The sequence below is a fragment of the Rousettus aegyptiacus genome, unplaced genomic scaffold, assembly GCF_014176215.1.
Source record: "Rousettus aegyptiacus isolate mRouAeg1 unplaced genomic scaffold, mRouAeg1.p scaffold_m13_p_17, whole genome shotgun sequence".
Lineage (NCBI taxonomy): Eukaryota > Metazoa > Chordata > Mammalia > Chiroptera > Pteropodidae > Rousettus > Rousettus aegyptiacus.
This window is the reverse complement of record NW_023416292.1, coordinates 15539536-15597509: the sequence shown is the minus strand read 5'-3', so window position 1 is coordinate 15597509 and position 57974 is coordinate 15539536. Positions and strand designations below refer to the sequence as shown.

Below are 57974 nucleotides of genomic sequence, written 5' to 3'. Positions count from 1 at the left end.
CTCCGTGCACACTGCTTCGGATGCCTTACCTCCTTGTATCCTCACAACTGCCCCCTGAGCCAGGGGCTGGTGTTACCCTGGGTTCACAGATTAAACTCTGGCTTGTCTCTTCTCTACTTGGTTGTGCTTTTCTACTTAGGGGGAAAAAAAAAAAAAAAAAGACAAAAACAAAAACGAAACCGATCACCCTAAAGAAAGTTTAAAATGCTTTTAGGTAAGACTGAGGAGTGGAGATGAGGGAAGAAGAATAAGCTGCACAGTTGCCCGAAGCCACCAGCTTTACTTAAATTAGGTCCCCATGTGCTCTTCCGTGGCCTCAGAAAACAGCGTGGGCCCTTTGCCATTTGGATTGGTTCCCAGTCTGGACCACACTTCCTGCAACCTCCCAATCGCGCTGGCCCCTGAGACCAGCAGTATTTAGTCGATGTTATTTGTATTTCTTCTGATGCATTTCGGTCGTCACCACCGGGGGGTCGGTCCAGCAGGATGCTTTGGCCTCGCGTGGCTTTCCGCACGGCGATGCCACTCTATCTTACATCTCTTGGGTATCACTTGGAAAGGCCGCTCCCCCTCCCGGGGCCCCAGCCTGACTGCTGTACCTTCCTCGGGCCGCTCGCTCTCCAGCAGCGCCACCACCTCGGTGCCCTCGTCGCCGGAGCCCCGGACCTCGTCCACGTCCACCACGGTGGCTGCGGGTGCTCGGGGCTCCCCGGGGCCCCCTGGCCGCCCGAGGTCCGGCTGCTCGCGCCTGGCATCCCGACGCCCGCGGCCTGCGCCGCCCCTCTGCGCCTTCCCGCTCTTGTTCTCCTTGTGGGGGGCCCCGCCGCCTCTCCTGTGAGACTCTCTGGAGGAGCTGCGAGCCCTTTTGTCCATCCTCAGGGAGGCAGAGGCCGGGAGCGCTGTCCCTGATGAATCGCGGGCAGGATGCTGGGCCCGTCTCGCCGGGGACCGTAATGACCTTGGGCTGGGGCGGGGGCGGGGCCTGGGGCGGGTCTCTGGGCGCGGGCTCAGCTCCTGGTGCCCTGCAGCAGCTGCTCTCAGGGGAGCCATAGACAGGGCCCGCCAGCTCCAAGACTGGGTGCTACCTACAACAGTGAGTTTGTGTGAAAGTCCATGTGCCAGGTCACGATGTTTCAAAATGTGTTTCTATAGACGAAGAGCTGTTAGGGAAGATGTAGTTACCGGAAATGCCACCGCAGATGGCTGTGACGCCACTGTTTTGTGATTTGTAAACATGGTACATTTGAAACAGTTTGCGGTCCTCTGTCGTGCCACAGCGCTTAAGAGGGAACAGAAAAGGTCATCGAATTAGGGTAACTTTCAGGTAAAATTAGAAACTTCTTCCCAAGCCCTTGGAGTCTTCCCAAGGGCGCTTTTCCCCACTCCCCCCACCCCCCAATTTGTTTTGTACCCTGGCACTACTCTTTCTGCTAAAAGTTTTAACTGGTAATGGTGTTGGCTGTCTACTCCCAGGAGGATTTACATTTTAAAAGGGGGAAAGGAAAACTCTTTTAGACTTGTATTCATTCTCTCTCTCTGTCTCTCTCTCTCTGTATCTCTCTCTCTCTCTCTCTCTCTCTCTCTCTCTCTCTCTCTCTCTCACACACACACACACACACACACACACACACTCCACACAGATGGTGGTAAGCCTGTTGATGGTATAATGCTTCTTGAAAAAGCTTGAAAAATTAAAAATCAATTACCTTACGCTTTTAGGGAAGGGACACTTTTGCCCTTGACTAGGCCCTGTTCCCATGCTTCCTTGAAGAAGGCAAAGGTTTTGCTTTTTCAAGCTTGGCTGGCCATGCTCCATCCAGCAGCACACTGGGGGAGTTGCCCCAGTTTGAAACAATGAATAATTTCTCTTTTATTCTCTATTAATAACTTGTTTCTCACTGAACGGGAGGTTAACCTAGGTAAACCTTCAAACTCAAGATTTATGATTCTACTCAAGTAGCTCAGATCACATGATGGTAGAAATAATGTTCACTTATTTTTATTTTTCAATATTTATTGAGTTCACACACCTTGATAGTTATTTTCCTCTCAATCTTACTAAAGAATGAGGACCGAAGTAACTTCAATGCAACTAGAAAAACCATTACACGACTTTCTTTCGTATATTCCAAATTAGGCCACTGCGAGTAAAGTATTTAAAAGATTAGTACTAAAGTAATTTATTTAATTTGGTTTTTACTCTAAACCTGATATTTGGATGGGATACCTAAGGGAGGACAAATGTTCCCTCTCAAGTGCCTGCCTCAATTATTAGTTCCTGCCTAGCGCTGCACTACAATGAGAAAAATTCTGAAGATGCGTTTGGCCCATAGAGGAAAAAGTATCATAATTGTTTAGTATTCACTTAAATTAATAGTTGCTATGAAACATAGCTAGTTTATCATCCTGTAAAGATGCTCCTGTTTGAGAACGCATGAAACTGTAGCACTTTTGGTTATTTTTTTCCCCAGATTTTGATTCTGTTACGAATTAATTTGATGTAGAATACTAAACTGAACTCAAACTAAAATTTCATATCAATTTCACTCCAAGAATTAGCAGGATATTTGATCAAATGACTCTCTCAGAACTGTACCCTGTCTCCCGATAAGGTAGAGAGATTTCTTGCAGGAGAAAAACAAATGAGAAAAGGCCCTGCTTGGTGTTGGATTCCATGTTCGGTGCTTGTTCTGTTTCCTTTGCTGTCGGACAACTGACAAGTTACACAATCGTTACTTCATTTTCTGTATCCATATATAACAGAAACCAGTATAAGCACCTGCATATAACACAGGTCTGTTGGGATCGTGAATGACAATGACGATATCTGAGAAAGTACATCATGTTCCATGGTAAGAAGGTCAACACAGCATTTCTGAAAGATGGAGGAGGTGGGGAGTGCCGAGACAGCAGTTTGAGTCGCTAGCTGGCTGGCCTCATCGACTCTTATGATATTGCTGTTTTCTTTTAGATTCCTTTTTAATTGAAAGTGTAGGTCATCCCTTTGTTGAAAATATTATAGGCAAACATTTAAAAACTGTTAACACTTCACTCCTTGTTTGGATTTGTGACAAGACGGACATCTATGGAAATGGGGTTATTAGGGCTGAAGAAGGGGAGGACCAATTAAAGTTGTTGACTTTTTGAGGTTTGTCTCTAAGACAAAAAGGTCATGAAAGATTTCAAGGCTTTCTAAATTATACTCATTTCCTTTAGTGTTTTCAAAATTTATAACCACATGTATAAACAAAGGAGTGAATATTAATTTATATGATTTACTTAATGGAAAAGCCAGAATTCATTGTCACTAGATAAAATTGCAAATCTTATCATTTTAGAGCTACAAGAAACTATAGGAACTTAAATTTGACTTTCTCAATTTGATTTTGTCAAATTTGACTTTCTTAATTTGTGGATGGCAGAGAGACCAACCGGCACCACATGGCGATGGCCTAGGAAAGTGATGCTGATGAGAGCTGCATCTGAGGCTTTGGCAGAGGGCCTGCATTCAGGGAATTTCCAAGGTAAAAAAATCCACAGAATTTGCTGACCTCATGGGGTTACGGAGGAGGGCAGTGAGGGGATAGAGGGCTTGAGAGGGAGGTTTCCACCTTCGTAGGCTGAGCGGCTGGTTATACTGCAGGTGTCTCCGTCAGAGCCATTTTCCCTAACTATGCTCACCTCAAGCATCTGTGTTGCATATTTTGAAGTTGCTGAGGGAGTAGATTTTAGAAGTCTTCAGTATGAAAAAAATTTTTTTGTAACTATGCATGGGGATGGATGTTAACTAGTGCATTTCCTAATATATATAAATATCAAATTACTATGTTGAACTATGTACTATGTTGTATACCTGAAACTAATGTTATGCATTAAGTGTACCTCAATTAAAAAAAAAATCAAGTATACGTTAAATGAGAAAAAAAAAAGGATCTTGAACTTCCACACACAAAAAAATTTAGTTTGACATGGGTACATGAAATTCCTAATCAAGACTTTTTAATGCTAAGCTCTTTAAATTCTTGTTACCATCGATGAGAAACGCATTTACACGATTTTAAGTTTTTATTTTCCAGCTTTGAGGTATAATTGACAAATTGCATATATTTTAATGTGTACAAAGTGATTTGAAATATATCGTGAAATGATGAAAAAAAGTTGTAAAAACCATTTTTACAATCGCTCAAAAATTTACAACCGTCGAACTTAATGAATTGACTCTCTCTTCTTTCACCAACAAGTGTAATTTAGTACTACTTGTGATTATGCAAATGGATTTGAAATCCAAGCTTTTTCATAATGAGTGGTTCAAAATAATGACGACACTTTAGGGAACCCAGCACGTGCATTAGTAGGAACAATCCCAGGGCATCTGGAGTGGCCCAGCTAACTTCGCCCCGCCCCCTGCCCACCCCACTTCCGGATGGGCTCCCAGGGACCACGCTGTGCGGGGCGCAGCCTCCTTGCTTGTCTGGACCGGGAACTTCATCAGCTGGCCCGCAGGGGCAGTCGTGAGGCGGAAGTAAGTCCTTGGCAGCGCCTGGCTTCTTCAACGCATCAATCGGTGAGTGTTGAATGGCTCTTACCTTGCTACCTGCAGGGTTATGAGCACGTCGGCTAACCCCACTTGGTTGTCTTCTGAAAAGTCTGGGTGGAGGCTGCTTTGGGCTGCAGGGCTCCTTTCTCCTCAGCGCTCTCCCCAACCCTCAAGCTGCCCCTGTGGGCTGAGAAAATCGGTATTGGAGCATACACGGTAATCTGGTCTTGGCACATGCGGAGGGAAACTGCTCTAGCGCGGTGGTTCTACTTTAGCATGTATGGGAATCACCTGGAGGGCTTATTAAAACACTTTGCTGCACTCCCCCGCCACCGACCACATACCCCCAGCTTCTGATTCAGCAGGTCTGGGGCGCGGCCTGAGGACTGGCATTTCTAATACATTTCCAGGTTATGCTGCTGCTCTGCCACCAGACGTTGAAAACCATTGTCATAGAAGTTAAAAGTGTTTTCTACGTACTCCATTTAAAGCAGCCCCTTCTTATTCCCTTATCCTGGTTTATTTTTCTTAAGAGCACTTATCCTTACTTGAGTTTATGTGTCTGTCTGTCTCTCTCTATCTCTCTGTGTGTGTCAGTCTGTCTCTGTCTCTCTTCCCCCCCTTACTGGCTATTTTCTAAGACAGGAATGCTGGTAGGGGCCTCTGGAATTGAAATATACTCCCAGATGCAGGCAGGGATGGGAGGAGACCAGGTGGAGACAGTTAATTACTATAAGTGGGCTCTAGTCATCAAAATAGGCAGCAGGGTGGAAAACACACTGGTTTTGACTCACAGAGCTCTCTGGTTGTACTTAATTAATTGTAGGATCCCAAGGAGTGAACTCAACAAACAACCCACCAAGTCTTTGTGTAACAACAAAAAGCAAAAAACCAACAAAACACAGTTCTAGGTCTGGGGAACAGAGGCATCTCAGAGGCAAGAGACATGACTTGTCATCTCATTCCCAGAACTAAGTCAGACCCCAGTCCCAGAGCCTGTTGAGTGTAGCCCAAATATTAAAGAAGGATGCTGCGGAAATGCTGTACCTCAGTACTGCAGCCCTTCACCCTGGCCCTTCCCCCCTTGTGATCCCTTATGGATAACCACTCTGGAGAAAGAAAGTGCCCAAATTTTTCAGTGACTATCACTAATTTCTGGGACCCCAAATGTCATGGTTTGCCATCAACATTCTGAGTTTATAGGGGTTAGGTGGTAAATGAATTCTGACCCAAGTTCACCTTTGGGCACAGCTAATCTTCTGGTTATGTACCCTACTTGCCGATTGAATACCTGGAATAAGTCATCTTAGCAACTGACAGAAATCCTACATTGGCACATTCACTCATTGAGTAAGGGCTGTTCCGATAGAAAATGTCAAGTGGAGTGCCAAAATAGTACATCAGAAGCATGACCACATACCTGGAGAACTGCAGAGTGTCACCATCAAAGGCATGAAAGATGCAGGTGTGATGGTTCCCACCTCATTCTCATTCACTTCCCAGGTTAGTTACCGTAAAAGACTGTCGGTCATGGAGAATGACCGTGAATTATTGTAAACCCTCACAATTGAGGACTCCAACTGTAGCTGCTCTTCCAAATGAAGCCTCCTTACTGAAGCAACCCAGACATTTATTTAGTTTGTAGTTATTGATCTGGAATTTAGCTATAGAATATCTTTTTAAAACTTTTTTCCACATTATGCATCAGTAACTTTCTAGATTCAATCATAAGTTTTGTTTTTATTGCCTATCATTATTTGTTATATCCTTGTTTAGAGCTGTATATCAGTTTCTTCACCCTTAAATGAGATTCATAATTGTACCTTTCTCACAGTAATTAGGAAGAAATTTAGATAATCTACGTTAAGAGCATATAGTAAGTGCTAAATATTTGTTACTTATTATCTCAGATAATTGGGGACGAGAACCGGGGATAATGTGTTTTTTTAATTCATTGTTCATTTTGCAGGAGTCATTCTCTAGTTAGTGAGATGATAAACTTTCTGAATCCTTGTAAGTCTGGAAATGTTTTTTCCCCCACTTAAATGTTGAATTGGCTAGGTAAAAGATTTGTTTTGTCTTTGAAGATGTTGGCCCACTGAGAAATCCAATAGCATCAAATTTCCATTGTTTTACAGGTAAACTTTTTCTATATAGATTCTTTTGATACCCTTTCTTCTGGCTTTGTCTAAGATGGGATCTTTATTCACTAGTTATTCTAAGGATTTTGTGGGACCTTTTAATCTAAAAATTTGTTTTTCTTTAAATCTGGGGCATTTCCTTCTTTTTAACCCCCCAGCTGTCACCACTAGTCTTTCTATACCATCTGCCATTCAGATGTTGGAATGTCTGGATCCATTCTTCATGTCCTTTACCTTTTTGTTAATTTACTATTTGGCCCTGTCCGTTCTGCTGTGTACCAGCTCATAAACTTTTTATTTTTTTACTTTCTGTCCTCAATATTCCTGGCTCGTTGATGGAACATTTTGTTCTCTAGAGGTTTTTTTTTTGGATTCATTGTGTCATGGAATTTTAGATGGGAGATAGATAATAAGGTCGATGTGTGTGCTCAAGTTTCTTTCTTGATTTAAAGTCCTTTTTTTTTTCTTGGTCTGTCTTGTTCTTTTAATTAGATTGTACATTTTAAGGTAAAAAAAATTTTATGCTACGCCTTTCTATTCTGTGCTTTTTAAACTACTGTTTTCTGGTTTTCGAGGACCTTAAGAATCTCACTGGTTCCACCCATCCAACAAACACATCCCCAGGTTATTTACCCAAATACATCCTCGCCTTTCGTCTCCCAGAGATTTTATTTGCAGTGGCACCTGCAAAGTTCTTTGCTCGTTGGGGAAGCCCCCCTCACCTCATCCATTACTCTAGCTCTGAAGTGATTCTCCACCAAGCAGTAGAATTGCCTGTAATTTTCCCTAACAGACCCAGACCTATTGAATCAAAATCTGAGTAGACCTGGATATCATTTGCTTTCCTCCTTAAATAAGCTCCACAGGTGATTCTGAGGCACACCCAGGTTAAGAACCTCTCAGCCTCCTGCTCCCAGCTGTCCGTCCCCAGGGCGGGGCGGTCCCCTACCCCCTGCCCCATTCCCCCTTGCGGGGAGGTGGCTGGAGAGGTTCTCTCGCGCAGCCCACCTCCAGTCTTCCAATCACGTCGAAGGAGGTAGGCGCCGTCGATCCCAGAAGGCAGCCAAAGCTGCCTCGGAGCCTGGCCAAGCGGGCCTGCGACTGGGGCGGACCCCAGACCGGACCCCCGAGCGGCCAGCCCTGCCCAACCGTCCCGCGGGCCGCGCGCCCTGGGCCTGGAACGCGGCGCCGCAGCGCGCGCCGTCGGCCGTCGGGCACCGGTGCGCAGGCGCGCGGCCGCCTCCGCGCTGCTCGTCCCGGCGGCGGCGGGTGTAGGGAGAGCGCCTTTGACCTTGCGGGGCCCGCAACGGCGAGACGGGTGAGGGGCGGCCGGACGCGGCCGGCCGCAGCCGCATGCTCCACTTGCACCCTTCCCGCCGGCCTGTCACCGCAGGTCGTGGGCAGTCCCCGGGCACGTGGAAGGACAACGCCCCACACCGCCACGGGCGGTGAGACGTTGGGGGCGGAGAGCGGGAAGGGGACGCCTTACTTGGGCAAGGTGGGGTGTGGGCTGGCGCAGAGGACTTCGGTGAGAGGAGCGGGGAGCCCCCAGTCGGTTTGGGGTGGCGAAAGTAGGCCGGGACGAGCGTCTTAACCTGGAGCCGCCTCCTCGCGTGGGGACGTGCTATTTTGCGTTTGCCTCATTCCCAGTCCTGGTTCCCACGGGCGAGTCTGTCTGAGTAGACAGACTAATAAGGCCCCAGACACACCCGAGTTAACGCTTCGGAACTTGGAGTTGTCACACAGTAGCCAGTGGCAGTGATTTCTTGTGACCCACGTAAGCTAACAGGTTGAGATTTAGAGTTCGAATTGCACGGGGGCTTAGCGAAACGCGAGTTTCATAGGACGAGGACCCTCTGCCTTAACCACCTTTAAACATAGCATCTCGGTTGTTTGTATTCCATGGGTCGTTTTAAACTTTTTATACACACACACACACATACATACATACATACATATATATGTATATATGTATCTTGGATTTGTCTGCTTCTGTCTTAAATCTGTCTTAGATGTACGTGTGTGTGTGCGCGCGTGCGTGCATGCGTGTGTGTATATCTTGGGTTTGCCTGCTTCTGTCTTAAATCTGTAGGGTGCAATGTCTGAACAAGAACGCATACAGGAATGCCTGAGGAAAGAGATAAGGTCGCTTCTCATTTCCACCAAAGATGGTCTGACCCCACAGCAGTTGGAGAAGGAGTACCTTCTGATGATTGGCAATCATTTACCACTGCGAATCCTTGGCTTTCGTTCCACTATGGAGCTGATGTTGGACATGCCTGACGTTGTCAGTGTCTGCCCCTGTGGGGACGGCACCGTCATACTGAAAGGTGGGTTAAGATTTGACGGCCTATAAAAATAATCACTTAGCAACGAATTGTTTTAGGAATTGTCCTGCATCTTAGGCAGGGGATTTTAATATTTTGCGGGGGAGAGGGAGATCACCGGCCCCTTTGAGAGTGTGGGCAAAGTTAACAAAAACTATATTTTGCATATGATTTCAGATTATTGTGCCTTAAGTTGGGAGAGGGAGTGGGACTTTTTAATTATAAAATCATTTTTTAAATTCCATGAAGCTCTTGCGTATGCGCGCGCGCACACACACAACTTGTTGGTCTTGAGAGTTTCAATTTTTCAGGATTCAGCAGTAATAATGACATATTGAGTTTTACCTTTCTCTCTTCATCCTGTTGTCCAAAATGCAAACAACGGAAGAACCAAGGGTTCATATTTACCATGCTGCCTGGGTACACAACTCCTTGGCGAGTTTTAAAATGTCTATATAACCACAGATACAAAGCTTAAAGAAGGGAGTAAGTTTAACCTAAACACAATTTCCTTTTTTTTTTTTTTTTTATATCTCTTTAGCCATTCCTGACGAATCCACTAAAGGAATAGCAAGCTTAGTTGCAAAACAGAGGAGCAGCCATAAGGTTCGAAACTCCATGCAGAGGGGAAGGGCCAGTGTTTGCTCTGGGCCCAGCTCTCGTCCGAGAGTACCTTACCGAGGACGGGTGCCCCCTATTCTTCCAGCTGTTGTGAAGAGTGAGTTGAAGGACCTCCTGGCATTATCCCCTGTTCTCCTTTCTGATTTCGAAAAGGCATTTGCCAGGCGATTTGGACGGTCATTCCAGTATGTGCAGTATGGGTTCCTGTCTATGTTTGAAGTGCTGAATGCTGCTTCGGATATCATTTCTGTAGAGCAGACCAGAGCAGGTTCTTTGTTGATGCTAAAGAAGAGCATATCAGAGGAGAAGCAAAGAGGATGGCCAGCAGGTAAGCGTGTTAGCACTGGTAACTGTATTGTGGGTGAGCAAATTTTGGAGCAATCTCGACATATATAGAGGTAAGTAATAGCTAAGCTCCACCAGTTTGTTGAATCCCGGCTCTACCATTCGCTAGCTGAGTGACCTCAGGCAAGTGACTTAAAATGTCTAAGCAGTAGTTTTCTCATCTGTATAATGAAAATAATAATTCTTCTTAGAGATGTGCTGAAGATTAAGTGAGAGGAGGTCTGTAAAGCACCTGGAATTTAGTAAGCTCACTTAGTAAGCTCATAAGCTATTATAAAAATCCAAGATCAGCTCTCGCTAAAGCACTGTAAATGAACATTAGTTCTATGTGTTCATGTAAAGAAGATGTAACATGTAAAATGAAAACTTTTAAAAATACTGGTTAGTGGCATTTGCCATCTGACCTTTGCCATCCCCGGTCTTTGATATAACAGCAGGCACTGCAGTAATTTATGTAGGGGTATAATAAACACCTTATTCGTATAGCATCTACCTCGCGTTCTCATTGCCATACCATAGACAAGAAGGTTAAGTAACCCTACCTAAAGCTCTGGAAAGCTAAGTGACTTTTCCAAAGTCACGTGGTTGGAAAAGTGGTCCAGCCAGGATTAGATTCCCAGCTCTCACTACTGCTCGTCCAGTGCTTTTCCTCCCCAATCACTGTCCTTCTCAAAGGCTCAAGAGACCAGTACGATCATGTGTGTAGTGTCATCAGCATGGAATCTATACGCTGAGCCTATCTGGGGGATTCTATGCCTGTTTCAGTGATTTTTCTTTTCCTCCAAAATCTGTCTTTAGATTAACATAGGTGAACCATGAGAATGTCGTGAGTTTATAAACTAATATGTAAGCAGCGGTGGGTAATGCCATTGGATGAGGATCTGCCAGGGGGGTTACACTTGCTGGCTGGGGAAGGCCATGGGGGCCACGGGATGTTTAGAATTTAGCCCTCAACCATATCAAACTTAGGGAGACTAACTCATGTTGTTAAACTTACAAGAGGTTCATGCTCCCAATCCATGGCCCTTATTATCATCAGGATATCTTAGAGAGAATCGTGGGGTTTTTTGGTGAGTTTGATCTTAGGATAAAGAGGTGAGGTTCAGGGGTACATTTTTCATGTTGTATAACAGAATGTACCTCTCCAGTGGTATTCCCCGCCCTACAAATCTTGAAGAAAAAAATCTGTACTCGAGAATAATATCTTTTCATTCCCTCCACCCCCCCACACACACTGCTAGGTGGTTATCCAGTTTGAGGCATAATTCTAAACAGACTCCTTACTCGGAGACTTTTTGATCTCTTAAACAGCATACCGCTTTTTATAGTTTTACCTTTTGAATCTTGCCTCTCTGTGATTATACTTGGGTGATTGTAAGTTCCAGATAGTCCCAACATTTACAGTAACACACTTATGAATAATCTCTTGGTTTTCTTTTGTAGATGACTAATCACTTCAATTATATTTAAATTGTATTGGCTTCATATTAAAAATGTACAGTTACTTTCCTTAATTTTTAGTTGCAAGATGAGGGCAGTTAGCTCACAGTAGCCTCTATATATAAGTACCAGAAAATAAACTAGAAATTTCTAGTGACAATTTTTCTCTTTTCTTTTCGCAAAAGGTAAAATTTTTAACCAGCCTTTTAGAATGAAACAAGAAGGGCCATACCCCACAGGCTTCCCAGTGGCAAAGGGACGCTTTTCACAGCCCTCTTCAAACATGGAACCACCCAATCAAATATTGAACATGGAAAAGACTTTTAAGTCAAATGTAGTGGAGGCTTCAAGGCTGAATCACACCGAAAAATTAAACCAGGTGAGGTATCGGCGTTTGGGAGTTTTAAGTATACCAAAAATGTGTTTAAATTCAGTGGTTATTACTAAGGTCGGATGGAAAAGCTGGTTTTTAAACATTTAAGTCGTTCATCGATTTCAGATTTAACTTAAGCGTTTTCTGTGGTCCTGTGGACTATTAAGAAGTGAGCAGTGGCAGTGAGAAAAGAGTACAGTTTCGTCAACTACATGGTTTCTTTCCCGCGGGTGACTACTCCCACATCTGCGTCTCTAGTTCCAGCTTCTCACCTAAGCTATGCAAGCATTCCGCAGTTCCCCGCACGAATATCTTCACCCGAGTGGCTGGTCCTGAGCACCGCAGTCCTGGTGTTTCTGTGACTGTAACGCTGAAGGGCTTTGAATGAAAACTGCTAGACTACAACCAGCAAAGTCCTGGTTAATTGCCAAGCTTCTTTTCACAAAGCAAATGGTTTAGAACAATTTAAAGCCTGTTTTGCATGATAGGAATAATCTTTTTACCACATTCCGTTCATTTATTTTCACCTTCTTGATAAGAGGTTTAGGTGAGAAATGAAAACGTGAATGAGTGATACAAATCAGCTCTATTTTCTGGTTAATGAACCTCAGATGCTCTGTCCAGCCCAGCTCTTCAGAATTCTCTGCATTCATGTTTAGTCTTAGATCACAGCTAATGCTTCCCATTAATAGGTCATCGCCTGTAGAAGCATTTGGTCAAGGAACAGGAATCTGGCATTTTTAGGGTCTCTAGTCTTAATTCCATCTAGGACCCCCTCCTACTCTACCTACTCTCTTACACGTTAGAAAATTTTATTGTAACATTCAGCATGAGATTTAAAGTATGTAAACCTGGAATTATAAAGGTCTACTCTTAAATGAATTCAAAATCAGGACTGGGTCTTAATTGCCACCTTACTTTTAATTTACACCCAAACAATCGATGGGTTTTACACCAATAAAGGCTTTACTTGGTATTGCATATAAGAAAAGAAACTATTTTTATTTCACTTGATGACCTGGTTCCTCTATCTTTTATAAGTGTCTGGACAAGCAACCGGATGGGTTAAACAAGTGTGGTCAGAAGGAGCAGTTCACTGGGTTCATTAATAAAATTCTCTGGCCAACTTAAAGTAGCTGTTTTATACCTATTTTTTTTCCCATGAGTGTGGAAGAAATTTTTAGTATGGCAAGTCAAATTCCATATTGTCTAGCTTTTAGTCAAATGAGATGCCTGGCAGATACTTAAACAGCTGAAAGAGTCATTTCTGCTTGTGTGCCTGCCAGTCTGTGATCTTTGATCAGAAAGATATTATTAATATTTTACCATAATGCCAGAAGGTCTGTGTTATATTTCTCTAAGATGTTACTTCTGTTTCTTTCTGCTTTTAGCCTCGTGTATCTTCTTTCCAAAATGCTTACACCTCTTGTTTCTAGGTATCACCTAGGCGTGTCTATGTTTTTAAAAACTTTTTCTTATTACAAAGTAATACAGCTTGATTGCAGAAGATTTGAAATAAAGAAAAGGAAGAAGAAAATAAAAATCACCTATACTTTTGTCACCCCCAGAATTTGACTTTTTTTTTTTTATAAAAAAGTAGAATAACTCTAGTCCAGATTTGTGACCTGCTTCTTTTTAGCTATAACTTTGTATTATGAACATTGTTAAATATTGTAATGTAACATAATTTTTAATGGCAAGATGTATGAGCTAGAATTTATTTTACTTCTAACTTAGGCTAGGCGTTTAGGCTCTTTCTAGTTTTTACTATTAAAAATAACCTTATGATGACAGTCTTGCTCAGATTCGCACGTCTCCAGTATCTACAGGATAAATTTCTCAAGACGCCATCTCTGCAGCGAAAGGAAGGTACACTTTCGTGGCTTATCACATATGTAGTTAGGTTGTCCTCCCTCACTTCATTCAGTTTAAAATCAGCTTAATTTAGTCATTTACTTTCAGGCAAAAACAAAAACAAAAACAAAAAAAACCCTTTTTTTTCTTGTTTTCTTGAGAAGCATTCTCTTCCTAGCTAAGAGCCCGTCATTTTGACATCTTAAGCTCAGACTTGGCAAATATTTTCTCTAAAAGGTCACACAGTACATAGTTGAGACTCCGAGGGGCAAATGGTCTTTTGTAATGACCCAACTCTGTCCTCGTGATGCTAAAGCAACCATGGACAATATGTAAATGAGTGGGCGTGGCTGAGTGCGCTGAGTGTGGCTGTGTTCCGGTAAGATTTTGTTGATAGATACTGAAATTTGAATTTCATATAATTTTCATGTGTCACAACATATTATTCCTTCCTCCCCCCTTCCCACCCCCCAGCCATTTAAAAATGTCAAAAGCAGTCTCAGCTCATGGGCTGTAAAGAGAGAGGTGGTGGGCCAGATTTGACCCCTGGGCCGTCATTCGCCGACCCTGCTACAAGCCATGTTTGTAAGAGACAAATCACGTTTGTATTCACCACCCTGTCATTTACCTCCCAGTTCCCCAAGGTCCTTTGGCTTTCTACACACCGCTCGAGGTCGTGGAGGCTGTTGCCTTGGTCTCGTATTCATTTCTATAGAATCAGCGATTCCTTCTCCGTTGTACTCTTTCCTAACTTTTGTAGGTTCCGCCTTGCGTTATCCCCTCTTTCCATTCTTACTCCTGGCATCCTAGTCAAAACTCTTGCCCAGAGAGTTGCAGTGGTCCCCTGACTGATTGTCCATCCCTCTACTCTAATTTTTTGCCTGATTAAAATTCCGATAACGTCTCTCCCTTGCTAAAAATCTCTCGGATCAGTATTTGTTTACGTAACCAAGAAAAACTCCTTAGTTTGGTGTTAACGGTCATATCCTGTAATATGACTTCCTTCTACCTTTTTCAGTTTTCTCTTCCGCCACTTCCCTAATGCCTTCAGGCAAACCATCCCTTTTTATTTTGTTCATGAAATTCCTTCTACCTTCATGGCCCTCCCTGCCACCTCCCTCTGCAATAGTCTCCCATCCTTCAAGGCCCTTCTAAAAGGAAGCTTTCCGTGTATGGATAACTCCGTGTGATGTGCCCTTCTGCCCTTTTGTGCCTCTTCAGTGGTGCTTGGAGTCAGTCTTAGGTTATGGCTGTTTATGCATTTGTCTCATTTCCCTACTTAATTGAGAGGCATGACTCTCCCAAAAGTGACCTTTTTTTTTTTTTTTTTTGTCCCCTGAAACACCTAGCACAGTGATAATTTAATAAATTGTTACACTGAATCTTTAAATGGAGGGAGCCTGTTGGCATGTGAAAAAACAGTTATCTTCAGATTCTCTTATTGTTCACCAGAGAGCTTTAGGGAACCATCTCATGGCAGATAGAGAATAAATATAAAGAACGTAAGGCTGAAGCCTTTTGTGAAAATTAGTGGTACAATCATGGGGAAAAACTCCGCGCCTCCCAGATCCCATTTTCTTGTCAGCCTTTTGAGATTATTGAGATTATCTTAATTTTTCAGATGAAGAAACAGACCTAAAAGGTCATAGTTTTTAAGTAATGACAGGCCAAGTAACAATATGAAGAAAGATTACAAAAAAAAAAGTTTAGAAGGAAAAAATGTTGACAGTGATTGTGTCTTTGTGATAGGACTTTAGGTAACTTATGTTTTTCTTTATATCTTTGTGTCTTTTCTAATACATATATATTTTTATATTTACTTAAACATCTGTAAACGGAGCTCCGTGACCTTTGACTCCACGTGGGGTCTCCACCGCCGTGGCTGTTCCCTGGGCCTTGCCTGTCCGAATAAGCTTCCTGCTACTCTCTGATCATAAATAACCACCTGTGCTTCGGGCTCATTCTTCCAGTTATTCCCACGCATCATCTTTTTATCTTATTGGGGCCTCCCTGTGCCATCGGCTTCTCTCTACTAAAATCCTCAGATCCCTGCTTTCTGAACCGAGGCCTCTTTCCACTTTCTCAACGGAGCGAGCTCCCTGCATCTTCCCTCTGTTAGGAGTGGGCCTTGCTGCTGAACTCAGAGAATACTGAAGCCATCAGGTAGTAACTCTCCACCTGCCGACCCCACCTTCAGAGAGCCCTTCCGTACCCCTCTACTGGTTCTTTCCTCCTTCGTTTCTTACAACAGGAGAGCTTTTTCCTTCCTGCCCTCCAGGCCCGACAGTCGTCACACCAGCACCCTGGCTCACTCTATTCCCAGCGAGCAACCCTCCACTATCCCATCTCCTCCCTGCATTAGGCATCACTAAGCGTGTATTTAGTAAACACTGAATACTTTTATAAACAGAAGAACATCAGTAACAAAAATCCTTTCTGGGTAAGAGTATGGGATTGAGTAATTGAAGACTCTAGAATCTGATTGTTACAGAGAATATTAATTATCCTGGAAAATTTCAGAGTGTTTAGTTTTATAAAGACTCCACCTACTCTAAATGTATGTTACATGATATGAAATGTTACAATGCTTCTTAAGAACAATATTTTTTCCATTTGATCACAATACATTTCCTTTGATAGATGTTTACCTACTGTTCAGATTTATCTTGGACTGGTTTTTTTGGTCTGTAACTTGAACTTTTTTTCTTTTTTCAAAGTTGGAAAATACCTTCAAATCAGTTATTGCACAAATTGGACCTGGAGGGACTATCAATCCAGAACTAAAACATAAGATAAAATTTGTAAGTTCCATTTGGGGGACATGGATAAGAATAATTGATTATACACTTAGATATCATTTGTAGTTAAGTTTAATTTGCCTACAGGTATTTATTAGGTTTATATTTATACCTGATCAGTTCAAGTGAAGTGACTATTCTTTTAAGATCAGAAAAAAAAATTACCAACTACTATTTTTAATGTTTTTAAAATTGTTTAGAAAATTTAAGTTACTCCATAAACCCTCTTCTTTCTCCATTCCCAAGTTATTAATAAATAGTTCAAAGTTTTTCCAATATAGTCTTATATATATGTATGTCAAATATTCTAAATAGTACATGATATCCCATTGCGTTGATGTACAATATTTCACTCATGAGATTCATTATTAACATTTAGGTTACTTCTAGCCTTGAGTGTTAACAAATGCTGCAGTTAATGTTCTTTCTCGAACATTTATCTAGAAGTGGAATTACCAAAGGTATTGAATATTTTAAGTTTACTAAATAGCCTTCTAAAAGGTTTGAACAAACTTACATTTCCACCAACAGTGAAATGTTACTATCCAATCATGTTTTAATTTATGCCTCGATTTTTACATTGAGCATCTTTTACATCGAGCATATGCTTAGTAGCCATTTATATTATACGAATTGCCTATTTGTGTCCTTGGCCTAATTTATCATTTTTCCTTATTAATTTGTAAAGCTCTTTGGCTATTATGTATTGGGCCAAAGGGTATGTACACTTAAATTTTTGTTGGGAGCTGTTAATTGTGATTTGCATAATTGGAGTGACACTATGACTCTTACTGCCTTATATTATTCCACTTGAGCCGTTGTAATTTTACTGGCAGAAATGCAAAAAATCTTTGATGCATTCAGACCTCTGTCTTCCTGTTTGGGCATTTGTTCAACATGATTTTTTTATGGTACCAAAATATTAGAGAAAATTAAAACATTCATTGATAAAAGATTGGTTAAATTACCCACCCAAACTAGGGAATATCATGTAGTTCATGAGAAAGTTTATGTTTACTCAACCACAATTAATTTACATGAAAGTATCTTTTTGACATATTGTTGGACTTTAAAAACAGATTTTATAGAATAGCATGTTTAGTAATGTCTTTTCACGTAGCAACAACTGTCTCTGGGTCACAGAATTTTGAATAATTTTTACTTTATACTTTTCTGAAGCTTAAATTAGGATTTTTAGTAAAATACATAAAATCTGGAAAAATCTAGGAAAACCCAAAGCTTTTTATACTTTATTGGGACAGATTAAGCCTACTTCTAGGAATTTATTCTAAAAAATAATTGGACAAGTATGCAAGATGCAACTATGGTGATAATTGTTGTAAAATGTGTGAGTGAAAAATAGAGGATTGAATAAATTAACTTAGGTATATCGAATATTTTGAAAACTCTAGCCAGTAAACATGTTGCTCCATGTATGGATGTGGAAAGATTTGGTATGATATTTAAAAACTGGTTATAGAAACTCTTTTTATGTTAAATAAAAGCGTTTTTATATGCATATGGACAACAGTGGCTATTGTCTGTGGATATTTTCTCAATCATATTTCTCAAAATTTTATATAACGTCCATATTTTCTTTTCTTCAGTTAAAAATGTTTGACATTGTGCTGTGGAATTTTTTTTTAATGTGAGCTAAAGCTAAATATGTTAGAGCTAAAGAACTTCTGGAGAGTTTTGACATTGTAGTAACTCTGGAAATGTTAGAAGTTACTGCTTTTTTTTGTTTTTAATAACCCTTTTTAAAACTGGAGATTGAATTTAAAATATTGTGATTTTAATTCATTCACTTAATAATGTTATTTTTTTGCCTTTGTTACTATTTAGGTTTATATTGTCTTATTTCGATTTGTTGACACCCAGCATTCTATCAGTGTCCGTTTATATTGTATTTCATTTTCTATTTGTCAGGTTGTGTCCAAGTTTCCAGATGGTTTGCTTATTTCTAAACTGCTTGGGGAGTTTGAGGTGAGTGTTTTCTTTTTCACCAACCACGATTTTTTATAGCTTCTATTTTTTGTGATAGAAATTTTGTTGCTTCTCCTTGGATCCTCCTAGAACATAAACATCTTGTTTTGCATTTTGGTGTTTTTTGTTTTTTTGCTAAGAGTAAAGAATATGCTCCCTAATAAACACTTCATTACGCAGGAAGGATATTTTTACCACGTATTGTTATAGTATTATTCGAATAAAAGTTAGTTGACGTTTAATGTCCGATGATACCAGTGTCAGTGGGGATGTGGAGAAACAGAGCCCCTCATGCAGTGCTCGTGGGACAGAACCCCTGTGGAGGGTGTTTCGGCAGTGCCGGCGGCGCCGAGGCGATGCACCTGCAGGGTTCCAGCAGCTCTGCTTCTGCACGTGCGCTTCAGAGGCACTCTGACACGCGCACAGTGCGGCAGAGCAGGAAACTGGAAACACGCGGCCGTTGATAGGAGAACGGAGAAATAAATTGGGATTGACATTTATACAATGGACTAGTATGTAGTAGAGTAAAAATATGAACTAGATTTGTTCTGAAACATGGGTCGTTTTTGGAACCATCATGTTTAGTGAAAAAAAAAATCCAGTTGCAGAATGTTAATTCAGATACTGCCATATATCTAATTGTAAGAAATGATGAGACCTGTATGTATGTTAGCTGTGTGTCAGACTCTATTCTGAATGCCTTTTATATAGTAATTCGTTTACTTTTCGCAACAAACTGAAGCACAAAGTAACTTGCCTAAGGTCAGGTAGCTAGCTAGTCGGCGTGAACCGCAGGCAACTGGCTTCAGAATCCTAACTTTTAACTACCATGCCATGAAAACTCATCTTTGCAAATATAAACATGGACATTTTGAGATACTACAGCACAATGGTTAAGATACATCACCTCTGTGCTATTTTATAGGTGATATGTAAATTTCATAGTTTTATGAAATTTAAATGATTTAAAAGTAAAGTATTTAGAGCAGCGCCTTTCACATAGTACTTGTTCAATATATGTTAACTCATCATAGAAGAAAAAGAAGAAAACTTAGGAAAGACACACATCATCTCTCAGATTGTGATGGAGAAAATTTAAAATCTCACTGTTAAGGTTACCAGTCAACAATCTTGGATAAATTAAAACAAACCTTTTCATTTTATAGGGAGGCTCTTTGCCTTTCTTGGTAAACAGTCTTAGGCAGAAATGCAGCTTTACGATTAGCAATATATAATAAGTATAGATTTAATTTAACTTTTATTCTAACTTGTAGAAACATCTGCCAACTCTTTATCCAACATGATATAAAAGGCACCTGTATGATTTGTCCCCTTGAAATACCTGGTCAACAATCTGCTGTTCTTTCAAGGTCTCTTACTGCTGATAGAAGGAGAAAGTGCAGCAGCACTTTGGGGATCTTTCCGAAGCTCCACATAAAGGCAGAGAAACCAGATAGCAAAACCGAAAATCCACAGACAGTATTTATAATAAAATTGGGTTATATGTCTTCCATGAACAGTTGCACCAGAAACTGATGATATGATAATAGTTTCTTCCAGGGAGGTGACCTCCTGGGTGACTGCAGGATAGGAGTGGCCACTTAATTTTCGGTGTATAACTTTCTGAGACTTTTGAGTATCACTTATTAAAAAAATTGATGATTTGCACTAAAAAATCTCTTCCAAACTAGCCTTTTGTTCAGCTTAATTGCATATTCATAGTAGTAGGCACTTATAGAGAATGTAGAGAAACCATTAAAGAGACTCATGAAAAGGATCAGAAACCATAATGTTTAGTATCTATCCTCTATATTCTCTTCTATATGTATTTGGTATGATTTTTCTTCTTTTCTAAGGCAAGAAAATCAAACAGTATACTGTAGGAAATGCACTGGTACCTGCCTATTTATCCCATCTTCAAGAATGAAATAATAAACAAAATTTTGAGGAAATATTTTAAAAATACCTTATTGCATGTTGAAACTGGTAGTGAATACTCTTTCTCTGAAAATAGGGAACTATCAACAGCTTTATTATGATTTTTAAAAAAGACTTTTGCTTTATATTCAGACATTGTTAAAAATGAGAGGTATGGAGGTCTCCTAATTTTCCCTTCAGTTTACCGTGTGTTCTGAAGAGGGCTTGAAGTGGCCTAGATGTTTTACAGCGAGGGATTGTGGGTCTGTTGATTTGCATTGCTCTTGTATGGAAGCAGGCCTTTCCTGGAATACCGGAGTTCACTGACCTTTACAAACTTAGCTTGGCGAAGTCCATATTAAAGCATTGTCCAAGGGAATCTGTATATATCATATTCCGGTTATCTAACATTGTTGTTTCATGTTATTTCTGATATTTTTTGCCACAGGCAATTTTTAAAGAGCAACTTTCACCAAAAAAGTTAGGCTTCTTAAATGTGACAGAACTTGTTGGAGCTCTTAGTGACATTCTCCATGTCGAGTTCAGAGAAGGAGAGCAAGATTTACTGGTATTTGATGCTGATATGAAGCCTCTACCACTTGGTGAGTTGAATTACAATTTGATGCAGACCTGATTTTTAGTTTTCCCTGTAAGGACAGGGGAAAAGATAGCATTGGTTATGGAAGATTCTTTATTATAGCCACATCAACTGAACAGATCACACATTCGCCTTGAAAGTGTTTTGTGTATAATGACTTTCTTTCTGTTGATATTTTTTGTAGTGAGGTTAAATTATTTTAATAAAGACCATCTGAATTTTTAAAATTTACTTTATTGTCCAGATTTTTGGATGATTCTGACTAAATTAAGTATCTAAAATGCCGATCTGATGGGGGAAGCACTAGATTGCTCAGTGGCCTCAACTCTGGCCATGTATCAGAAGCTATTTAGAAATACATGGAGATTCAGAATAAATGGGTGTGCGTTGGGACCTAGCACTCGTACTTTTTTTAAATAAACTTTTTATTTTGGGATAATTTTAGGTTTATAGAAAAGTTGCAAAGATAGTTCAGAGTTTTCATATGCCTTTCATCCAGTTTCTCCTAATAATATCTTTCATTACTATGATTTTTATATCGAAACTAAAAAATTAACATTGATAAATGACTTAACTCCAGATTTTATTCCAATTTTACCAGTTTTCACAAAATTCTTCTTTTCCTGCCTTTGGATCTTTTTACTCCAAGATATCACATTGCATTTAGGGCACTTGATTTTTGTTTGTTTTGTATTTTTTCTGGCTTAGTTTTTTTTTTTTCTTTTGAAATTTTTATTGGGATTATTGTAGATTCACATGCAGTTATTAAGAACTAACACAGAGAGATCCCAGGTACTCTTTCCTCAGTTCCCTCAATGGTAACGTCTTACCAACCAATAGTAACAGTATTGTACTTGTATTTTTATAAGTTTCTGTAAGTGGTTATGATGGACAGCTATTTTTTCCAAAGTGTAAATGTATCGTCATTGATTTTTCTGATTAAAATAACTCATGTTCACCGTAAAAAATTCAAACAGTACAGCTGAATAGTGTTGAAATTCTACATTTTCCATCATTTTACCTCCCAAAAAGTGATGTTAGAATTTTTATATAGCCTTCCAGACTTTTTTCAATGTATATGTAAGCATAGCTAGATTTTTTAAAAATCGCAGAAATAATATTTGCTTATTTAAAAAGTTCCAACAATGCAGATGTGGTAACTGGTGGTAATTTTCGTGGATTTGTTTCAGGACCTCTTCTGTATAATATAGTTACATATCATATGTAAAATTTTCTTACACAAAACGGTATTATATAAATATTTTGTAAGTCCTTGCTTTTTACACTTGATACATTGTGGATGTTTTTCCGTATCAGCATATACAGGTTTATTTCATCCTTTTAACTACACGTAATTTTTTTATGTAACTATATTATAATTCATTCAGCGAATCAATGGACATTTAGATTTTATCCATTTTTTGTCATTATGAAAAATTACAGTGATGAAAATTCTTGTACCCACATCTTTGTGCACTTACTAGTTTATTTTTTAGGAATCACTGTGGCTTTCGATGTACCTGGGGTCGGTTTAATGCTCTTGTAATCATCATACACAAGTAAAGTTGAACAAAATGTATGATCGATTTGGGAATCCCCTAAAAATTCAGGTATCTTATTATGGACTTCATACATGGTACATTAAGTAACAATGAATGTTCACTGCGAAAATTGAACAAGACATAATTGAAATCAGAATGTTGAAAAATAAAACCTTTCACCAAAATTTAAGAAGGCTTATCACTTACCCCTCTCCCCTACAACATAAGATTTGTTCCCACCTAGAACCTTTCTTATATGTCTCCATACTGAAAAGTCTGCAAATACAGGTTCATCTCTCTTATTTATCATTGTCCAGTGCCTGGCACATAGAATGTGCTTAGTCACCGTCAGACAAATTCTTTAATAGATATACTCAGGCTACTCTGTTGGTCATTACAGATGGAGCTGTTTCATCGGTCAGACATTCGTGTTTAGTTCAATCAGATAAAAAAATAGAAGCCAAGACTTGTGTCTCCAGTCCCCCCAGAAATTCACTGTCTACTGCCGCTGCTATCACAGAGACGACGTGGGATTACTGTTTTAAAAACCGTAAAGACCCAGAGCAGAGGATTTACAAGAAACCGAATCTGGTGGTGAAGCCTTTGCAGCTGGTGAGTAAGATTTAAAGACTTGGGCGCTGGAGAGTCAGCATTATTGGAAAGTAACTGGATGGTTATTTAAACCCAAATTGGGCTTCTTTAAACCAAAATTCTTATTTCTAGATTTATGATTTCTTGGAAGAGACCAGAGCTTTCATCTGTAGTCACCTTATGCAGCATTTATTCTGGTTTCCAGCCTTTTATATAACTAGCTTTCCTTCGAGTCTCATTTTAAAGTTTTGAGACGACTTTAAAGATTTGACAGGTCTCTCAGGATGACATCGCAGATCCTCTGTCAAGGTTTTCGAGAACGTAGGCTCGACAACCCTGGAGGGCTTTAGGAAGAGTTGAGGATCCTTGTTTCTGCTGCATGTCTCAACAGTTGCTGTAAATTGCCCCCGCGCCTATCCTAATAAAAGGCATTTTTAATTTTTCTCCTTCATTACATCTTCACACACAATTCTCCCTTTTTGTCTTCTCATCTTCTATTATTTCTTTTGTTGTTTTGAAGGACTTAATTGCTTACTCTTCTTCCCTTCTACTGTCTGTACCTGCTTCTTTCGTGGAAGGAAAACGTTTTGTTAGGAGAGCCTGCTAGATTTTCTAAAGGACAATAGGAAGAAGGTCTAAAGGAAAATAATGTGTTTTAGGATGAGAGTGTTTGACAAACCCTACTTTTTTTGATTGGAAGACAAATCTGAAGTTTAATTCATTCTTTCAAGTTACCTTGTTGGTAACTCTGTTAGCTCAGCCTGAATATTTGAAGTACCATGTTTTTAATTTTGTATAGGGCAGTTGTAACACACTTTAAAATCTTACCTAATATAACAAGGCAGTAGTTTTCATATTTTAATGTGATTAAGGATCCATATGGTTTTCACTCATGTGGGATATAAAACTGAAAGCAACAAATGAGCAAGACAGACAGACTCATGGACGTGGATAGTGTAGTGGTCACCAGAGGGAGGGCGGGGGTAGTAGAGAATGGTAAAGGGGGTCAAATACATGGTGATAGAAGGACATTTCACTTTGGGTGGTGAACACACAACGCAATACACATATGCTGTATTATTGAATTGTACACTTGAAACCTGTAGAGTTTTATTAACCAGTAGCACCCCAATAAATTTAATGTAAGCAAATAAAAATAACGTAAGTAGGATCACCTAGCAAATTTTTTAAATGCATAATTTTGGGCCCCCCTTCCAGGTATTCTGAATTAGTAAGTCTGGGTTAAAGCCTAAAAGTCTTCATTTTTATAATTTCTCAGGTGATTCTGATAAAGGTAACTCGTGAAATATACTTTGAGAAATGCTGTCATAGAGTTTGAAATGTCACCCAAAGATTTTTAGTCGTTTCTTTCTTTCTTTTTTTTAACTTGCAGCAAGTCGAAATTGACAAATCACAGCTCAACCTGGCAATGGCAAATCATGACATCCCGCCAGATGCTGTGCGGGACAAGAAACTGTGCAGACTGCCACCGTTGGACACCAGTACCCTCGTGGGGGTCTTCGTGGAGTATATAATCTCTCCTAGTCAGTTCTACATCCGAATCTACAGCAGGGATTCTTCAGAGTTACTTGAAGATATGATGATTGAAATGCGGTAAGAGGCTGTGGTTTTTAATGTATTTTTCACGTCTCTCATTTTTAGATCAGCAGTTCTCAAACATTTTGGCCTCAGGATTCTTAAAAATCAAGGATCCAAGAGAATTTTTGTTCGTTGGTATTTATCATATAGAAATTAAAACTGCAAAACTTTAAAAATACCTTTTGTTAAAAAATGGTCACTCTATCTATATAAATGTAAACAACGTTTTTATGAAAAATCACTATTTCCTGGAAATTAGAAGAGTGGAATTGTTTTACCTTTTTACAGATTTCTAATATCTGGCTTAATAGAAGAAAATTGGATTTTAATATCTACTGTCTTTACTCTCTTGAGATATGTTGTTTTGATTGAAGTAAATGAATATATGTGGTTTTACCCAGATACACAGTTGAGAAAAGGAGCATTTTAATAGCCTTTGATAGTATACCAAAACTTGACAGGGAGTAGTTTTTTGAGGATTAGTTGAAAGGTGGAATTTGAACTTCCTATACTCTGCTATGTTAACATCCTGTGGTCTGCCTTTGCACTTTGAATGTAGCCAGGGCTGGCTGTGTAGTTGCAGGCTCCAGTGCCAAATTATGCAAGGCTCCTTGTTTAAAAATGAAGAATTTCAAGATAGCAAAGCAGAGCATTAAAGCAAGTATAGGGCCCTTATAAGTGTGGACTCAATGAAACTAGCCCCTTTCACCCTCTCTGGGGTTTTAAAACATCGTGCATTGGTCATTTGGAAAATACTATTTCACTGAATTATGTAGATCTTCCAAATGTTGACACGATTTTATCACATAAAAAAAAATCACAATATTACACTGATCTCATCAGAAAAGTGTTAGGAAGTTGTTAAGCTCATGGTGGTAGGTCGAACATTTCCAAAATTTTAATTTTCACTTGAAAGCTTTGAATCTTATCATTGACGACAGGTGCCGTCATTGTTTTCCTTGCAGTGACAGGCTCCTTTCAAGGTCCTTTCAAGCAAAAATGGTGTTCCACGAAAATAGTGTCTAGTTTACCTTCCAAGTAAAAGGAACGTTCTACAAAAAAGGCAACTAGTTCATTCATAACTCAGGTGCACAAGTGCTTCCTTTGACTTGGAAAGTGTTTTACACGTACTTCCGCCTTCGTCACAGAGCATATTGAAAAGACGGTCGGTCCCTCCGTGGTTGAGACATAATCAACTTAATGTTTGTTGCTTTACCAAGGACGTGAAGTGAAATTGGCCTTTCCTTTTCTTTAACGTGCGACTGTATGACAGTGACAAATACATGACTGCTGGTAAAGTTTGGCGCCCCAGCCTCGATATAGCTAAGGCACCTCGAGTTTACCCGGCCTCGCTTCACAGCATCAGTGCGAATGTTGGCACCGTGAAAAGGGCAAATAACTATTTTCATGACACTAAAATATTGAAATAGTTTTGATCTTATGGTCTTCTTGAAAGAGCTTCAGGGTCCCAGGGGTTCGTGAACTGTGCTTGGATAGCTACTGCTCTAAACGATCTCTTTTCTCTCCTGCAAAACGATGCCCTTTGTTATTGAACACCATGTAAAATGTGTTCATTTTTAATCATTTTAGATTTATTCAAAAATGTCTGATTTTTACACTGCTGTCACATAGAAGAATACTTTTATTTATTTTGTATCCCTTTAAAACCATTTCATGTTTTTTTTTTCTAATTTTACCACATTTTTTACTCATCCTCCACCTAAGAACACTTGGTCTATTGTAAGTCATAAATAATCACTTAGTGAAAATATTATCATGTATTCCATTTCAGTATGCCTGTAAGATTTCGTTCATGTTTTAAACTTACTGGCTCTGACCTTGAAGTTACTTTACTTCTCACCTCTGGAATGGGGATGATAATAGTACCTAGATCACGGAGTTGTGAACCTTAAAGTCCTTAGCATAGGGTCTAGCTCAAATGTTGGCTGCTATTGTTATTAGTACTAAATCTGCTGTTGCTTGGTGTTGGGATGTCGAGGCACTGACAATACAAGAAGACAGATACGGTCTTTGCCTTTGCGAACACTACAATTGTCTAGAAAGACAAGGGTTAAGTGGGATATCGTGTGAGGAAGTAGTTCTGCCTGGGCAAGGTGAAGAAATGCTTCACGCGGGAGATACTTGAGCTAAGCCTCAAACACAGGTAACAATCTACCAGTCAAGGAGGTGTGAATGGCTGTGTTCGGGTCCAGTCACTGGCACCAGAGGCCAGCGTTAACGGAGGACTGAGTGGTGTGCTCTGGGAACAACAAATAGGGAAGTGCAGTCACCCCTGGGTAATATTGGGGGGGGGCAGTGACTAGAGGCGAAACTGGAAGTCTAGGGAAAAGCTAGAGTGTGAACACCATCGCAAAGGATTTCGACTTGTTTTGTTGACAGGAGGAACCTCTGAAGGTTTTAAGGAGGAACATTAACAGGTTTGTCCTCTAGAAGGATAACTCTAGTCGCAGTATAGAAGCTAGATGGAGTGAACGGGACAAGACCCATTAATAGGTTAGTCTTGGTGAGAGAGCGAGTGAGAGAGGAAGGGAAGAGAGAAATGGGAGAGAAGTTAGGAAAGTATAATTGTCGGGTCTTGGTGACGAGAACGGGGTTGAGAAGGGTACGGGAGAAAGGGAGACTGTGAAAACTGTGCTGACTTCAGAGGTTCGAGTTGGGGTTACGAGTAGGAAGCTTGCACATCGTGCACCTAAGGTGACCATGACAGAGTGGATTGGCAGTGTCAAATGGACAATATTAAGATTAGGTTTAGCCTCTGTTACAAAGACATAACTTAGCTATAGTAGCATAAAGGTAAAAGTTTATTTCTTCTTCCCTTGATAAGCAAAGCAGGCAGATAGGGTTGCTTTATGGTGTTAGGAAACACAAGTGTTTTCATCTTGCTGCCCATGCACATGGTCTGGAATGTAGCCCACCACCCACATTCTCTGGGTCCTCATTCCAGCCAGCGGGTGGGGGAGAAAGGGGATGCTTGGAGGCATCCCCTTTTCTTTGAAAGACACGAGGTAGAATATTCACACTTTACCTTTTTAAAAAATATATGGTCAAATATGCATACATTTACCATCTTAATCATGCATACTTTACCTTTTTTCACATTTGATTGGCCAGAAATTACTATTCACATAGATACATTAGATGCAAGGGAGCATGGGAAATCTGAATGACCATATACTTAGTTAAACTTTGGGATTCTGTTACTGCAGAGAAAAAGAGAGGAGATTGGAAATTGAGGGACAACTAGCATCTTTTCCGTACATTTGAAAATAAAGTTTTAAAGTGCAGAAGGGATGCAGGATCTAAAGGTAGAGACAGAGAATTGTCAGTTTATCCGCAGTGATGAAGACATGAAAATGGTATATGGCGAGGATAATACATAGTTAATATTAGAGTGCTTATTAAATTTGGACTCTGTGCTAAACATTCACATGCTGTAACTAGGGCTTTATTATCCCCATCCCCATCCTCAGCAAGTAAGCTGAAGTTCAGAAAGATAAAGTCACGCAGCTAGCAAATGACGGAGTCAGGATTTGAACCCAGGTTACAGGTTCCAAAGCCTGAGCTTTGAGTATGTTATACGTACTAAAGATAAGGCCCCCAGAGAACCCATACTGTTAAGGCAGTTACAGACCCATTAAAGGAATAATTATCAACAAGAAAGTAGCAGGAGAAAGGAGTGTCTAAGGAGGATAGAGTTCGAAAGAGGGCAGCAGTAGGGTCATGCTGCAGAGAGAGCAGGTATACGGAAAGCCAAGGAGAAAGGCTTTGGGATTTGCGAATTCACAGGCCGTTGAGATCTTTAAAATGTTCTTTCAGGAAGCCGTGGGGAGTGAAGTTTGATTACGTTCTGTTCAGCAGAGAATATGAGATAAATAAGTGTATAAACCTCTATCTCTTTCTGAGGAGAAGGGATTTGGATAAGACAAAGGAAAATTGATTGGCATTAATAAGCATTAACAAATCAGAAAAAGTGAGGACGTTTTTTTCTTTGCTTTTTGCCAAGACTTTCCTGCTCTTAATACATCGATAAAATGATCTTTAATTTTTCATCTACTATGGGTCTCCATATTATGGAATTCCACAGGCGCTGTTATTCTAATCAACTGGTTTCTGATCGATACGCCATGCCGGACTATTTCATCCAACCGGGACATCTCTGTTGTGTCAGGATTTCTGAGGATAAGTGGTGGTATCGGGTCATTATCCACCGAGTCCTTGGGAAACAGGAAGTTGAAGTGTTCTACCCGGACTTTGGAAATATTGGCACCGTTCAGAAGTCCTCTCTGAGGTTCCTCAAGTGAGTTGACAAATTTAATAAGCACAGCTTAAGTTTCGGATCATACCGCTGAAGCTCTGCGGGGTTGGGATCGCTCTTCTTTTCTCTCGCCTTCCTCCCTCTATCCCCCCCTCCTTTCCATCCCTCTTTCTTCTTTGTGCAGACTTGGCAAACAGTCATTTGGTTTCACAGCTGGACTATAATCTGTTGTGTCTTCTTTCACGTGACTGTGAATCTGAATGGGCTATGAGACTAAATTTCAGTCTCTTATTAAGAAAAATGTTTCTTTGGGTCGTGCTAAGAGTTGCATTCATATAGCCCGAAGCTTAAACTATTTCTATATTTCGATTGCATGGTTTTCAAAAATACTATATTTTACAATTTTATTTCTTAGATTTAAGTGTGAGACATTAATTTAAAACATGAATAGAACACTCTGAAATATTGTGAAGAGCTAAAATCAAGAAATGGATTAGAAATTCCATAGCATGCAGTTAAAAATATGATTGAATATTTATGTATTGGCTACTCTGTTGCAGGTGCTGCTACACAAAGCTTCCGGCTCAGGCTATCCCTTGTTCTTTGGCTTGGATGAGACCGGTAGAGGTATGTTTGCTTGTTTTCCACCTAATCATCAAATATTTGATGCCAAGAACAGTTCTAGGTTCTCAAGATGCAAAAATGAAATATGGAATGAGCCCTCAAAGAAACCATGGTAGATAGTGTGGAAGACAGACATGCAGACAGAAATAATCGTGCTGTGTCATGTTTGCTATAGAGAGTTTTACAGTGTGTGGTTGAGTTACAAATGGAAGAGTGTTTATCTCTGTTCAAGGTAATCAGGGAAGGCCCCATCAAAGAGGTGGCATTTGAGTGGGATTTTGAAGGAAGATTAGGACTTTTAACTAGACAAAAAAGATTCCAGGTAAAGTGAGAGAAGCATAAAGCATCTCAAATTTGAGAAATTTCAAGTGGTTCTGTTGGGCTACATAATATAGGATGTGCTGGAGTTGGTGAGTGGCAAAATATGTCAGAGAGATAGACAGGAAATAAAATGGCTATAACTATATGTCTATCAACAGTTACTTTAAATGCAAATGGGTTAAATGCTCCAATCAAAGACATGGGGTGGCTGAATGGATAAGAAAATAAGACCCTTATATATGCTGCCTACAAAATACTCACTTCAGATCAAAAGACACACAGACTCAAAGGGATGGAAAAAGAGATATTTCATGAAAATGGAAATAAATAAAATGCTGGTGTAGCAATACCTATATCAGACAAAAGAGACTTTAAAACAAAAGTGATAACAAGAGATGAAGAAGGACCCACTAATCCCACTTCTGGATATTTATCTGAAGAAATCCAGAACACTGCTTTGAAGAGACATGTGCATCTACATGTTCATTGCAGCATTATTTATAATAGCCAAGATATGGAGACATACTGGGTGTGCATCCAGTGTCGAATGGATAAAAAAAAGAGGTGGTACACACACACACACACACACACACACACACACACACACACACACACACACAATGGAATATTACTCAGCCATAAAAAAGAATGAAATCTTATCATCTGCAACAGCATGGATGGACCTAGAGGGTATTGTGCTAAGTGGAGTAAGTCAGACAGAGAAAGACAAATGCCATATGATTTCACTTACAAGTGGAATCTAAAGAACAAAATTAACGAACAAACAAAATGAAAACTCAGATACAGAGAACATCCTGATGGTTGCCAGATGGGAGGGGGTAAGAGAGGTGGGTGAAAAAGGGGAAGGGATTAAGAAGTACAAATTGGTGGTTACAAAATAGTCATGGGGAAGTAAAGTATAGCATAAGAAATATAGTCAATAATATTGTAATAACTGTGTAGTGTCTGTTGGGTACTAGATTTATCGCGGTGATCACATCGTAAGTTATATAAATTTCCAACCACTATGTTGGACACTTGAAACTAATATGATATTACATGTTAACTGTCATTGAAAAATTAAAAATTAAAGAAATAGGTAGGAACCTAAGAGATCCATATCTGTGTTCAGGAACCTGGACGTTGTCCTTTAGATGCTGGGGAGCAACCAAAGGGTATATATATGTAGGGAGCCGCCACGGTCAATAAGTGTCTTTTAAAGCATTCTCCAGTGGGAGATGATTGGAGTCGGATGAAACAGGAGGCCTTTTCATCCATTTAGTTGTGTTTGTTTATGGAGTTTTATTTATGCACCTAATTTTATGTTTTCCCATCAGAACACTTAATGCTATACACTTATTATACCATATTTGTCTGACTTAAATAACTTTGCAGCTGCTTATATATACATGGATTTTTTCCTTACAATTTTTTTTAATCTAAAAAAAAAACAGTAAAGAAGAAATAAAAAACATTACTTATAATTCTACCACTCAAACACATAAAATTTAGAAATTTGGTGTGTGTTTTTTTCAGTTTAGTTTATTGGTTGGGAGTAAGGGTTTTGAGGGTTTACATAAAATAGCGATCCTATTTCATATCTCGCTTTTTCACTCGGCGTTGTAGCATAAACATATTTATGTTCTACGTCTCAATTTTGCTAGAGTCATAGTGATCTGTTAGGTGAATGTTCATTATAGCCTGTTTATCCCTTTGTTGTCAGTCATTCAATCTGCCTCTGATTCTTGAATTATTAGAAATAACATATGCAGGGTGTGTTTCTGTTCAAGTCAGTATTCAGGATTGTTTTCTCGGGTGCACTTTAGCCCTGACCAGGTTTCTTTCTCACTGCTTCCATCGGGAGGTTCAGGGCTGAATTTTTGACCACTTGTAGCCAATGTTCATTACTCTCTTATCAGCTAGATCGCTTCCATTATTGGTTCTCTTTGTTTTGTTTTCTTCCTTCCTTCCTAAACTGCTTCTGGTCTTAGAGCTGTTGCCCAGTCTGATCTCTGCAATAGTTTATGCAAAAGATTCTCATGGGTCACTCCTCCTCCGTCATTCAGTTTTAAGCCCAAATGGTATTTGCCCAAGAAAAACTTACTTGACCAGCCGATTTAACGTGCGCCATTCCGCTTTAGTCATTCATCCTCACTCTGTTGCATCTTCATAACACCATCTGGTATTATCTTAATTATTTGTTCACATACGAAAGTGTAAGGTCTTGAGATCAGGGACATTGTTTTGTTTACTGCTCTACTCCCGCACCAAGATCAATGCTCGGTGCAGGGTAGGTAGGTACTCAGTCATGTTTTTAACTGTATGAATGTATCTCACTTTATTTCTGTCTTTTCTTACGGTTTCAAAAATGGTTAATGCATTTGGTAATGCAGAGTAACAACAGAGTAGTTTGGTGCCAACTCCCATAGATAAAATCCAAAGGAGGCAGAAAGGCAGAAACCTACCCTTGGAAGTCAAACTATGGTAGGTAAGATGATGAGTTTTTCAGCCTTTTCCTGAAGTCACTCCCCAGTGACTACAAGCTCAATGGTTGGAAGAGTTAGCGAAAATTGTTTGGGACTGGCCGAACGGCTCAAAGTTAGGGGAAAAAGCTTGAAGAGCGAGCCACAGAATGGTTGAGTTCCAGAACGAGTGAAAAATCGCTGGCTTACCTACTCTTTCCTTTTTCACCTTGCATGCCTTATTTTGAAGAGCTTTTTGAAATCATTTTACTAATTAACACTCCATTATTTCAGTGATTACTCTAGGAAATATGGTGTGAAAATGGAGCTGCAAGTCCATAGGAAAGCTAGTTTCTTTCTTTCCCCCCTTGTCCTGAACGCATACCCCCACAGGGACTCAGCATAGTGAAGGAGAGTTCTCTTCTCTCCTCCCTACCACGGGCACATACTGGTTTTGATTTCTCTTCCCTTTGACCAAAGTTCAAATTCGTCCGGATTAGCAGATCCTTTAAGGCAAAAATTGTTCCCGCTTTCCCTTTAATTTTAGCTTGATAATTAATTATACTCTTATCAGTTCTTTGATGCTTTTTGGATACACTTTGAAAATATTTTATCCAGAATTTTATTTATTTATGTGGGAGGGTTCCAGTAATCGAACTCAACCATTTCTTTTATTTTTATTTTTATTTTTCAATTAGAGTTGACATTCAATATGATTTTATATTAGTTTCAGGAATATGACATAGCGGTTAGACATTTATATAATTTATGAAGTGATCCCCGCAATCAGTCTACTACCCATCCGGCAATCAGTAATATTGACTGTATTCTCTATGCTGTACTTCACATCCCCGTGACTTAACTATCTGTTTGTACTTCTTAATCCCTTGACCTTTTCCACCTAGCCCCCAAACCCCTAACCATTTCTGAAAATTAAAGTTTTCACTACATAAATAATAAATTTTTTCAGTAATCACATTTTTCATAATTTTCCCTTTATTTTGACTTTTCTCATCCCCAAATCATAAATATCCTCTTATGTATGGTTCTAGTATTTTTATGGTATTATTTTTCTGCTAAAAGCTCTAGTTCATCATGAATTTATTTTTGGTTTTGGTTGCTATATTTCATGTTTGGAATTTTTCATCTGAATCTCATATCTTGATTATATTTCAGGAATATTGGACATCAAGAGCTATTTTGCAGTTCCAGAAGTTGTGCGGTTTGAAGCCATTAGTGGGGGTGGTAGATGAATATGTAGATGGCATCCTTAACATTTTTCTGTGTGATACATCCTCAAACGAAGACATCTATTTCCATCATGTCTTGAGAACAGAGGGCCATGCTATTGTATGCCGAGAAAATGTCCCTTCTAAGGTGAGCAGTCTGGATGTGTTTTATTTTATCTCAGCACTTTGGGGTATAAGAGAATTTAATACAGAAGGTTATTCAATTTATTCTTTCGTCTTTGAGACATCTGCGAGATTCCTATCTTCTTAATGCAGAATACCGTCTTAATTTTCAGGCCACTACAAAAAAACTACATTTGGCCTATTGTCCTTTAGAATGTGAATGCTTTTATTTTAAACGATTGAGGAATTACCCCAAAGTATTTAATTCTCTCAGGTGTTCTTAGAAAAGAACAACACTCTCAGTCTCTTATTTTGTAATTATTGACCGCGATGTCTACATCACCATCAACATTGAGGTTAATAATTTTTGTGACTAGGAAAAACTTACAAGATGGGAAATTTTAACTAGTAAAATTTAAAAGATAATACATTTCCACAACATTTGAAAATTATGAACTGCTTTTTTATTCTTTCTCTGAGTAATTAAACCCTTCCTTCTCCTTTTTTTGATCCAAGGGTTTTGGAGAACTCAATCCTATAGCTTTATACACGAAGTCCAGTGCAGGGCCAGAGGACATCGTCCTGGCAGAACTGGGTTACCCTTCTCAGCAGCACTACTTCAGTGAAGACCGAGAGATAAGTCCGCAGTCAAAAGAGAGCGATTTATATTCCCTGGTAAGAGATATTGGCAAATATTATGATTCTTTTTATGATTGTTAACGTTTTACGACTACTTACTATGTGCCAAACATTATAAATAGCACTCTAAGTATGATATATTATCTGATCTTCATAAAATCCCTGTGACATCGTTACGATAATTATCCTTATTTTATAGATGGGGAGACTGAGGCTCTCCAAACGTGGGAATCTTGGGAAGCTCCACACAGGGCCCTGAGCAGTTGCCTTGTCTCATTACTTGCTGTTTGCGCCTCTGTGTCAGTCACGCTCCCTCCGGCACAAACTCTCCCGGGCGCTGAGTTCCGTCGCCGCCTTGGTCCAGCTGCGGCCGCACTCCCGCTCGTCCAGACGCCGGTCTTCCCTCCACACTGCTCAGATTCTTCGAGTGTGCTCAGTTTTCCCTTTCTCTATAAACTTTTTGACAACTCCCACCCACAGTAATAAAATAACAACAACAACAATTATTATTATTATTATTCCAGTAGTTATAGTAAAAATAAGAATATAATCACAGTAGTAGCAACATGTACTGAACCCGTGCTGTGCGGCAGGCAGGCACTGTTGGAAACACTCACCTGTACTACTAACTCATTTGTCTTCACAACCATTTTACCAGGTTGATGCTGTCATACTCACACTTTAGATATAAGTAGAGTGAAGCACACAGTAAGAACTTAAGTGATTTTTCAACACACGAACAAATAAACACATCTTCTGAGTCTTACATCCTTCATGGCAGCAGGTACCAGGCTAAGAATGGAGGGTGTGTTCATTTTGAGAGGCAGGAAAGAGTTTTTTGGACACAATAAGGCTTTTTGTTTTGTTTGCATAAAATGTGAAAATATTTTAAGTATGGTTTATATAGCTGACTTTAAATATAGCTTTAATCTTTCTTTTTTTAGTAGACATTTACTAATTACTTGAAAAGATTTTAAAAAGGCCATTTTGATTACTGGGAGACTAATCTATTCTGAAAAACATGTATGAATGCTTACTGCTACATATTTAAAGCAATATAAGGATTTTAGATTTCTAGTTTACCTTACAATTAATTGGGCTCGTTTGGCTCATAAGGACCTCTGAAGCCTGAATTTTTCTTAGTCCTTATTACTTGATTAGAACAATTATATTTCCTGATTCTTAAATAGTGAATCGAATTCAACCTTTAAAATATTTGGAATATCCTATCATCACTTTGTTGATTTTTTAAAATAATCATAATTCAGTCTTGAAAATGAAATACGGGCATGTTTTTTGCAAAAAAGATAAAGCGTAAAATTCTCCTATCCCATCCTATATTTTAACATATCAAGACTCCCATATGCCACACACACACACACACACACACACACGCACACGCACGCACACACCCCTCCTCCCCACCCCCGCCAGCCTCTTATGCACCTAGTTCCCTGTAACTTCTACTCCTTTTTGAAACATCCTTACAGTTAATGTTATCTCCTTCATTATATCGTCTTAGACATCCTCCTCCTCTGATCATATTTTGGTCCTGTCTCTGTGAGAGCTCTACATTGACAGTTGTCCTGTGATTATCTGATTGTGTATCTTCTTGCTATATTTGAGTTGTTTTAGAGCAGAGACCTGTTGCTCTAAATCTGCAGAGCTACACCCTTTACACATTTCATAATTACGCTCAATGAATGTTCGTTGGCCTGAACTGGTTTATCAGGATGGGAAGACATAGGGTCATGGATAGAGTTAGAAAATAATGTAGCATTTGTATGAACCACAGTGAAAAATTCCCCCCAGATTATAGGCATGTAGATTTGGAAACAGCATTAGTGTAAGAAATAAACTAATTTAACTTTCATATTTACTAGCAAGATATTAATGATGAAAAGACTTTCACTCACATTAAATCTGAGTCAGAGGAGCCATCAAACGATTCCGAATTTAGTTCTCTGAAAACCCAAGATAAGAGCTGTGAAGATCCAAAGTGGTTCATCCCAGAGCTAAAGGATCTGAAGGAAGAAAATGAGGTAGGAGAAGGAAAGATAGTTTTGTTTTTTTTTTAATGAGATTAACGTACTATCCACAAGTGAAGGGAACTGTCAATTAAAGCTTTTCTTTGTCTTCTGATACGTTCAAGGATGAGATCCCCACTGGAATGCCATGCCTGGAGTCAGTGACCATAGGTGACGATATTTGGGATGAGAACTGGTTACCTTCGCACGCCAAAACGGAAAAAGGGGGTGATGCTGCCTCCCACTCATTCACCTCCAGCCTTGGTGGAAGGAAGCCGTACCTGTCATGCGAAGAAATGCCAGAGAAGGTTAGATCCTTGAGAAAAAAGAAAGCAAATCACTACTAAAAAAAAGGAATGTAAACTTAATTGTCCGCACCTCAGGAAAACTATACGCTTTGGAATTCAAAGTGACTTATCAGAAGATAATTCAGAAGAATGCATTTATTTCCTTCCAAAGATAGTAGTGGTAGGAAGAGGGATAGGATGAAACAGTGAAGAATAAATCTTGGACTGATCGTGCCTATCTGCCCTTTCAGTCATGATTTTTTTTTTCATCATTGGCACCAAGTCATCGCCTTAGTGTCTATAAATAAATTGTTTTCCCTGATTTTGTTTTCGTTACATTAGTCTTGTCATATTTAACCTCTGGATCTCTGCAATGAGAATATTTGCTAATATTGATTCTAACTCTATATTTAAATGTTAGTTTATTTCCACCTGGTTATGAAAAAGAAGAAATATCTGCAGTTAAGTTGCTTCTTATAATTTATGCCATTTAAAAACTAGATGATCATGAAAAATCGTGTCGCCTGAAACCAGTATTAAAGAAAATCCTGCAGATAAGTTGTATTTGTTTTTATGAGATCTGTGTATTCAAAGGAATTCAGGATAATGGGTATGCACCAATAATGCAAGAGGACACACTGAGATAGAAAGTTAATAAACACCTTTTCTGGTTTAACATACACTGCCTCCTTGCTTTTACCTTGCCCATGTTATCCTCTGTTTGGCTCATGTGGCACTATATCTCAGTTTATTGTTGCAATTTTTTCCTCTGTAGGATTGGTGTTTTTCTACATCCAAAGATATATGGGATGATTCATGGCAGCCTTCAGGCCTCGTGAATGGAGTGAAAGAAATTCAAACACCAGAAGGTCCGGGTGCTCAGGAAAAAAATACTGGGACAACTGGGATTCAAAAGGTAAATGTCTAATGAATGTTATTTCACAGGTTTGCATGAGGGAGTGCTTTCATTTTTCGAAAGTAAAATTCTAGTTAATGATCCTTCCCTTAGCATTTCACGGAATACATGTTATTAAAATGTATGTTGATTTTAAAATTAACTTCTGTGAACTTAATAGAGTTCACCATCTCTTCAGAAGAAAATCTTGAGCCTAGAATTAAAAGATTGATTAAATATCTATGATAGGGATAGAGAAATAGGTATTTCTGTGTAACAGCTATAAATTTTAAGCTCTGTATCTGTCCTATCGTCTAGGCCAATTTTCTTCTTTTATAAAGTTGCTTTGGCAGAAAGCACTAACCATGGAACGAAATCCATTTGTTTCTTATTTCTCAATTATATTATGAGTATCCTGAAAACAGCAGGACAATTTGTGTGACTCACGAAATTCGACTACCAGACTTCTGTACTTTTGTGTGTTAAAATTTGGCACTCCGTTCACTTAGCCCAGATTCAGCCTCTGGGATATTCATCTGTTTCTCTCAAACCTGCCTCCTTAATAGTCCATTTGGCGCTTCTGAGGAGCCTTCCTTTCGCTCTGTGTTTCCCTAGCATGTCGTTCACACTGTGGATTGCAGGTAATGCCTCTCTTCGTGGCCAGGTGCAGCACACACACTGGTTCCCTAACCGTGAGCTTCTTAGGGACAGGGATCATACCTCACTGGGAGGTGGGGTGGTCGAGCACAGAGAACACAGACTGGACTGCGCTTAAATCTCTGCCTTGTCATTTATCAATTGACATTAGGGAGACTTACTCCATCTCTCTGTAAAAAGCATTATCCTAAGTGAAAAAGGCTATGATGAAGATGTAACACCTAACCTAGAACAGTCATTCCGACACATTTAAATGAAGAAACATGCAAATAATCCAGCACCAGAGCTCAGTGAATATTGTCGCCTTTTCTGCAACTTCCTTGGCTGTGCATGGTGACAGATGGTGCCATGTTTGCTCATAATGTGTGTTCAATTAACTTTTTTTTTTTAAATTGAATTGATGATCATTAAGTTAGGGAAGGACTTGTTTTCCTAGAGAATATCTAGGTTCTTAAAAACAGGGACTTTTTCATAATAGGGAAACTATCTTTGGTTTGTAATTGAGGAAACAACAGGCTTTATGCTTTCTGTTAAACTACAGTTACTTGTCATGCTTTTGCCTCGTTTCCCGCATTCCGCAGCAACCAGACTCACAGACTTCTTTGGACTCTTCCACGTTGCCCAAACTGGAGGAGCTCTACGTCTCTCTCACCCAGGCGCAGCAGTCCGCGGACGGGAGCCCGCTTGAGCCTGCCGACGTTCAGACGCAGCCGGAGCGAGTCCCGCTCTCCGCAGCGGCCGATTCCCCCGAAAAATACTCTGGTTCTGGTAGGTTTCCATGCAGTTGGCAAACACAGTGATTCGCTGTGTTGCTGAAAACCTTTATTTTTTTCAGAACATAACTTGAAAAATTCCTGACGTTAGCATTTGTCTCAATTCCTGGGCTCAGTTGTTCCCTTTCACTTTGCCACTCTTTATCCACCCCCTGCAGCTGGGGGGGGGGGTGGGTGGGTGTGTAGGTGTGTGTGTCTGGTTTATGTACAGTAAAATTTGCCAGCTTTTACATGTGCAGTTTTCTGAGTTTTGACAAATGCACACTGTCTTATAACCACCACCCAAGTACGTTATGGAATGTTTGCATCAATCTGAATGTCTCTTCACATCCCTGTGCAGACATTCCCTTCCCCTGCTTGCTGGCTCCTGGCTTGGTAATTTTCCTTTTCTAGAATTTCATATTAAGGGAGTCAAGTCATGTGTAATTTTAATGTTTGAAGAAGAAAGTGACTTCTTTTGCGTAGCAAAATGTTCTAGAGGTTCATTCGGGATGCTGCCAGTGCCGGAAGATTGTTTCTGAGTGGTTCCCAGTCGTACGGATGCGCCTGTCTGTTTTCCTGTTCACCAGACTGTGGACGTCTGTGTGGTTTCCAGATCTGGACCATTATGAGTAAAGCCACTGTGGACATTCACATACAGCTCTTTGTGTAGACGTAATGGTTTTTATTTCTTTTCAGTATATACTTAGGAGTGGAATTGCTAGGTCATAGGGTCACTGCATATTTAACTTTTTAAGAATTGCCAAAATGTTCTCCAAAGTGGCTTTACCATTTTGTATTCACACCTGCAGTTTATGAAAGTTCTCATTGCTCCATATCCTTGCCAACAAAGTATAATCATCAGTCTTTTTTAATTTTGCCAATTTTTGTGGGTTTGTAGGATATCTTATTGTGATTTTAATTGACATTTTCCTATTTGCCAGTGACGTTGACCATCTTTTCGTGTGCTTATGTGCCTTCTATATATCTTCTTTAGTGAATTGCCTGTTAAAGTATTTGCTCATTTTTATTGGACTCTCTTTTGTTTATTGATTTGCAAACATTTTTTATTGTGGACACAAGTCTTTTGTCATATATATGTCATGTCATATATATATATATATACACATATATATATATTGCAATATATAGACATATATATTGCAAATATTTTCTCTAGTCTGTGGCTTGCCTTTTCATTTCCTTAATAGTATCTTTGGAAGAGCAAAAGTTTTCATTTTGATGAAGTCAGGTTTGTTGATTTTTTTTTTTTTATAGTTTGAGCTTTTTGTATCCTATGTAGAAATCTCTCCTAACCCAAGTAAGATTTTCTCTTAAATTTTCTTACAAAAGTTCCATAGTTTTAGTTCTTAACATTTACATCTGTGATCCAACTCATTAATTTTTGTATATGGTGTGATATCAAGATCATTGTTTGTTTCGATTGCATGTAAATATGAAGTCGTTACAGCACCATTTGTTGAAAAGGATATCCTGTTTCCGTGAAACTGCATGATATCATTGTCAGAAGTGCGTAGGCTTGTAAGTGCGGGTCTCTCACTGGACTTCCTATTCTGTTCCGTTGACCTGTGTATATACATCGGCCTTCATACCGCTGCCCTTGACTACTGGAGATGTATACTAGATCTTGAAGTCATGCAACTTTGTTGTTCTTTTTCAAATTCTAGGTCATTTTCCATATGAATTTTAGATTTCACTCAATCTTTACATAAAGCCTGCTAAAATTTTTTATTGGGATTTAAAAATCTACATAGATCAGTTTGGGGAGAAGTAACATCTTTGCAATATTGAGTCTTCTGATCTATGAGCATAATTTGTCTCTTCATTTATTTAAATCTCTAATTTCAGCAGTGTTTTGTAGTTTTCAGTGTGTAGGTGTTATTCATATTTCGTTAAATTTATCCCTAGTGTTTAAGTATTTCATATTTTTATACTATTATATAAATGGTATTTTATTTCAGTTTTTGATTGTTGCTAGTTTATAAAAACATGGTTGATTTTTATGTATTGTCATTCTATCCTGCGACCTTGCTAAATTTAGTTCGTTAGCTCTGTCAATGGGATTCTCTATAGACGATCATATTATCTGTGTGGAGGGGGAACAGTTTACTTCATGTGAAATCTTTTGCTTTTTCCCCTTTTCTTTATGATGGTTATGATCTCCAACATAGGGTTGGATTTAATAGATGAGAGTGAAATCTCCTGCCTTGTTATTGACCTTTCATGAATAATGTGTGATATTAGCTCTAGGTATTTTTAGGTGCCCTTGTCAGGTTGAGGAAATTCCAGTTCATTCCTAGATTTCTGATAGCTTTTATCATGAATGGGTGTTCAGTTTTGCCAGATGCTTTTTCTGTATCTATTGAGATTATCCTTTTTTTTTTTAAAAAAAAATAGTCTGTTCATGTGGTGAACTACATTGATTTTCTAATAGTAAACCAACCTTGCATTCCTAAGACAGTGCCCTCTTGATCATGATGTATGATTTATGGATTCTCTTGCTAAAATCTTATTATGAATTTTTATTTCTGTGTTCATGAGGGATATTGGTTTCTAGTTTTCTTGTGATGTCTTTGCCTGGTTATGGTAGCCACGGAATGCTGCCCTTATGAAAAGAGTTGGGATATGTTTTCTCCTCTTTTCTGTAAGAATTTGTATAGAATTGGTATTATTTCTTTCTTAAACATTTGGTAGAATTCAACCAACCCTCTGGGCCTGGAGTTTTCTCTGCAGGAAGTTTTTTAAACTCTAAATTCAATATCTTTCTTCTTGTATTAGCTTTGATAGTTTTCATTTCACTGATTTTATCTATTTCATCTAAGCTATAAAACTTAGTAGCAAAATATATTCATAATGTTCCTATATAATTTAAATCTCTGTAGTGATATCTTCTCTAGCATTTCTGGTATTGGTAATTTGTGTCATCTTTTGTCCCCTAATTAATCTGCCTACAGATTTATTATTATCAGTTTTGTTGGTCTTTCAAAGAACTAGTTTTTTGTTCCATCAATTTTTCTATGTTGTTTTTCCGTTCTCTATTTCTTTGATTTCTGCTCTTATTTTTTAAAAAATACTTATTTTTTTCTACTTGCTTTTGTTATAATGTTCTCTATTTTTAGTTTTTCAAGTTGAAACTTTAGGTCTTTCATTTCATAGCCTCTTTCTTTTCTAATACAAATTTTAATATTAGACTGTTTAATGCTATATTTAATTTTAAACATTAGCATACTTAATGCTATGATTTTTCCTCTAAACACTGCTTTAGCTGCATGAATTTGGTGTGTTATATTTTTATTTTATCCATTTCAATATATAATTTACCCTTAAGAGTTTTCTCTTCTAGAAGTTTATGGTATAATTTCCAAATATTTGGAGATTTTCCAGATGTCTTTATATTGATTTTTAATTTTGTGATTAGACGACATATTTGGAATCCTTTTAATTAGGACAATAATTGTGTAGCCTAGAATATGGTTTGTCTTTGTAAATGTTTCATGTATACTTCAGAACAATGTGTAGCCTGGAATTGGGTTAAGTATTTTGTACATACCTATTAAGTCAAGATGATAGTGTTGTTTAAATCTTCTATAGCCTTGTTAATTTTCCACCCGTATGTACAATCAGTTATTAAGAGAGAGTTGTTGAACTCTACAGTCGTAATTGTTGATTTGTCTTTTTAATTTCAGTTTTATCAGGTTTTTGCTTCAAGTAGTTTGACACTCTGTTATTAGAATTATTATGCCCTATTGATGACTCCATTCATTTGTTATTAAATTTTACTCTTTATGCATGGTAATATTCTTTGCTTTGAAATCATCTTTGTTGATATTAATACAGCCACTCCAGCTTTCTCTTGACTTATATTAGCATGGTATATCATTTTCCATTATTTTCCTTTTAACCTAACTGTATCTTTATATTGAAAGTGGAATTCTTGTAGGCAGCATGTACTGTGATCTTTCTTTCCTATTTAATAATCTTTAATTAGAGTGGTTAGATAATTTAGTGTGATAATCAAAATGTTTGGGTTTAAATCTACCATTTCTTTGTTTTTCTCTCTTTCCTATTTGCTCTTATTCCTTTTATTCTTTTTTCCCCTTTCTTTTTAGTTTTTTTAATAATTCTATTTTATTTCCTTTATTGACTTAATAGTTATATCTCTTAGTTTTTGCTCTTTAAATGGTTGCATTGGGATTTATAGTCTGTATATTCAAAGTATTACCTTCAAATTTTTACGTGTGTAGTATGAAAACCTTATAATAGTCTACTTCCATTTTCTTCATCCGAGCCTTTGAGCTATTGTTATATATTTTACTTCTTCATATGTTGTAAATCACAAAATCCATTCTTATTTTGCTACAAAGTCAGTTTTCTTTTAAAGAAAAGAAAATCGAGAAAATTCGTTTTTGTTTTCATGTATGTTTGTCATTTCCAGTGTTCTTTATTTTATTGTGTAAATCAGGAAACCTGATTTTTATAACAAACCTTTTCTATTAAGAGCCAGAAAGTAAATCTTTTCAGCTTTGAGGTTCATATGGTGTGTGTTGTAAATACTCACCTCTTCTATACAGCACCCAAGCACCCGTGGGCAATGCATAAACGAATCAGCATAGCTATTTTCCAATAAAACTTTTATTTAAAAAAACAGGCTGTATTCGGACCACAGGATGTAGTCTGCCAGTGCCTGCTGTAAATTCAACTTTCCATCTGGTATTATTTTCTTTTAGCTTGAAGAACTGTAACATTTCTTGTCATGCTGGTCTGCTCCTTGTGGATTCTCTCACTTTTGGACATTAGAAAAAGCCATTATTTTCATGTCTTTAAGATCGTTTTTCTGGATATAAAGTTATGGGTCAGCAGATTTTTCAGTGCCTTCAAAGATGTCACTGCTTGTTACTTTCTGACAAGAAGTCCGTTGTTCTTAACCTTGTTCCTCTGTGCAGTAGTCCCCCCTTGTTCATGGTTTGCTTTCTGTGATTGCAGTAACCTTGTGGTTAACTGTGCCCGAAAATATGACGTAGAAAAGTCCAGAAATTTGTAAGTTTTGAATTGAGCGCTGTTCTGAGTAGCATGGTGAAATCCTGAGTCATCCTGCTCCATCCCGCCCAGGATGCACATCATCCTTTTGTCCAGCATAGCCACGCTTTATACATTAACCATCCATTAGTCACTTCATAGCTATCTGGGCTATCAGATCAGTTATCAGAGAGAGAGACAGACAGAGAGACAGAGAGACAGAGAGAGAAAGAGACAGAGAGAGAGAGATACCACATTCACATAACTGTTGTCATTGTATATTATTATAATCGTTCTATTTTATTGTTAGTTATAGTTGTTAATTTCTTACTCTGCCTAATTTATAAATTAAACTTTATCATAGGTGTGTGTATATGTATAGGAAGAAAATAGTACACGTAGTGTCTGGTACTCGCCACAGTTTCCGGCACCCACTGGGGGTCTTGGGACACATCCTCTCTGGATAAGGGGGCACTACTGTAATGTGCTATTTGGCTGCTTTTAAGATTTTCTTTCATATCGCTGGTTTTCAGCAATCAGATTATAAGACATCTTGGTGTGATTCTCATCATATTTCTTCTACCTGGGGTTCATTGAGCTGCTCGGGTCTGAGTTTACAGTTTCCGTTAAATTTGGAAATTTTTCAGTTGTTAGACCTTTAAATGTTTTTTCAGTCACCCTGTCCTCCTCCTGTCACTCCAGTCCCACACTACACGCGTGACAGACCACTCGATACTGTTTCACGGCTCGCTGATACGCCTTCCCTTCCCCAGTCTTCGCCGCCTGTGTTTCATTTTGGTTGGTTTCTATTGCTGTATCTCTAAGTGTATTAACTTTTTCTCGTTCAGTGTTCAGGATGTTTTTTTCCCATCCATTCTATTTTTCATCTCAGAAACTTTTTCATCTCTAGAGGTTTGGTTTGGGTTTTTTTTACATCTTCCGTTTTCTTCCTCATCAGAGCCACATTTTTCCTCTGCCTTCTTGGAAACCTGGAGTATTCTTATAACAACTATTTTAATACCCTCGTGTTGTGATACCAGCATATGTATCATTTCTGCTCTCTGTATAATTTTGGAATCAGGTTCTGTTGATTAATTTTTATTCTGATAACAGGTCATATTTTTCTGCTGCTTTGCATATCTGGTGATTTTTTATTGGATGACAGACAGACACTGTGAATTTTACATTATCGGCTGGGTCTCTTTTTCTCCTCCCATCTTCCCTATCTTCCTATCGTTGTCTGTATCTATATATCTACCTACCTATTTATTTATTTGAGGTTGGGAGGAATGCAATGAAATTACCTGAAATTAGTCTGATTCTTTCTGCGTTTCTTGTGGGTTTCATTAGGCTGATTTGGAAGAGTCCTTAGTCTGGCGGCCTGACTCTTTAGGCAGTACCTTTCTGAGGCTCTCGCTGGGACTTGATGTCCTGTGTGTTAGAATATCTTGGCGCTGAGGCTGACGAAAACACAAACCGTTTGGCCACAGTACAAGCCGCAGTGATTGTTCCGGCCGCTCCTGTCAGGTCGCTTTCCCCCTGGCCCTAGTGGTTTCCTCACATGCGTGAGCCTGATCGCTCCTCAGCCCGAGAGCCACAGGGAGCTCTCTGCAGGTCTCCAGCTGCCGCCTCTCTGGCGCTTTCCCCTCTCATATTCCCGACTCATCTCAACCCAGTAAGACCTCCAGGCTTAGTTTGGATTCTCCCTCTTCTACCGCAGCCTGGAAGTTATCTCCTGACAGTGAACTCAAGCACTTGTAAGGCTCACTTCCATTTTTCCCTTCCCTCAAGGATCTCTGTCCCGCACACTTGTTGTTCGGTGTCTGAAAGCCGTTGTCTCATCATTATTTGTGCGGTTCTTCAGTTCTTTAAAGCAAGAGAGATTGTTTTTCAATCCTTGTTGAATTAGCATCATGTCTGGAAGCAGAAATTTTGCTACTCCTCTAAATTATTCGATCGCATGTCCCTGCTTTTATTTTCTTACGCCTTTTAAAATCTGAACTCACCAAGAACTTCCTGTAAAACCACATTACTGCATTAGATCTCACCATCTCTTTTCCTCTCTGAGGCATTAATTATAGTTTTACAATTAGAGTTTTACTTTTGAGAAGACCCTATCAAATCCTCCTTAAACATAATTCATCACAAATGTGTAGAACATATACCACATGCTACTATGGTAGCTCATGCTAAAGATGCAGAGATGAATTAAATATGGAGTTATGCCTGCTTTTTTTCCTCTGAATTTTTTTAAATTTATGTTCTTTAGATCTGGAGCAGTAGTTTTCAAAACGAAGCCAGCATACTGATTCCAGTCTCTGAAGTGTCTGTAACTGTGGGCCACGCAATAGCACCTTGTGTAGCTCACCGAGATTTTCTGTCTAAAGCAGGGTTTTCTTGAAGGAAGCAGTATGCTGGCTGGCATAAGCTCCCTGTCTCAGTGGAGGCAGGTACGAAACGCTTCACAGACCAGCCGCTGTGGCAGAACTGGTCAGAAGGACACCCGTGAGGATGCCGAGCCCTCCCTGCCCTGGCTGGTCGGACCTCTGGGACCTGTGAGTTCCCAGCCATTTATTTCATTTGAAAGGCTTTTTTCTTCTTAGTTAAAACGAACTCCTAAATAGTTCGTTTTCTGGCCGGTGTTGGTTTTTGGACCATTACAGCAGCCACAGTCCTGGTCAGTTTTGTTTTCACGCTGGCACAGACTCAGAATTGGAGCCACTCTGGCCACAGAGAACGCCCATGGGAGATCGTTTTGCTCGCCGCCGGGAGGAAGTAGGGGAGCTGGAAGGCTCTGCCCTGGTGTGGGAATTGCATCCAGTTTGTTCTACAGCATCCCGGGGAGCAAGCTCCTCTTTCTTGCTCAGGGTGCATTTTTTCCCTCTCTTTTTTGCCCTCATCCAGACAAGAATTTATTTTCCTACCAGGCATGATTCCCCACATCCATTTCCTTTCCATTTGTCGATTGGTTGCTGAGTCTCATCGTCTCTTGATTGCCATTGGTAATTGTCACCACCTAACAGAAGACGACTATAACACATGTTAGTAAAAGTCTAGAATAGGAGAGAGAAGGCAGGGAGTGTGAGAACCCTTGAAAAGACTTGTGCTTTCTTTCTTTTTCAGTGGAAAGCTCTCCAGAGAGCCTAAAGAATGAAGATTTTTCTAGTAGCCATGCTATTACAGTGTTCAAAGATAAGAGCCATGGAGCCATGGACCAGCTCTCTTTGATTTTGTCTCCTGAGCACCAGATTTCCCAGACATTCTACATTCCTCGAAGTACAGCCACTGCCGCCCTAGGAGCTGCCGCCCGGCTAGCCACGTCCAGGAGCTTCCTACACTGGTACCCCAGTGTGAGAAGGACGGAAGCATGAGGGAGGAAGGGAGAGGAAAACAGACTCACTGCTTAGGGCTCGGTGCTTTCCCCGGCCAAAGCAAGGAGGCGGGATTGAGACAAAAACAGTAGTTCGGTAGTCGAAGCCTCTGTCTTTCTGCGTGACTGTACGTTACCTCTGCTCTGCTGACAGTCGGTCCACTTTGTTGTGTAAGGATTGCTATTTATTGTTAATTCTTTATTTTTATTGATGATGTTCTTATTCTATATGGTTTTGTTCACGTTTGTGTAATGTAGTTTAATGTAGCTTTTATTTTTCATTTTTTTTTATGTTTCTATAAATGTGTTTCTTGTCTACATTGTGACTGATAAATGGAAACTGAAAAACTAATGTTTTGTGATCCGTGTTTAGTAAGACGACAGTTACACGTCTATCACATAGGCAATTCCTTGGAGACTAGTAGCAAAGAGTTCTATCACTGCAACTTAGCCGAGCCATCTCTGTAGTCATCACAGTTCCCAGGAACCATACTGTAGCAATAGTTCAACAGTGGTAGTATTTAAATATTTATATAACAGGATGTTCTCTGTTGAAATGTTGTATGACATTCTATTAAGCTCATAGTATAGACCATCAAGAGAGAAAAAAATCAAAAGGTGAAATTAAAGAATACCAGTCTTATCCCCCAAATTTAAAAATTCAATACAGAAGCATGTCTTAGCAGCAGAGTCAGAGAAAGAGACGGGAATTACTGGCATGCTGCGTGTAGCTAGGTTCCCACCTTCCTAGCCCTTCCGGGGCCCCGTTTTGGCGTTCAGCGGCAGAGCCGGCCCCCAGTCCCTGTCTCTGAACAGTGAGGAATCTCTCCTCTCCTCAACCACGTGATCAGCAAAATGTACGCCGAGGAAGGAGGGAGGTGAGAGTGAGTAGAAAAGTGCATTTAAATTCAGAGTCTCACGGGCCTAAACGTTTCTTAGGGTCAAGTAATCACGAAACAGAGTTAGACCCAGAGTCTAAATGCTGATAGTTTTTGGTCTACAAACCTTAGAGAAAACGTGTGTAATGCAGTAAAATCTGAAAATCTGGATTCACCTTTAATTCTAATATATCTATAAGAATGACGATATGCTGATTGACAAAAAAAAAAGTAATCTGGAAACATCACTGATAGAAAGAACAGGTTCTCATTTGTTTTTTTTTTTTTTGTAGTTTTATATCAGATATCTTCAGTGGAGAAGACAGTTGAAGAGTTCTATGGAGGGTCAATAAACAGTTACATGTGACTGATAAAGAGCACATATGATACCCAGCTGTGAGGTGGACCAGAAAAGCTCTGTTTTTTATGTAGGTTTAGGTAATTATCCACAATTTGTTTCTAAAGAAGAAAATTCATTTTGAAATGATGCTTCTTAGAATTCTTCCTTTTTAAAGAAGAAGCCAAGTTCTTAGAGTTCTTTACTCCTCCATACAGGCAGTCGCCGGGTTTGGGGCAAGGTGAACTGAAAGGTAGCAGGTCAAACCGGAAACCTCTCTGCAGTAGCACTCGGCTAGCAGGTGGAGCTCCCGCAGCGCTGGGTAACCTGACGGCGGCTAGCTTTATGCTTTGCCAGTCAGATGCCGATGTTGGATTCCCTGCGTCAGGGCTCTTTCGCAGTCCTGTCCGTTTGCAGATGGCCAGATGGAGAATCTTTTAGACGGAGCCACCTCACACCGACACATGCCAACACACTTAGAAGCCTGTGGAGTAATTAATAGTTAACACACTGTTTGAGTTAGCAGAGCAAAGAACGGACCTTTGCAAGGCTTGTATGTTTTGACTCCTTGGCTTTGACAAGGACCGCCAATCTGCGCATCTGTTTACCTGCTTTTTAGATGGGCTTTGTTGGGTAGTTAACTAAAATGGTCCAAAGCGTCAAACAAGGTTAATAGATCCTTTGAAAGTGAGTAAGTAGATTTCCGTATATGGGCAGGAACAGCAATAAGAAATGTTTAAGAGATAGGTAGAGAGATGCTCTGTGGTTTAGGGTCAAATTAATTATATTTTATTGTTAAAAGATGGGTTGACATCTATACCTAGAACATTTCCCCCCACCTCTTCCCACCTAGTTGCTGTTAGGATCTATTAGAAGTAATGGAGTTCCCCCCAAGAAATGTTGCCTGGGAATTGGGAGGCTGAGGTGTGTGAGAGGGAATGGGGCTGAGAACATAAAGGAACATTCTGGTTATAAACTCTTTAGGAATGGAAGAGGAAGGCGCTTTGCTAACAGTTCCTCAGGCTTGAAGCCGCTAGGCCTCTCCCATGGGATATAACAGAGGGCCCGTCCCAGCTGCAGTCGGCCTCGCCTCCACCCCCAGCCACCCACACAGTGGAGATCCCAGTCGTCCATTTCACAGCCTGAGGATAACCAGAGGTTTCTGCCTTCGGTCAGACTATGTCCAACTTAGAGACTTAGATTACAGAAATTTGGTCTAGAAGGAACCCGAGATGAGGAAATTCGAAGCCTAGAAAGACTGACTTGCTTATAGTCACACAGCTTAAATTCTCCTCTCCGCCGACTCCTAGCTCAGTGCCCTTTACGCAGGAAAGTATTGCGTCTCTTTCTTGTGTAGTTTAAATGATCTGATGCCAGAAGGCAGTTTGGTAGATAGTCCGAAAGAATGGTGGTTCTCGTAGCTTAGCAAACCCCGGGTTCGGGAGGGGGATTGATTTACTGTGACCTCATATTCTTGAACAGGGTTGGCTTAAATCACAGTGGGCCAGTTCCGCTGCCAAGAATCTGAGCGAGGAGCATCGTGAGAGATGAGGAGCCAGCATCTTACCTCACAGAGCAGTCTTTCCAAAGCTTCCGATCGACATTTACACTGTGTAGCAAGGCTTTTCTAACAAACTTTCCATGACTTCTCAGACTCGAATTTATCTTATTTATGTATCCAGTATGACAGCATTATTCACACTTTCGCAGGCGTCACCACTAAGAAATTTTATTTCCCGCAGCCCATTCGGATCTTGGCGTTTTCCGACATTCCATCCCAGGCACATGTCAACCAAATCTGTCTGTTTACTCTGAATTTAGCTCTGTTCCTAACAGTGTAGGTGTCATTGTCTCATAGACCCCGAATCAACCCATTAAGTGCCGGTGTCGTTAGCCTATTGGAACTAGAGTGCGTCAAGCTTTGCTGTTTTAACCACGTATATAGAAGTCGTTTTAACTTCTCAGTCAAGGACCGCTCTGGTATTTAGAATCATCATTGACTTGTGCCACTTCTCACATGAAATCGTGTGATCCACCCCACAATCGAGTAGAGAGAATTTGTTCACAGCTAAATTTTCTTAGTTATAAGCGTAGTTTTCAGGAAATGTCTTCAAAAGCTTTCCGTTTGGTATAAATTTTATGTTTCTGTTAATGTTTTTAACGTTTTTTAATTTATGGAAAAAGGGTTATAAGGAACAATGTTTATTTGATTATTACTTCTTGGTGCAATTTAGATGAATAATTTGATGAGGAAACCAAATTTGTGAATCTCTGCTCTCTAAACTTTTGTTATAGAACTAATGGGAAGTTATTGGAATCAAGGAATTATGATTAGCCTAATCTTTAGAGTTTGTAACAGCGTTTTGTTTGATTTATTTAAATATTTATGAAGTTGGAATTTGTTTCATCAAAAATGTCTAGGTGTTTTTTTGTAATTAGTTTTTGTTGCAATGATTCTGCAGGAATGAAAACTTCACTTAAATATGTGACCCAAAAAACTTAGTTGAGTAAAATACAACATTTCCTTGTGTAATTGTGAAAACAGAGATTTGATACTCTTCTTAACTAAAATATTTGTCTTCGTTTTTGGTCCACGACTTCTTTATTCTTAAAGTACATTGGCCTTTGTAAACCTTTGCTATATTGTAGATAAATACTTTTATTCCATGACATTGGAAATTCATTCAGACTGGAACCACATCTTGAGTACCTGACATCTACACTTCAAAGACTTATTCTCTTTCTCTTGTTTATAGTGACATTTCAAACCCTTGTAAACCATCTTCCAGTTTCTTAAGTCCTCCCTTGAGACCGTTCCACACGCTGAATACCAAACCTAACCCCATCTTGTGGCTGTAATTCAGTGCTCTGTAAGGGAACCGCTGCGCTCCCTGATTTCCTGATGCCAGTTCAGAGCCTTTGCTGTGGGAGCTGTCCTGCCGAAAGCAGGTTATTTCCAGGTGGTTCTCAGACTTCATGTAGGTGATGTGCAGTATGAACTTTTCCTTAATCTGGCATCCCACTGGACCGTAAGTAGAAGAAAAGACAGCTCAGTTCATTTCTTACTAGAAAAATGACCTCTTGACAAAGCATGCTGCTACTTACTCATGTCCTGATGGAAAAATCTCTCCTTCTACCGTCTGTATGAAAATGCCCGTCAGTCAAGAGTCTGTGTGTGCCATCCCGGATGTTACTAGGCAGAGTGTAGCCCTTTCAATGGAAGCTATGCCTGTTTCCCCTTTTCTTATCAGCAGGATGAAACTTAAGCAAACATACACGATATGAGCCAGAGCCGACAGCTTTTTTTTTCTTTTCTGAATTTTAAAAGCAACGTTCCTACATCGATTGGGAGTAGGGCAGTTAACCAAGTTGGGAGGAAAGGGGTGGGACACTTGGTTATAACCATTAATGTCCTTTTTACATCTCCCATTTTAGGCAGTGGGACATCTGTTTGCGATCAGGTAGACAGAATGTGTTCTTCCGTGACTTTTTCAGCAGGCGGTACAGATTTCATATTCGCTAAACTTTTTAGATTCAGAAACATAACTTCGTCAAAACTTTTTGGTCTTTATGTAGTTTCTACTTGGAAATGGTCCAACAGCTGACTTTACCAGGATTCATGAGGCTCAGCAAAGTTGCCTCAAAAACTTGATTTAAGAGAAACATGGTGCATTTACCATATTAGCCGAATCAGCTGCAGCAAACATCATGCAAGTAATTATCAGTCAACCTGCGTCCTGTCCTGGCTTTGCTTAGGCTCTTTTCAGATTTACAGTCATTCGACATATTATGGAAACTTGTGGTATCAAACCTAGAGTTCTATGGAGTTTTTATCAGATTTCTCAGCAAAGATGAAAGAAGTTAACATGCACTGGTACCACCTGGTCCTTGTACCAGATCATAGACACGGGATGCTCTTGAGACATAGTTTAATTAAAGACCATTTGCTTGAACAACCTGACAGAACCATCCGTTTGATGTGAACGTAGTGTCTAATAATTTCCAGGTTCTGTGTGCTGTGGACTAGTGATTTATTTTAAATAAATGCCATACACCAAGGACTGTCTTTCCAGAAGGTACACATTTATACCAAGTGTTCTCTAATTTCTAGGAGTCCACCTCCTGAAACCCACCCTACACTTTCAGGAAAAATCTCCCTCCTCCTCCCGCTGTACCCCCACCCCGGGCTTCCTTGCCACCATCGACTGGTTATCTCAAAAATAGACCTAGGAATAGAATCGTCCTGACTGCTCCCTGCCTTTCTTCCCCACATTCAGTCCGCTGTAAAGGCCTGTCAAATTCTACCTCCTTAGTCCACCTGTTTTTCTGTACATCGACTGCCGCCACCTTAGGCCAAGCCACCTTCGTGTCTTTTCTGGCGTGTAGCAGAAGATACTCAGAAAGTTTAATTGAGTGAATGAATAAGTAAACAGGGTAAAGAATAGGACATAAATAAGGTCAATTGAAATCTTGATCTCTTTCCTACAATGCTATGTTCTCAATATCCTTAAAACAGAAGGCTTTATTGGGAAGAGCCTAATCAAATATGAGCAAACATCCGATTTAAATTTAATTTAGAACCGTATAAACAGTGCGTCCTCCAAATAGAACTGAGTAGAAAAGCCAGAAATATTTTGTCTAGGTTATTCTTCTGCACAAATGATACTTAGTTATTTTTCTGCTTTGTTTTTCAAAAGAGTGCCAGAAAGAAATAAAGAGTAGGGGGAAGGGAAGGGGAGGAAGAAAGGAAGGAAGAGAGTGGGGGAAGCGGCTTCCCACCCAGCCTCTTAACCTCCTTTCAGAAAAGTTTGATTTACCAAATTGGCTCCCTTTAGTTTATCATTTTTTATTCTAGGAGGCACACCTCTGACTTCCCAGTTTGTTTTCCAGAAAATCCTTTTAACACCACAAACCCCAGTTCAATGGATAAACAGAAGAAATTCATTTAAAAGTGCCCTTTAGGGTTAGTGTATTAGTTTTGACATAAACTGTATTTTTTGTTTTTTGCTTGCTTGCCTGCCTTCCTTCCTTCCTTCCTTCCTTCCTTCCTTCCTTCCTTCCTTCCTTCCTCCCTTCCTTCCTCCCTCTCTCCCTCCCTCCCTCCCTCTCTCCCTCAACCTGGTAGCCTCTCAATTTGGAGCTAAATTAAGAGATAGAGACCCAGGCCAAATAATGGACTCCAGAGGCAAAAACCAAAATGAAGGAAACCAAAGAATCTGCTCTCCTTCCTGGGAAACTCGTAATTTCTGGTTACCTCTCTGCTGTTCATACTTTTTAAGAACATATTTACTTTGAAGATTCAGAGTGAGGTTTTTGTTCTGTTTTGAATTCAGTGCGGTGCGAGAAAATGTCATTTAAAAAACATCACTAATGCAACTAAAAAAAAAAGAGCAAGGAGACTACCCCCAGCTTTAAATTTGTAAGATGCCAAAGGTTAAATTATGGATTTACACTGAAAAGTAAAAAGCTGATGACTGTCCATCCATTACCAGGCATCACCAAGGCAGCAGGTAGGACAGCAGTTCGCAAGCCCGGCTTTCAAAAAATTGGACCACATCACTGTTCAGAGGTTCTGAGGGCGTTTCTGTGAGCAGCAAGGGGTGAACTGTGGGAGGATAGTCTCGATTACAAGCGGCTCCCCCCACCCCCTGCCCCCTCCCCCCTGCCGCCCCCCACCCCCCTCCCACTTCCTGGCCTTTCTCGCTACAAACTTTAAACTTAGCATGGTGATTCCCAAGGAAGGGGTTAGAGGAACATACCACCCGGGTGGTGGGAGAACTTTTCAAGCCGCTCAGGCTGCCCCCTCCTGCCCGCCCAATTCCTGGTTCTGTGCCTCATTCCGATAGAGCCCAGCACGCAACTCACGACACCGTTTTACTCCTCAGAAACCGTGGCGTGGGAATAAGAAGTTGAGAACTATTGTGTTAGGAAGTCACTTTTATTTTAAACAAATGAAACAGGGTAGTAGTGATAGGCTACTGCAACTGATTTCTTCATTTTTCACTTAGTTTTATTAGGAAACTTAACACGAGACATACCCTCTAAACAGATCTTCAAGTGCTCAACGCCGTGTCGTTAAGCGCAGGCGCGGCGCTGGGCAGCAGGTCCCTGGACCGTGCTCATCTTGCGTTAGTCACGCTTTAACCCCGCTGGTTAGCACCTTCCCGTGGCTCCCAAACAGATCTTACTCGGATTATCTAATATCTAAATCCCACGTTCTTTCACCTCCCATGATGGCACTTTCCTTTTCTAAGTATTATAAAGATTCAATGGGGGCGACACATGCTTGAATGGTGGCTTTTCCCCCCCTCGCAAAATGATGACCAGGTATCATGGCAACAAGGGGGAGCGGTCAAACCACGTGGCCAACAGTGGGGCTGCTGGTCAATCTCCGTTTACTTGATTTGGCATGATACGTTTGGACCCTCCGGATGAAACCTTAACAAAATTGGATTTCCCGCGTTCTTCGGAGGGGGTCCGTAGGAGCGTCGGGGTGGACCAGCGCCGCATAGGGCGTCAGCTGAGGGTTTGCTGGTCGGACCGCCCAGCCTCCTGCGAGACGAGATGGCTGAGCTTCCAGGAGCCGCTGCTTACGCAGGGACGGCAGGAGCGAAAGTAGTGAGACTTTTAACCCGGGGATCATAAACCCAGGATCTCTGCCCCTGAATTTCTCCTTAGAGCGCATTTGGTGAAGGTACTATTTCACCAAAGCCGGATTAAAAAAAAAAGTTTTGTTCTAAAAATCAAGCGATGCAGTTAATCTTTAGAGATTAGCTCGTGCTGTCGCCTCGCAGCTAGGTGGCGATCTAGGACAGGAGGTCCCCGGCCAGCCTGCTGCTCATACCTTGTTTCCCGGCACCGTAGAGTTTTATTAGAGTTGGAAATGGAGCTTGCAGCTAACTTCAAGTCACCTCTTTTTACTTGAAAAAAAAAAAAAAAAAAAAAAAAAAAAAACTTAAGTGACGTAAATAAATTCTTTGGGAGGTAAGGGTCCTAGATTAATTCCCATAGGCTGAGAATTTAAAGTTTCTCCTAGCTCGACCCTACAGGAAGCTGCCACAGAGCTGTCCCTTTGTACAGAACTTAAGACTTTTGACCCTGTACGTGTCTCTCTATTACGTGACCCGGCGGGGAACCACCAGCAAGCCACCAGTCAGAGTCGGAAGCTACAACTGCTAATTCTGTCTCGCTCCACTGAAAAAGTTCTAAGGAAAAAAAAAAGTCACCTTTCCATCTTCATTTTGGGGTTTTCAAGCAGGTATGTCTTTTGCCTCCTTTGTAAATTTCTGTCGTAGAAAAAAAATGTACATTTTGAGTCTGTCAGGATTTTCTCATTCAAGGCTGCTCAATTTCGTGTGTTCGTACGTTTCCTGGAGGAAGGTCCTTGGCACCCTCAGACCCCCCAGAGTGATTCAGGTTGCCCGCAGGAGTCCTGCGTCCTGCGTTGTAAGACTGTGCGCTCTCCACGTTCTCTGGGGAAATGGAAAACAACTGTTAACCCTCGAAACTTCACTTTCAAGTGAAGACGAGCAACTTCTGTGGTTCAGAGAGTGAGTTTAGCTCGCAACAAGATCTTGAGTCAGTTATAATAACCGTCACTTGCACAGGGCTTTGCACATCGCAAAGCAGCAAGGGCGGCTGCCATCGAAAGTTAACGAGTTTAGATCACATCAACACAAGAACAGTATCTGAGACAGGCAGCTGTTTCGTAAGTCGAGCACACACTTTGTTTCTGGGGAGCACCGCATTTATGAAAGAGGGAGACCAGCATTTCTCAGAGAATCGCTTGGATAATAAGAGCTTCCACCAAGTTCGTACAGTGTGCCACGAGCATCTCGTTCCACGTGCTTTACGTAGATTGTCCTTTAATCTTTACGACACTACGGAGTAGGCACCGTTATTACTCTCATTTTGCAGATAAGGAAATTGAGGCACCGAAAGGTTAAGTATCTCACCCGCACTGTGACAAATTAATATTGTGTCATAATAGTGTGAAGAATATCAATTTACTAAGGTCGTAGTATGTGCCATACCCTTTCCATAATTTACTGAATTCTCTCAGCATCCCTATTACTACTCTTTTTTTATAAGAAGAGAAACTCGAGGCTGAGAAAACAGTTTACCCAGAGCCGCATCTAGGAAGGGGCAGGAACTAGGTATGTCCGGTTGCTCCAAAGCGTCGTCTGTGTGGTCTCCCGGGACGTTTCCTCTGTTTCCCCCACTGCAGTTCCGCCCCCCGCGCTCTGCCAGCAGTGCTCCCGTCGGGGTCTGCGGAGGCCTCCACGTCAGGCCTCAGTCCTCCCCTCGCCCGATCCATCAGTAGCATTTGCCGCTCTTTCCCTCCCTGGGGACCATCGCATTCTCTGGGGTTCCGTCGTCCTCCTCGTTGATGGATCCTTTGCATCTGCTTCTCTGTCTCCTCCTCTCCCTGGCGCCTTAGTGCTGGAGGGCAGCAGGCCTCACAGTCTCGTCCGGTCCGTCCAGTCTCACGGCTCTGATTGCCATCGTGTGCCGCAGGCTCCCACGTCTGTATCTCCGGCGCAGACCTCAGTCCTGAACTCCACACTCAAATGCCTGCTTGGCCCTCCGCTCTCAGGCATCCACACGACATTTCAAACTTGGCTGGTCCAAAATGGAACTCATGGTCTTTGCTGCATCTGCATCCCAAACGACATCACCTGCAGACTCTTCCGTAACCCAGTTGAGTGCAACTCCCTCAGTTACCCCAGACTCTCTGCTCTTTCCCTCCCACCCCACACGCAGTCAGCCGGGATAGCCTGTTGGCTAGACCTTCAAAATGTGCCTGGAATCGGGTCCCTTCTCGCCATCCCCTCTCCCGCCGCCCGGTCTGAATCACGGTGGTTAGCCTGGGTCTCTCTGGCATCTGGTTTCCCTGCTTCCTCCATTGCTCTTTCCCTCTGTTCTCCACCAAGCAGCTGGAGAGAAACTTTCAAACCATAAGTCAGATGGCATCCCCTCTCCGCTCAAGACCCTCCGAGGTCTTCCGATTTTGTTCAGAGCCCTACAATGGCCCTCCCGTGGTTTTACCAGAAAAAAAATGCAAGATGCCCAGTTAAATTTGGATTCCAGATAAACAGCAAATGGTTTTTCAGTATAATATTCACACAACATTTGGGACATCATTATACTTAAAAATGTTCATCATGTATCTGAAATTCCACCCTAACTGGGAAGTCTGTATTTTTACTTGTTAAATCTGCCGCGCCCACCCACGAGGCCCTGTGCGATACGTGCCCCGCATTATCTTTCTGACCTCGTCTTCCGCCGTCCCCTCCTTGGCTCCCTCCATCTACCCACGCTGACCTTGCTTTCCTGAGTACAAACAGGTGGCTCCCATGTTCGGGATGTCCCTCAGCTGTTCCCCCTCCAGT

General features: G+C 40.1%; 2 protein-coding genes across 11 annotated transcripts in view; one reads left to right on the top strand and one right to left on the bottom strand.

The window, feature by feature from the left end:
• NPHS2 (NPHS2 stomatin family member, podocin) overlaps positions 1 to 924 on the bottom strand; it is a 13373-nt gene extending 12449 nt beyond the window's left edge. For both annotated transcript variants that reach the window (XM_016141183.2, XM_016141184.2), the window contains exon 1: positions 600 to 924. In XM_016141183.2, coding sequence (XP_015996669.2) covers positions 600 to 873 — 274 coding nt within the window. In that variant the 5' untranslated portion in view covers positions 874 to 924. The remainder of the gene's footprint in view (positions 1 to 599) is intronic.
• Positions 925 to 4466: 3542 nt separating this feature from the next.
• On the top strand, positions 4467 to 47719 carry TDRD5 (tudor domain containing 5). Of its 9 annotated transcripts, none has more exons than XM_016141182.2 (18): positions 4467 to 4564; positions 8771 to 9008; positions 9547 to 9954; positions 11597 to 11790; positions 16356 to 16439; positions 18366 to 18422; positions 20788 to 20941; positions 22879 to 23090; positions 24463 to 24683; positions 28774 to 28986; positions 29505 to 29571; positions 33528 to 33728; positions 34220 to 34378; positions 36226 to 36384; positions 36495 to 36677; positions 37432 to 37572; positions 38865 to 38976; positions 47121 to 47719. In XM_016141182.2, the coding sequence occupies exons 2-18, from the start codon at positions 8777 to 8779 to the stop codon at positions 47366 to 47368; spliced, it is 3045 nt and encodes a 1014-aa protein (XP_015996668.2). In that variant the 5' UTR covers positions 4467 to 4564; positions 8771 to 8776; the 3' UTR covers positions 47369 to 47719. The 9 variants fall into 9 exon arrangements, with proteins under 9 accessions (XP_015996668.2, XP_015996667.2, XP_015996661.2 ...); XM_016141181.2 differs by having other exon boundaries at positions 38841 to 38976; XM_016141175.2 differs by having other exon boundaries at positions 38790 to 38976.
• The last annotated feature ends 10255 nt before the right edge of the window (positions 47720 to 57974 follow it).

Coding starts and splice junctions, on each gene's coding strand:
- TDRD5 (XM_016141175.2), top strand. CDS start 8,777: ATGTCTGAACAAGAACGCATACAGGAATGCCTGAGGAAAGAGATAAGG. Junction 11,791..16,355: donor ACACCGAAAAATTAAACCAG/GTGAGGTATCGG, acceptor CTTTTTTCAAAG/TTGGAAAATACCTTCAAATC. Junction 24,684..28,773: donor GATATGATGATTGAAATGCG/GTAAGAGGCTGT, acceptor GGAATTCCACAG/GCGCTGTTATTCTAATCAAC.